The following is a 72089-nucleotide window of genomic DNA, read 5'->3' on the forward strand; positions in this document are numbered from 1 at the left end:
TCAGAAGAAAAACCCGATCGGGTGTTTTCCACTTACAAATCACCCGACCGGGTGTTTTGAATACATGCTCACTTAATCCTGATTTTCACTCCGAGTATAAAAGGGTTCTCCCTCATTTTCGAACCCTAACTTCCCCCACTGCAAAATTGAGAGAGAAATCGAGAGATTCAAGAGGATTGAAGGCAAGGAGGCTTCCATCTTCAAGAGATTGAAGAAGAAGATTCTCCCCAACATCAAGTCCACCTTAGGGAGTTCTATTTTCCATTTCTACTGTGTTTTCTTTTGTTGTTCTTGTATTTTCTTTTGTTTTACTTCCACTATGAGTAGCTAAGTCTTTATTAGGGATATTGGTGAAGTTTGTATAGAATCCATGAATTAAACCTTGATTTATGCTTATCTAACTCTTTTGTGGTGGTTTTGTTGGTTATTGGGCTTTTTCTGTGACATCCCTAACCCAATACATGCATATTAGCATATTTTATTGTCATTACATATTATATTGTCATTTTTATTATAGAGATATTAAGTATGTCATAAAGAATATATTTATTGTTATGATGACTCAATACAGTCGAATATTTATAGATAGTTTGTATTTATGGGAATTGTTAAAATGTATGCGTATATATATACATATTTTATACTATAAATTAGTATTTATATATGCACAGTAGTCATGTAAATATGTGTGCATGGGTACGTCTAGTACATATATTTACGTTTCATTAAAATTATGGATGCATGGCAAGTATTTTTAGTGCACATTGATTTTATTATTTTTATATTTATTCAGAGTTGTACATTATAGATAACTTATATTTTGATAGAGGAAAATTAGCTTATACACGTATTCGCATATAGTTTACCATGGTTGTCACCTTAAAATTCACCACACAACCAGTGTCACCTAATTAGATAATGTAAAATAGATAAATTTTATTTATTCAGATTTCTCAATTACTAAGTCGGCAAAATAAACCGAGACTTTTTCATGCTATTATATATATACTCTATAGTAATAAGAGGAGTTTAAAAAAAAAACTTGGAAGAAAATTACAAAGGAAGGAAAATAAAACCAGAAGAGAGGGGCAGAGCTTTTAAATCAAGAGTCTGAATCACGACTTCGGTAAAACTGTCCGTCGAAATCAGGTGTGTATAAATCACACTTTTAATTTTATATGTGATATTTGAGTGATTGTTAATTGTTGAATTTGAATGAGTAATTGAATTATATGGTGTGAAATTAGTATGGATATATTTTATAAATTATGTTGGAATTATTTAGTGGTGCAATGGATATGTGAGTGGTGCAGTTGATATATTTTTATATGTCAATAAAATTATTTGCATCATTGGATTAAAGAGGATATGTGACAACCTTGCCCTGGGTCTGATATCAATGAAAATGAAAATAGACCTACAGATCATATACAATGATAATAGACTTATGGGTCAATACAAAGAGCAAAGAGGGACCTTCGTGGAAATGTCAAATCAAAGAGGGGCCTTCGTATAAAGGTCAAATCAAAGAGGGGCCTTCGTTGAAAGGTCAAAATATGCAAAGAGGGGCCTTCGTGGAAAGAGCAAATCAAAGAGGGACCTTCGTGGAAAGGTCAAATAAATATAAGGGACCTACGGGTCGTGTACAATGGAAATCCCGGGCAGATACCAGGCTTGATCTGTCACATAATAATAAAAAGAACGGAGAGGCATATGCATATGAAATTGTTTATGATATTTATTATTTCCGGTGATATATGTTGGTGAATGAATGTGTTTGATTGTTGGGCTGTGGAATTAAAGGTAAGGTTTATATACACTGAGTTGTGGCTCATATGAACCACTAATTTTTTCAGGAATAAGATATCAGTGAAGTTTTTGATTGACATGGGTCATAGGAACTCCACATATTATCAGGGTCAGCGGCTTACGCATTTTGGCAACCTTCTCCTCCTCATCATTTTTGCATATAGATAAATGTATAGTATATAGAGTGGTGAGAGGGTCCCACTACTGTTCCAAATGTTTTCAAATATGTACTTGATAAATGTTGATTTTTGAAATTATATAATACGTGTGCTTTTGAAAATTTGAATATATTTATAGTAAGTGCATAAGTCATAAGGTTGGGGTGTGACAGTTTAGGTGGTATCAGAGCGGGGATAGAATCCCGCTGGGACATGACATTCATAAATATCATACGATACATGTTAGTTATAAGTTGCACATGCATTTGAATTATTATGAACATTTTTCACTGAGGAGAGAAGGGTTAACCGCCTTACATTGTCTATTAATTATAGAGTGCATTTCATATACATGTTGCATCATATGGGGATTACCCAGGCTTTTAGAACAAAGAGTACATGGGCCAATGATGAGGTAAAGAGGTAGAAAATTTAAAGAGCTTGGAAAAGTAGAAGTTTTTTATTTTATGGGGCTAATATGACTGAGGCTGAGATATAGTTAAAAGTGATAGAACCGGTTTTCAATCAGATGAGTTGTATGTCAGAAGAAGGTTTTGATTATACGGTATCTCTTCTTTGAAGCAATACTTACTCTTGGTGGGAAACAGTCCCACAAGCTATGATACAACCTCTGGTATTCAGTTCAGACGATTTTTCTAGAGAACTCAATGCTAAATATATGCAAAGAAGTGTATTGTGATAAGAAGCAGAGAAGTTTTTGTCTTTAATCAAGGAACTATGTTTGTCTTCAATATACATGGTTTTCTAGAGAACGTGTTGCGAGTTAATTCAATTAAGCTGCTGAAGAGTTGATTTTCTTGCTTGCTGTATCCTATCAATTTCTAATTACACACTTCCTAGATCCAGTAAATCAACTAGATCACAAGGTCTAGAGACTCACAAGACTGGAAGTCTGGTCGTTGGTACGCAAGCAAACCTTCAAAACCCTCAACCACAGATACTAAACTAGCACAGGGAAGTAGGGATCGATCCCACAGAGATGGACTCGTAAAATACATGCGTAGAGAATTGGAAACTATTTTTGGGTTGGCTGCTGCCACGCATATTTTGGGTTGAGGAATTTAACTAAGTGAATTTGGAAATAAAGTATGCTATGCTAACTGCTAGATCTAGGCAAAAAATGAATTATGTATAAGAACTAAATCAAATCAACTACTAGATCTGGGACTTCTACGAACATCTCTAGACCAAGGAGATTAAAACAAGTGGGGACCAAACTCTGAAAAAGGTAAGTACGGACAGAATCGAATCTGCAGCCTAACTAACTAAAGCATCAACTGAAAATGACTTCATCTTCTTCAACGAACACAAATAAATGCAGAGATCGAGAAAAACAAACTCAGATGTAGATTGGAAACATAATTTTAACGGTAAACGAAACAACGACGGAAATCACACTACTAGACGAAGCAAACCAAGCAGAACAAAATCCCCATAATCTCATGCACAAATTTCACCTCCCCTGTTCAGATCCACACTTCGGATGCTAAATCCACTCCGGATCCAAGCATCCGAACAAAAATCCAACCGAACACAACTTCAATACCACGATTCTCGAATCTCCTAAAATATTCAGCAACAAATTCAAGAGAACATCTCAAATAAACAAACCAAAATAGCAAGCGTCATAATAATCAACACGAAATCCAACTTCATCAAGGCAAATCAAACGTAAACAGAACGGATAAACTGATTCAGCAACAAAACAACAAGCTCGACTTCCAAACGTGAAGTTCGAGACGGAACAGAGTAGTAAACAGAAATTAAGAGAACAATTGTTTCTTCGCCCTCAAGGGACGGTGGTGCACTGATACGTAATTCACGAAAACGAAAACCACCCCAAATTTCCCATTTCCCTAGTGTGTGTGCTAAGAGCGTGACTGTGTGTGGAGTGTAACCGATCTGCCATTCTTGTTGCGCACTCCTTTATTTATAAGCTTCGAGGTGGGGCCCAGCGAGGTATTGATTGACTTGATTGCCCTCAGCTTTTGGCTTCCTTCCTCTAGCTTTTCCTCGTGATTCCGTTCCTGCTCCTCGCTAGATATCCTCCTCCAGCATCTCCTGGATCTAGCGCTACACACACACCTGGCTTAACAAAACTTGTTAGATCCAGCAGAAATGTGATGTTTTTCACTACATAACCAATGCATGAAATTAGCCTTATCAAACTGCTCACACTTAAACCATACTTGTCCTCAAGTATAAAGACAAGAAGAAAAGAAGAATAAGGCGAATTTCAAGCATGGTTATCCCCTTGACCGACTCTACAGACTCTAGACAAAACTCCTACACCTAGACACAACTGAGGCAAAGCTAGACACTAAAACAAAGAGTACATAATCACATAGGATGAAAACATATAAACACATATGCATGAACTGGTTTCAACTTTTAGGCAACCGTCCCCACAAGATTAAGATCAATCCAACAGGCTGCACTCCTCCAAATAGGCCCTTTTCTCCCCTCTACCTAGCCAATCTGTCAGCTCGTCAAGATAGCCTTTTACTTCCCCAATTGTTAGATTCACTCGATCGCTCATTCCTTACCAGGGATGTTAGGACCGATTCTCTCTTAAGTTATTGCCAAACCACTGAAACCTCGGGTTATGAGAATTCCTCCTTCTATCCTCCGTCACTATCCCCCTTTTTTTCTTTTTTTTTTTTTTTTTTTTTTTCTTTCTGGACTTCGTCCAGCTTATACCTCCTTGATTTCCTGGACTTCGTCCAGCTTATACCTCCTTGATTTCCTGGACTTCGTCCAGCTTATACCTCCTTGATTTTTTTCTCTCTTTTTATTTCCTCCTCTGGACTTCGTCCAGCTTATACCTCCAAATTTTTGCGATTATATATTTTCTCCTTTCCCTTTTTTTTTATTATTTTTTTCTTTTCTCTTTTCCTTCAGCATTCAGTGGCAGACTTTTGACATGTGTTAGCTCTAAGTGTTATCACAGGCTTATAACTCACCTCTAGAGTAGGGCTTCACAACTAGGCAAGTAAAGGCATTTACTATCGTTCTTGCTTCATTCAGATTGGTTCGGCTTACTAAAGAATCAGGCTTCTAAGTTGGAATACCTCCTATTTTCAATTACTCTCCCTAAGGGAATCTGCCGTATTATATCCACTAGTTCATGCGATACAATCCTAGACCTACAACTCCTCAAAGCATAATAACACTGCATTGATTCCTCTCCCCCTCCCACTTCACTCAAGCTTGTCCTCAAGCCATCGTCGTGAAGGGGGGAAAACAGAGAATTCAATGCAGAATTAAACAACAATTTCACTTCTCACACTTAGACCGAGCAACGGGCTAAGTGGGAGAAGAATAAACCAACAGAAAACATAGAACTTCTCACACTTAGACCAAGCATTGGGCTAAGTGGGAGAAGATAGCATAAAACACAGCAACGCATGGAAATAAAACACAGAAAAAGAAACACAAAAACTAAAATTTACTTGGTCTGGGGAAATTGCTCATTTCTGGGGCTGGCTCCCGCGAGAGCCAGACGGTGGTGGAACACTGGGGCGGTTTGTTTTCACTTACTTCTTCGCTGGTTGCTCCAGCTCTTCCTTTCCTTCTGCAGCTTGATCGAGTCCTGGTTTCCTCATTAGCATTTTCGTCCTCGGTGGATTTGGAACTTTCTCGGGAATAGTCGGGGTGGTCAACTGCTGGAATGGCTTGATCGAGGGACTGCTGTGGATGATCTTCTGTGCCTCGCCACTTGACCCAGGAGTCGACTTCGACTGGGTCAAGGGAAGCGTCTGATGCAGCCATTTCAACATCCTCGTAGATATCTCTACAGCTTCCGCCACTCTTTCACTTTGCTTGGCACATTTCGTGGCCAAATCTGCTACGTTGCTGCTCAGACCTTTTACTTCTTCCCGACTCCCATTGAGTTCCTTCATCATCTCCTTTTTCATCAGTTGCATTTCCTTTTTCATGTCCTGCACCTCCTTCCTAAGCTCTTCCACCTCTTCACTTGGCATGGCCTCCTCAGCTTCCTCCGGCTCCGCCTTCGCTTTATCTCCCAGCGAATAGAAGTAAGTCTTGTTGCCTTGAGTTTGCAACAAGCCCTTGTTGAAGAAGTAGTCTACGCTGAAAACCTCTGGGCGGTCGCACATCACGACCTCGGGAGCAAGCTCGGCGATCTTCACCTCAATGTTTCGTTGCAGGTAGGCGCCGATGAGGTGGCAAGTATACGTGTGGCGTGAGGGATTGCTCGTCATCTGGTGACAGGCCTGAGCCAGCCAATATCCCAAATGTACCTTGATGCCATTGGCCATGCACCAAGTGAAATATAGGTCGGTGGTTGTAAGAGCGGCATTTGCTGTCCCCATCAGATTGTAGCTGATAAAAGTTTGGGCGAAACGAAGGATGCGGTCTTGGATATGAGAGGCCTTCGAGTAGCTTGACTTGAATGCACCCGCTTGAGAGTGAGTGAGCGACTCCCATGCTGACTGCACATTGAAACCGGGTGTGTTCTTTGGTAGCCCAATCATCCTCTCGTTCCACTCCCCTTCATCATCCTCCTCTGGAGTGAGCACCCCCATACGGAGTGACCATTCTCTGATGCTAATCTCATGTTCTTCGTTGAACATCCGGAAGGTAATGGAGTCTGCATCCAAGTCAGTAGTGTTTTTAAACCGAAAGGTGGAGAAAAACTCCCTCGCCAGATCCACCGGAACCTTTACTCTGCTATGCTGCAGCAGCCACTCAAAACCAATTGAGGAAATGCAAGCACAGAACTCTTCGTCGCTTGCAATCTTTACTAGTTCCTTCGGCCGATATTGCTTCCCAGACTTCGTCATCTTTCCCGTGCCACACCTTTCCTTGTAAATAGCGGCCCTCTTCGGATCGTCGAACTTCCTCATAGCTTGCAACAATTTTTTCGTTAACAACACCTTCGGGCGTCCAGCGATAGGCTCCTCCTCCACTTCCTCAGAGTCAGACTCCGGCAGGGGAGTCTGTTCGTCTTGATGCTCCGTGGAGGGTTCCTCGACCACTGGGGAAAAAGGTTCCTCGACCTCCTTGACGGAGGTAGCTTTCCTCGATCGGGTAGTTGCATGGCCTTTCCCTTTCTTTTTCTTCTCGTTTTCCAGACGGCTCTCCTCAGCCGTTGAGTCCTCTTGTGCCACTTCGTCAACTTCATCCAGTAAGCTTCTCCTGGTGCGCCTTCGCTCAGCCCTTTCGTCTACAGCGGGCTCATCTTTCTCTTCCGGTTCATCTACCAAATCCACAATTAAATGGAGCCCCTCCACGTCGGGCTCCTGTACATCAGTCTGCTGCATCTCCGCAGCATCCTCAAACTTCTCAGGGGTTGCCCCCTCACCTTCAACCATCGGGGTTGCCCCCTCAATGTAAACGGGGCTTCCCCCCCCAATATCGAGTAGAGTACCCTCCTCGTCGGCAGGGGTACCCCCTTCCTTCCCCTTATCACCCTCAAGATTAGGGTCCTCGAATTTTCCTATCTCTGTCTCGTCACCCTCAAGATTAGGGTTCTCAAAATTACCTGTCTCTGTATCGTCACCGTCCCCGCCTTCCTTTCCGTCCCTTTTTCCGCCGTCCTTTTGCCTACCTCCGACATCATCCGCCTCCTCTGGGACTATTTCTGTGTTTGTCGGTTCAGATCTACACGCTTCCGCCTCTCCTTGCAGCGCTTTCTCATGAGAGACGGAAGGTCGGGCTGACGAATCGTCTGGTACCGACGTCGGCACAGTGATCGCCGCGGATGGCATCATATTGGCAAAGAATAGGGCGTAGACCTCCTTCGCCTTTTCGACGCACCCTACCTTCTGCGTCAGATCGGCCAGCAAGGCCGGGTCGTAGACTATTTGTGGAGAATTTCCGGCGGGATTAGTGGATTCCATTACTCAGATCTGCAATTCAAACAAAAACTCGGCCGATTTGGTTAGGGTTTGTAAGCTTAGAGAGAGAATGACAGTAGAGAGAGGGAGGAGCAAGTTGTGAAATTATTATGTGGAGAGAGAAGGTCGGTTCGCATCTTTTACACAGAAGAGAGAGACGGTTGCAGGCATGACATCAGCGACCGTACTCCTCCATAATTGTCGGCATTTTGAATTTCAAATTATAACTTCCCTCCTCAACTGCTCCTTCATGCACTCTTCCTCTAATTGATTCCCTTGACCGCGACCTAAAAAAATATGAAGACCCCAGACTCCTGGGTCAAGGTTAAAGTACGAGACATAAATCCCCTTTGAGTTTGGGTCTTCGAAAATTTTTTTGGAAATTTTTGAATTTTTATTTTGTTTGGATTTTCTTTGTCTTCTAAAGCAATTAAACTATGTACAATTACCTTTGAATATTCTCGAATCCCCTGGATCAGTGTGTAAAAACATAACATTTCCCTTGACCCAGGAGTTCATCGAGAATATTCCTTTGTCTGGCTAAGTGATAACTGAGAGCGCACGTAGTGGTATTTCCTCCACTACGCATAGCTCAGAATTATCCCTATAGACTTTCAATCTATGGCCATTAACAAGAAAAGGGACCGAGTTAGGAGCACTTCCCTGGATTTCCACTGCTCCGTGTGCGCGGAGGCCAACGATGGTATATGGACCTACCCACTTTGACTTCAACTTCCCTGGCATTAGCTTGAGTCTGGACTGAAATAGAAGTACTTTCTGCCCCACCTGAAGTTCCTTGACCCGGAGGTTCTTGTCGTGCCAGAGCTTCGTTCTTTCCTTGTACCACATTGCTGAATCGAATGCCTCTAGCCGTAGTTCCTCCAGCTCCTGTAATTGCAGCTTCCTTTCTTCTTCACATGCCACAGACTTCATATTCATTTCCTTAATGGCCCAGTATGCCTTGTGCTCCACTTCCACGGGTAAGTGACACATTTTCCCAAACACCAACCTATAAGGTGACATCCCGATTGGTGTCTTGTAAGCAGTTCTATACGCCCACAAAGCATCGTCAAGGCGTTTACTCCAATCCTTCCTTGTGGTGTTAACTGATTTTTCCAAAATACTCTTTATCTCCCTATTAGAGACTTCAGCTTGCCCATTCGATTGGGGGTGATATGGTGTAGACAATCTATGATGCACGCCGTATTTCCTCATGAGCGCTTCTATAGTGCGGTTGCAGAAGTGTGTTCCTTGATCTGAGATAATCGCTCTAGGAACTCCATATCTGCTGAAAATGTTTGACTTCAGAAACTTGGCCACCTCTTTAGACTCACAAGTGGGCGTAGCCTTCGCCTCTATCCATTTGGAAACGTAGTCTACAGCGACCAATATGTAAGCATTTCCGTACGACGACGGAAATGGGCCCATAAAATCCATCCCCCAAACATCGAAAATTTCGCAGATCACTATGGGCACTTGGGGCATCTCATCTCGTCTCGAGATTCCCCCTGTCTGTTGACACCTTTCGCAGCATTGACAGTATTCAAAGGCATCCTTGTTCAATGTAGGCCAGTAGAATCCACTGTCTAGAACTTTCCTTGCGGTTCTCCTTGGTCCGAAATGCCCTCCACACGCCAAGGAGTGACAATGATGGAGTACATCTCTTTGTTCCCATTCAGGAATGCAACGTCGAATTATCTGATCTGCACACATCTTCCAAAGATAAGGATCATCCCAGAAGTAATATTTGGCTTCGCTTTTAAGCTTCATCTTCTGGGCCCGGGAGGCTTCCTCTGAACTTGGCACCTCTCCCGTGACCAAGTAATTTGCCAGGTCTGCGTACCATGGTTCTGCGTTACGTACGCGCTTTCCTCGATCAGATTCTCCTGGACCGGTTAAAACTAAGACAGATTCCCAGCTTATCGGTCTAGGTGGTTCGTCCATATAGTACAAATGCTCTTCGGGAAAAACATCGGGAATAGCCTCGTCCGTATCTCCTTGATGAATTCTACTCAAGTGGTCAGCCACTCGATTCTCTGTTCCTCTTTTGTCTCTTACTTCCCAATCAAACTCCTGTAGAAGTAGGACCCATCGAATTAGCCTTGGCTTTGATTCTTTCTTAGCTAGCAAGTACTTTATTGCTGCATGATCAGTGAAAACAATAACCTTTGACCCAAGAAGATAAGGGCGGAATTTTTCGAACGAGTAGACGACAGCCAACATTTCCTTCTCCGTAGTATCGTAATTCTTCTGAGCTTGATTTAGTGTCTTGGACGCATAGAGAATTACGTAGTTTTTCCCATCTATCTTCTGCCCTAGGACGGCTCCCACAGCGAAATCGCTCGCGTCGCACATTATCTCAAAAGGGTGATTCCAGTCCGGTGCCCTGATAATTGGTGCGGACACTAGTCTCTCCTTGAGCAATTGAAATGCCCTCTTGCATCCCTCATCAAACTCGAACTCCACATCGTTGTGCAGCAAATGAGTGAGTGGTTGCGCAATTTTTGCAAAGTCCTTGATAAACCTTCGATAAAACCCTGCGTGACCGAGGAATCCTCTAACTTCCTTTTGATTTGTAGGGTAAGGTAGCTTTGCAATCACTTCCACCTTTGCCTTGTCCACTTGTATTCCTCTTTCAGAGACCACATGACCTAAAACAATCCCCTCAGTTACCATGAAGTGACATTTTTCAAAATTCAGAACTAGATGTTTCTCTTGACATCTTTGCAGCACTAGGTCAAGGCTGGCTAAACAAGTGTCAAATGAGCCTCCATATACAGTGAAATCATCCATGAATATCTCGATGCACACCTCTAGTAGATCCGAAAAAATACTCATCATACAACGTTGGAATGTCCCTGGTGCATTACATAGACCAAATGGCATCCTTCGGTAGGCATAAGTTCCAAAAGGGCATGTAAATGTGGTCTTTTCCTGGTCCTCTGGGTTCACGAAAATCTGGAAATAACCGCTATATCCGTCGAGGAAACAGAAATACTGTTTGCCAGCCAGCCTCTCTAGCATCTGGTCAATGAATGGTAAAGGAAAATGATCCTTTTTGGTGGCTTCATTTAGTTTCCTATAGTCAATGCACATCCTCCATCCAGTGACCAGTCGAGTAGGCACCAACTCGTTCTTGTCATTCTTCACCACTTGTATTCCAGACTTCTTAGGTACCATGTGAACCGGACTGACCCACTCGCTATCTGGAATAGAGTATATGATTCCAAGGGACAGTAGTTTCAGAACTTCCTTGAGCACTTCCTCCCTCATGTTTGGATTCAGTTTCCTTTGTGGATCACGCCGAGCCTTTGCCCCTTCCTCTAGTCTGATGTGGTGCATGCAAAGATCAGGGCTAATTCCAACTAGGTCAGAAAGTGTCCACCCTATGGCCTTCTTGTTCCTCCTTATTACTTCCAGCAGCGCACTCTCTTGGTCTTCAGTCAAGCGGCTGTTAATTATCACTGGACAAGTTTCTCCTTCCTCCAGGTATGCATACTTTAAATTTTCAGGCAAAGTTTTCAACTCCTTCTTCGGTGTGATGGCTTCCTGAGGTAAAGGGTTCTCCGCCTTACTTCTTGGCGCCATTTCCTCTAGATTCGCTCCCTCGTCTGGGCTCTTCTCCTGAACAGATCTGGCTGATTGGAATGATAGTGGCTGGTGGCAGAATGCCATGATCGCTTCATTGATCTGATCATCTGTCAAGTCCTGTGTGAAAAAAGTTTCACACCATCCTGTCACCTCCTTTTCTACAGTCTGGCTCAGCTCCGAATTGTCAAACTGTTCCTGCATTAGTTCAGTCTCAAGATATTCTTGGACTAGGGGGTTAATTACATCTACAACATGCAAGTTTTCAACATCAAGCGGTTTTTTCATAGCTTCTTCAATGTTGAAGGTGTATTTCTCCCCATGATAGTCCAGGCATATGGTTCCATCAAACACATCAATAACAGTCTTCGCGGTGCGAAGGAAGGGTCTCCCCAGTAACACCCCACTAGACTCAGCAGATTCATTACCCCTCATTTTTATCACATGAAAATCAGCTGGGTATAGGAAATCATGCACTCTGACTATGACATTTTCCAATACTCCCTCAGGCGATATGCATGTTCTATCGGCCAACTGAATCACTACTTTAGTATCGACCAAACTGACTCCCACCAATTTTTTATATATTGACAGCGGTAGGACATTTATCGAAGCACCTAGATCACACATGGCATGCTCAATTTTAATATCACCTATAGAAATAGGAAGAGTGAACATACCTGGATCTGTACACTTTGACGGCATCCTCCTCTTTTGTATCACGGCGGATACATTTTCTCCTATAACAATCTTCCCATCAGGTTTGGTTTTTCCTGCTATGAATTCCTTGATGAACTTGCTGAAGGTGGGTATTTTCAGAGCCTGCAAAAAGGGTAGGTTAATCTCCAGCTTACTAAATATTTCCACAAGGTCCTCAGTATCATCTTTCTTTTTCTTGGCTTCTCCTCGATATGGGAATGGTTTGGGTCGCTTTACTGCATTCGTGGAACTCCCTGCTGGGGCTGCACCTGTCTCCCTGCTTCCCTCTTTAAGTTCCAACTCAGGTTCTGGATCAAGGAAAAATGGGTCACTTAGTCGAGGCATAGATCCCCTTAAATCTCCCTCCTGGAGGTCATCCTGTATAGGAATTTCTCTGAGTCCAGGATCATCTCCTCGAGACTTCTGATTCCCCTTTTCTCCGTTCATCTGTGAGGGTGTCTCCTCGTTTATCACTTGCTTCGGTCCTTCATAGCCTTTCCCCGATCTCAAGGTAATTTGACTAATATTTGCTCGGTCTGGTGGTTTGACAGTGGCAGGCAATTTCCCTTCATTTCCCCGCATTTCGTTCAGCGACGTGGCCAACTGGGACATCTGCTTTGCCAACATGTCCATGGCAGACTTCTGCTCCTGCTGGGCATCTTGAATTTTGTGCACCACGTCATTGTTAGCCTGCATGTTATTCTGCATGTGTTGTTGGAAATTTACCAGGTCATGCACCATGTCATCAAGATTCCGCTGTGGTCGGAAACCTTGAATTGAACTGGGATTAAATCCTTGATTTTGATTGGTTCCAACCACCTGGTTCTGGCGAAAATTTCCCTGACCTCCTTGATTATTGTTGTACTGGGTTGCTGGACCTGGGTGACTCTGTTGGAAATTTTGATTGTTTCCTGAATTGTTCCTCTGATGCGGTGGCACATAAGAATTCCCTTGGTTGCTCTGGTTCCTGTTGTTCCAGTTATGCTGATCCCCTTGGTTACGGAAATTCCAGTTGTTCAACCCCTCTTGCTGCTTCCCTGCCCAGTTAGAATTATGCTGTGGTCCTTCCTGATTCCGGCTGGGCCATGTCTGCTGGTTCTCCGCTGGACCTGGGTGTTGTGACTGTGGTTGTTGGTTCCCTTCAGCCCATCTGAAACAAGGATTGTCCCTCCATGGTGCCTCCTTAATCTTCCACTGGTTCCAGTTGGTATTTTGATTACTTTGATTCCAATTCCCCATTGCATTCACTTGAGCTTGGAAATCTCCATCGAGTGAGGGATTATTGTAAAATTGAAGCTGATGTTCCTCTTGACCTGGGTTTTTTTCCTTATCAGTCGACCCAGGGGTATTTTTCTTTTCAATGGCATTTAGCAGTGCCTTCTCCAGTCGATCTATTCTGTCTCTAACCTCTTCTCCTTCTCGTTCCTTAACTGTGTTCGCGGAGCTTCTCCTCATGATAGCACGCGGGCAGTCATACGCCTTCTTCGCGTCGATTAATCTTCCCAGAATCTCGCGTGCCTCGCTTGCCTTATTCTTGGTGAAATTCCCCCCGCTCGAGGAATTCATTAAGTCCTTGGACTCAGGATTTGCCCCTTCGTAGAATAGATAAAATGTTTCAGCCTCCGTCATCCTGTGATTTGGGCAAGCGTCAAGCAGGCCTTTAAACCGAGACCAATATTGGCTTAAAGATTCATCGTAGTCCTGCTTACACTCTTGAATTTCTTTTTTCAAAGCGTTTGTCTTATTGGACGGAAAGAAATAGTCCAGGAACTCCAATTTGAAATCCCTCCATGTGGTGATCGAGTCAGGTGGAAGCCTCAGCAACCAAGTGTTTGCCTCTCCTTTCAATGCAAATGGAATCGCTCGCAGGCGATAGTCCTCCTCGGTAGTTTCGTTAGGCCTTTTCTGGATGCTACATAGCTTACTAAACTCGTTCAAAAACTCATAAGGACACTCATTCCTCCGTCCAGAGAATGTAGGTAAAACGCCCAGCACATTCGTCTTGATCTCAATAGACCGCTGACGTTGATTTGACACTATGGCATGAGCTGGCTCTCCGTCGAGATGTGCAGTTAGCGAACCAATCTCTGGGTCTAGGTCCACTAAGTTTGCCATTACAGACTCCTCTTCCTCCCTTTCCGAATGCTCAGTTTCTGACGACGACCGTGAATCCTCTTTCCCCGATGAATTCCACTCTTCTTCACTCCCTGATTCAAACGGAAATGGATCTACAGTTGACAACCCCGATCTGGTAGTTATGGCGGATGTTGATTCCTTAACTTGCCACTTCAACTGCACGTTCCTTGACCAAGATGGGTTGCTCCAGATTCCTGACCTTGAGCCCTTGCTCATAAACTGCCAAAAGCGAAATTCAAAAGATTAAAACTATTTACACCAAATCTCTAAACACATAAACAAACTACGCCATCCATCCCCGGCAACGGCGCCATTTGAAGAGTTGATTTTCTTGCTTGCTGTATCCTATCAATTTCTAATTACACACTTCCTAGATCCAGTAAATCAACTAGATCACAAGGTCTAGAGACTCACAAGACTGGAAGTCTGGTCGTTGGTACGCAAGCAAACCTTCAAAACCCTCAACCACAGATACTAAACTAGCACAGGGAAGTAGGGATCGATCCCACAGAGATGGACTCGTAAAATACATGCGTAGAGAATTGGAAACTATTTTTGGGTTGGCTGCTGCCACGCATATTTTGGGTTGAGGAATTTAACTAAGTGAATTTGGAAATAAAGTATGCTATGCTAACTGCTAGATCTAGGCAAAAAATGAATTATGTATAAGAACTAAATCAAATCAACTACTAGATCTGGGACTTCTACGAACATCTCTAGACCAAGGAGATTAAAACAAGTGGGGACCAAACTCTGAAAAAGGTAAGTACGGACAGAATCGAATCTGCAGCCTAACTAACTAAAGCATCAACTGAAAATGACTTCATCTTCTTCAACGAACACAAATAAATGCAGAGATCGAGAAAAACAAACTCAGATGTAGATTGGAAACATAATTTTAACGGTAAACGAAACAACGACGGAAATCACACTACTAGACGAAGCAAACCAAGCAGAACAAAATCCCCATAATCTCATGCACAAATTTCACCTCCCCTGTTCAGATCCACACTTCGGATGCTAAATCCACTCCGGATCCAAGCATCCGAACAAAAATCCAACCGAACACAACTTCAATACCACGATTCTCGAATCTCCTAAAATATTCAGCAACAAATTCAAGAGAACATCTCAAATAAACAAACCAAAATAGCAAGCGTCATAATAATCAACACGAAATCCAACTTCATCAAGGCAAATCAAACGTAAACAGAACGGATAAACTGATTCAGCAACAAAACAACAAGCTCGACTTCCAAACGTGAAGTTCGAGACGGAACAGAGTAGTAAACAGAAATTAAGAGAACAATTGTTTCTTCGCCCTCAAGGGACGGTGGTGCACTGATACGTAATTCACGAAAACGAAAACCACCCCAAATTTCCCATTTCCCTAGTGTGTGTGCTAAGAGCGTGACTGTGTGTGGAGTGTAACCGATCTGCCATTCTTGTTGCGCACTCCTTTATTTATAAGCTTCGAGGTGGGGCCCAGCGAGGTATTGATTGACTTGATTGCCCTCAGCTTTTGGCTTCCTTCCTCTAGCTTTTCCTCGTGATTCCGTTCCTGCTCCTCGCTAGATATCCTCCTCCAGCATCTCCTGGATCTAGCGCTACACACACACCTGGCTTAACAAAACTTGTTAGATCCAGCAGAAATGTGATGTTTTTCACTACATAACCAATGCATGAAATTAGCCTTATCAGCTGCCAACGGATATTGATTCTCTTGTTCATTCACAAGTTTTGATATTATTATGGGTATAGATTGGTTTTCAGTTCATTGAACCAAGGTAGCTTGTCAACTAAAAGAAATGGTAATATAATCATCAAGACGGGATCGAGTGATATTTTACGGTAATCAATATATTGTTCCAGGTTTTCTTATATTATCTAGATCGGCTTTTTGATTTATTGGAAGTGCAGATTTATCTGGATTTTCACCTTATCAGGAGATATATTTCTCTATTGAGCACTGCATTTATTTTTATTTATATTTATCAACCGTCTTCATTAGAGTTTCAAGAGTTGAAGAAACAGTTACAAGAGTTGAAGAAACAGTTACAAGAGTTGTCCGAGATATGTATGACTTAATGTTTTACGTTGAAGAGCACTAATATTATTTTTGAAGAAGAAAGATGATACACTGCGACATTATATATACTATTGGAAGTCGAATCGAGTGACAATGAAGAATAAATATCTATTACCGAGAATAGAAGACTTATTTGATCAACTTCAACGTACGCAACGGTTTTCGAGTACTGATTTTTGATCAAGATATCATCAGTTGAAGATAGCTAAAGAGAATATTGCAGAGACACCATTTTGAACTCAGTACGACCATTATGAGTTTTGGTTATGCCTTTCGAATAAACTATTGCACCTACAATTATTTATGGCATTGATGAACAAATTCTCTCAACTATTCCTGGATCCGTTAGTGATTATTTCTATTGACTTACTATTATATTCATGAAGTACGGATGGGCATGTTAATCAATTGCAAGGTTGAGTAAATGTGAGTTTTTGCTAGAACATGTGGTATTGTTGGGACACGTGGTGTCATGTCGTGGAATAGAAGTGGATCTACAAAAGATTGAAGTGGTTTTCAACTGAAAATGTTTCTCGAATATTATTCAATTGATAATGAAGTTAGTACGACAGAATTCTTCTTTTATATGGAGTGAAGCATATCAAAAGAGTTTTAATGAGTGGAAGCATCGGTTGAATATGTCACCTATTTTGGTTATCTCCGCAGGTACAAGATATTATGTTATTTATAGTGATGCGCTGAAACATGGATTTGGTTATCTTTTGACTTAATGGAAAGTCTATTGCTTATGCGCTGAAACAACGGATCCATATCCCTACCTTCCCAATTTGTGTGAAAACTACCCTTTTATTTGCTTTAGTTTCTTAATTTGCTCTTATTTGCTTACTTGTTCTTTGATCTTAGTTAAGAAAAACCAAAAACCCCGTCTATTAGTCTAGATAGTGTTCAAAGTTGCATCGTAGTATTCAAACCGGCATTTAGTCTTCGAGGATCGATAATTTCAACTTGCCACGTGCTACATACCCCATACACTTGTGGGTGACATATTGATTGCAAATTTAGCATGAGTCATTGACGTTGTGTTGACACTTTGTTGAAAAGTTTGGAGTTTGTATATTATATAGAGTTTGCATTTTATCACTACCCTAGTTTAGTATAACTAATTAGCAATAGATTGTGTCTGTTGATAATTGAGCTCGAACGAAGAAAGGAAATGAAAATGCATTCCAAAATATCTCCAGTCCATAGAGTTCTTTGCCTAGTAGCCCCATGAGTTCTTTTATGAACCCAACGCTCCGATGGTTTGTACTGTCACTCCAGAATGTCTTTCGTGGTCTATTGAACGTGCACTGTCTCTCCAAAACATTGCCAACGTCTTGCTGGGTTTGCATTAGCTGCCCAGAACATCTCCAACAGCCCACTAAGTTTGTGTTTCGCGTATCCAACAATCCATTTAGGCGGATAATTGAGACGCAGATTTATAGTTTAATTTAGCTTTTGACGCATGTGACTACGACATTAGACACTTGACAAGCATAGTGAAAGAAAGGAAAATCAAGGAAGAATGAATAAACAAAGGATGGTAATTATGTTGAAGTGAAGAATCTTCATATTCATCACTGGATTATCATGAATTTATGGGTTTTCCCCACATTTGGTGTCATTGAGTTCATTTTGACCAACTAGATTTCCATTGTTATCCTAGCATGTAATTAGACATTATATTCAATTATTTTGGTCTATATTAATCTTCATTGTATGCTTTGATTATTATATATTTTTTTTTACTTGTAATCACCGTTTTACGGTGGTAAAGAGTCCACTCGGAGATTCACATCAGTCTAAATCATGCTAAAAAAAATGAATGAGGAGACCCCATGAATAAAGATGTTGAGGTAAAAAATAATGATGGACTGGGAACAACAACGTACCCCCAGGAAGGATAATATACCTGACAGGACTAGAGGATTCGACTAGGCTTCAGAGGCTAGAAGATCATGAAACTATCAGAAAGGGGTCGTTGGGTGCACTCTATTCCTTCAAAAACCTCAACCCACTATACTACAACTTAGCACAGGGAAGTAAAGGATCGATCCCACGAGGACGAAGGTGTTACGCAACTGCATTCGAGGATGTTTTAGGAAAAGGGGTTGGCTGCTGCCACGCAATTTTGTGGGTCGAGAACTTAAAACTACTGGGTCTGAGAGATGATAAAAATTTTACTCTACCTACTGGGTCTAAGAAACGAAAGCGTACGAAACATACATGACTTGGAGAAACTGAGATATTTTAAAGTTCTAAGACAACTGGAGTAAACTTAACTAGACAGACTTTCCTAATTTGGACAGACAAGCATAAAGCGAAAAGTAGAGACAAGTTTCCTTAAACTACCAGGGTCTGGAAAAGCATGCAGAAAAGTAAAAGAGACAAAGCAGATCGTACTGACACGGTCTAGGGGACATGCAGAAAAAGCAAAGTACATGCTGAAAAGTACTGACATAAAGCAGATCTGGTTCTAACTACCAACAACTTCATCTTCTTCGGGGATCAAACGAGAATAGCAGATAAAACAGAGTATTAAACACCATGAAAACAGAGCAAACTTTAGATCTAGACTTAAAACGAGAAATTAAAGCCTAAACTAACAGATCTACGCTACTGGACCTAAAGGATGCAGAAACAGAAAGTAAACAGCCATGATAATGCACAACGTAAACAACAAACACCAATTACGCGAAATTCCAACTCAAAAACACCACGATTCAACAAATCCAAACATCTCCATCCAATAATAAACAAGAATGAAAGCTAAAAGCATGAGATAAACATAAACTCAGCGATATCCCACCAAAAGCAAACGTAAACTTCCATAATAACTAGAAATAGGTGTGAATCCAGTAGATCAAAGTCAGAAACTAGAGTTGCGAACTTAAAAACCAACAAGTACTAAACGAAAGCAAGTAAAGATTGTTTCTTCACCTTCACAAGGCAATGTTACACAGTAAAATAACAACGATGATGAGAACCACGGTGGCCAGAATCCTCCATTTCCAAGTGCGCAGCAGTCGAAATGAGAAATTTGAAGTGTGGAACTAAAGCATGGAACGAAAGCTAGAGCTAGGAAAGTGTAGAAGTGGCTGTCTTGCTCTTCAAGGTTGAGCTCCTTATATATGTGAGGCTCTGATCCCTAGGGTATCCCTCTGGTGATTTTACGCTCTTGCCCTTGGGTAAGACTCTTTAAAATAATCTGCTCTCGCTCCATTCTCCTCCTGTCGCCAACTTTTGATTCTCCCAGGTCCGAACGATGACTTCTGATTTTTGCTTCAATTTCATCTCTTTTGCATCTGCCAGGTCAGGTAACAACAACTCCTAGGCCCAGCAGATTTACTATGCACCTGAACTCATAAATGCACATTAGTGCCCCAAATGCACAGAATTTCAACCCTAAACCGATGCATGAAACGAGCCTTATAAACTGCTCACACTTAAACTATACTTGTCCTCAAGTATAAATACAAGAAAAAGGAATAAGGCAAGTTTCAATGCATGGTTTCCCCTTAACCGACTCTACTAACAAAGAAAAAGACTCAAACTACTAGACCTAGACGCTAAAGGACTTAGACAAAGAAAACAGATAAAGACACATAATAAAACACATTGACACATAAATGCATAAACTGGTTTATTTTCAAGCAGCCATCCCCACAAGATTGAGGTGAATCCAAGAATCTACAGTCTCCGAATCTTCCCCTTCCCTTCTTCTATCTAATTGGCTTGTCAGTTTGTCAAGATAGCCTCTAACTTCACTAACTATTGGATTCGCTCGATCACTCATTCCTTACCAGGGATGTTAGGATCGTTCGCTCTTATAGTGCTATACCACTGATGCCTCGGGTCAGAGAGTTCCCTTATCTTTGCTCTTATTATAATTTTTTTCTCCTTTCCTCTCTGGACTTCGTCCAGCTTATTCCTCCCTGGACTTCGTCCAGCTTATAACTCCAATTTTATTTTATTTTTTATTTTTTTTGTTCTGGACCTTGTCCAGCTTATTCCTCCTTTTTAGACCCTGGACTTCGTCCAGCTTATACCTCCAGTACCCTTTCCCTAGGCCCGAGAGGTTACTTCTATCACTAAAACTTTTCTCCTTCTAATTCTCTCCCTAAGCATCAAGTGGCAGCCCTCTCATTTTGTGTTAGTATGAAGTATTTAAGGCTTATAACTCACTTTTATGGAGGGCTTCACAACTAGATCAGTCGAGGTATATTCTATCGTCCTTACTTCATCCAAACCAATTTTGATTTATTAAGGAAAAGGGTATCAAAGTTGACATGCATTCTCTCTTCAATTACTCTCACTAAGGGGCTTTTTCTTTCTATTCATCAGTTATGCATAAACACAGAATTTCCTACTAACCGACTACTACTAACTCCTAGACCTAGTAAACAGACACACATATTTGACACTAACTCCCTCCCCATTTTCGGTGAAGTGGAAAACAAGGCTAAGTTAGTGCGACACTGAACAGACTCACAAAACACATTATATTAAAACAAACTTCTCACACTTAGACCGAGAATCGGGCTAAGTGGGAGAAGATACACAATTAAACAGACACCAAAGCATGCTATATAAAAACAAACTTCTCACACTTAGACCGAGCATCGGGCTAAGTGGGAGAAGATACACAATTAAACAGACACCAAAGCATGCTATATAAAAACAAACTTCTCACACTTAGACCGAGCATCGGGCTAAGTGGGAGAAGATAGCTAACACATATAAACATAAAGATAACAAAAATATTCACAGACACATAAAAATGGGCATGCTTTGTAAAAAGAACTAAAACATAAAAAGACATAAAAAAAAAACTGAAATTTAAAATTACTTGGTTAGGGGGGGAGGGGGGGTCAATTCTGGCTCTGGTCCCCCGTGGGACCAGACTTCTTGGGCACCGTCTTCACTTTCTTCTGGCTTGGTTTGGGTTCATCATCCTTCCTGGCCTTCTGTTCCCCTGGCCTAGGGGCATCATTCTTCACTGGTACACTGGTGGTGGTCTCACTGTCCTTCCTCTTCTTCTCTGTTGGCATTCCCTGGACGCTGGAGGCTGGCTTCTCTAGGGTGACTCCTGGGGTCAGTTGCCTAGATTCTGTGGGCAACTTCGGAGGAATGCGCTGCTGCTGGGCCCGGAGGATCTTCTGGTCGACCACGGTGACCATTTTCATCATTGTCTCCACGGCCTGGGCCATCTTGTCAGCTTGCGCGGCCATCATCTCCCTCTGAGTTACTGCCTCCTGGTGCAGCTTCAGCAAGATCTCCTGTTGCTGCACCGTATTTGCTCCCATCTTCAACATTGTTTCCTCCATCCTTGTCTGCCATCCTTCATTTGCCACTTTCTCATCACCTTCTTCTTCTGCCTTCTCGGTCTTTATCTCCACTCCATCAGCTTTCCCTACTTCGTAAAATCTGATCACGCCATCCTTCATTATCGTCAATCCCTTGTTGAAGAAGAATGGGAGATCGAAGTATCCTGGGTCGCTACACAATGGCAGGTTGGCGACCGAGTCGACTATCTTCATTGACACATTCCTCTGAAGGTATGCTCCCAGCAAGTTGCACGTGTATAGATGGCGGTCGGAGTGAGTTCTGACTCTCTGGCATGCATAGGCAGTCCAGTACCCGAGGTGGACCTTCACGTTGTTCAGCATACACCACATGAAATACAGCTCTGGAGTAGTGAGAGTTGCACCCACTTGACCCAAGAGATTGTACCCGATATATACTTGTGCCAATCGGAGTACAGGGTCAGTGATGTGTACCCCCTTCGATGTACTTGTCTTGAATTTGGCCACCTTCTTGTGGGAAACCATTCTCCAGGCCTCCTCAGCATCGAAGCATGATGTATACTTGGGTGCGCCGATCTGTCTCTCGTTCCACGCTCCTTCTTCCTCCTCCTCAGGTGTGAGTAGTCCCAGTCTCAACGACCACTCCCTTATACTCAGCTCCATCTCCTCATTGAACAGCCTGAAGGAGATTGTGTCTGCATCGAGATCTGTAGATTGTTTGAACTTGAAGGACGTGAAGAACTCCTTTGCCAGAGCCACTGGTACCTCCGCGTTGCTGTGGTTGAGAAGCCACTCAAACCCGATGCTTTTGAAGTAGGAGATGAACTTCTTCTCCACTCCCAGATCCTCCAGGTCCGAGAGGCACAACTTCTTTCCGGATTTCGCCGACTTCCCACTCGTGGCTCGGCCATCACATGCCTTTTGCAGCTTTGGGTCCTCAAACTGGACCATCGCCTCCAACAACCTCTTGGTCACAAGGACCTCCATTGTTTCAAACGGGCTTTCCTCCACGGCTGGTATCTCAGCCTCCTCTTCTTCAGTCTGATGGGAAAACGACACACGGATCGCCTCTGGCTCGCTAATCACCACAGTGGTTTTCGCGGGGCGAGATTTCTTCTTTTGGCGCTTAGCAGCATGCTTCCCCTTCCTTTTCCTTTCCGCCTCATATCTCGTCTCCAGGGCTCCCGGAGAGATCTCCTCCTCGGCTGGCAAAGTTTCTTGGACCAGGGGGATATCATCCCCTGTCTCCTCTATGTCCTCCAGCCTCACGCGCTTGGGCCTGCCTGCCTCTGCCTCATCCACTTGCTTCTTATTACGACGGGATTGCCTCCTTGTCATCCTCTCATCCGTCGGAGTCACTTGGGCATCAGTAGTTGTATCGTCCACCACGACGATGTCAGTCTCTATTTCTTCACACGCATTCTCGGCATCTTATCCACTGCCGTTTCGCCCCTCTTCCTTCTCAACTTTCTCCTCGTAAGCTTCCTCTGTCTCTTTCTCAGCCACTTCCTCATCAACATCCCCACCATCCTTTTCAGCCTTCTCATCAACACTAGCCTCACCTTCTTCACCCTCTCTACCCTCACTACCCTTCTTGCCATCCACAGTTTCCTCTACACCCTGTTCCTCAGTCTCTTCCACATCCCCTGTTTCTTCTTGACCCACTACCTCTGCTTCATCATCCTCCCCACCATCTATACCCTCCTCTTTTTCCCCTTCGTCCCCTGACCCAGCGGCCTCTACATCCGGTGTTTCTTCTTGCTCACCTAGACTACCCCCTCCCTCCTCTCTCTCTGATTCCTCCATATCCATCCTATCACCCTCCTCAGCATCAGTTTCTTCTTTATTTACAGAGGGTTTGGCATGGGGCTCAGTTTCTGCTTGAGGAATAGTGTGTGGGGGGTTCGTCTCTTGGGTTAGGGTTTCAGGTAAAATTGGGGGTTTCCTGGGTGTGTGGGTAAGGCTTGTGCAGTGGGTGTTTCGATTAAGGTTTTGGGCCTTGGTGGAATTGTAAGTGGGGTTAGGGCAGGAATTACCTCTTCTTGTTTCCGGCATGCCTCCGACATCTTGGCGAAGAACTTGCTCTCCTTCGGCTTCTTTCCATATTTCTTCATGAATTCTTGTATGACCTCCTCTTCGTCTAGATCTTCGTCATCGGATTCCGCCTCGGCGGGCATAATTTCAGCGGCGGGGCGGTCTTGGCCGATGTCCTATTGTGGTTGAACTTCGGTCGGCATGGGTTGTGGTGGAACTTCGGGTAGTATGGGTGCTGGATCTTTATCTGGCGGCGGTGATGGTGGTTTCTCGGCCGCGGGGGTCGAACTCGTCGCCTCCGTTGCCGCCTTTTTGGCTCTTTGTTTAGGTGGGTTTTTTCGCGGGTTGTGTGCGTCGCCGGATTTCCCTGCATCTTTGTCTACGGCGGTGTTTTTTTTTCGGCGGTGATTTACGGTAATGGTGGTGGTTCTCGAACTGCAGAGAGAAAAGAAAAGAGTTTGTGAATTGGGAGTTGTGAGAGAATAATTTTAGGTGAGGGAAGTTAATTAGTTTTTTTTAAGGGAAGTTATTTTAGGAAAAAGAAAATAAAAGGAATAAAAGGAAAATAAAATAAAATAATATATATAAAAAAAGAATATCATGATTGGCTGCAGGCGAACGGTCGCCAGCTTTTTGAATTTCAAAATTCAAACTTCCCCCTGATTTTCCTCACTTCCCTCTGACCGGGTAATCTTAAACACTTAGTAAAAAAACGAAATTTGCTGAACGTCTAGGTCAAAGAGATAAGCTTTTCAAATTTATGCATTTCCTCAGACGCTCAGAATTTCAAAAATCTTTTTTGGGTTTTATAAGTATATATATATATATATATATATATATATATATAGGGAGATGATCAAAATAAGAATGCATTTAAATCCAGAAATGCAGCCCAAATCTTGGCCCTAGGATTAGATGATCTAATGGTCAATAATTAACCTAAAACACGGAAGGTCATAATTAAGTAGTTTTAGGTCATATTATAATATTTGGGTTTATGTCATGTTTAGATCATTTTAGGTCATGCTAACAAAGCATGACCTAAAAATAAACTAACTATGACCTAAAAATGTCCTACGTATGACCGTGTTCTGTATTTCTGTATTTAAATCTGGTCTTCATAGATCAAAACCCTATATATATATATATATATATATATATATATATATATAGGGGCGCACTATGGTCCATAAGGCAAATCCTGTCAAATATCAAAGCAAATCTCAGCCCTTGGATCCTCAGATTAGATGGTTGTGATCATAATACCCGAGATACATTATTGCACTAAAAGCGTTACATTATTAACTAGGCTACATTATTAGACTGCACAATCTACATTGTTAGACTACAGCTGTTACATTATTAGCCAAGCTACATTATTAGACTACACAATCTACATTATTAGGTGCCACGTGACACTAATCTAGCGGTTACATTACAGGATCCAATGGCTGAGATTTGCTTTGATTTTTGACAGAATTTCACTTATGGACCTGATCACATTCCTATATATATATATATATATATAGGGAGATGATCAAAACAAGTATGTGTTTAAATCCAGAAATGCAGCCCAAATCTTGGCCCTAGGATTAGATGATCTAATGGTCAATAATTAACCCAAAACACGGAAGGTCATAATTAAGCAGTTTTAGGTCATATTATAAGATTTGGGTTTATGTCATGCTAAGATCATTTTAGGTCATGCTTTGTTAGCATGACCTAAAAATAAACTAACTATGACCTAAAAATGCCCTACGTATGACCGCGTTCTGCGTTTCTGTATTTAAATCTGGTCTTCATAGATCAAAACCCTATATATATATATATATATATATATATATATATATATATAGAGAGAGAGAGAGAGAGAGAGAGTTGTGATCAATGTTGAACTAATTTTAAAGACCGAACTAGAGACCAAATCTGGGCCATTAGATCTAGTTTTTTTGATGAGATGTGCTGCTGTGAAATTTTTTTCGGCTTCATTACAAGCCCATTTTACTTCATTATATAGGTTTATTACTTCATTCTGTACTTCAAATGCTTCTACACATCCTTCATTCCAATAATTTATTACATTATTCCATGTGTTTATTAAACCATATTAGCGCCATGGCGTTGGTGATAGATATTGTAGAGAGAAATAACGGCACGCGACGGCGAAACCACATTTACGTACTAGAATGAAGTAAAAACCTACTATAATGAAGTAATAACCTACTAGAATGAAGTAATATATTCTGGAACGAAGTTAAATCTTCGTAACATGTTAGTATGACTTATTTACCTTCAGATGAATTAAAATAGGCTCGTGATGAAGGCGAAAATAATTTATAAATTTATGTATCTTATCCATAAAAAACTAGATCTAAAAGCCCTAATTTGGTAGGGTTCGGTGGTTCGGTCTTTAAGAGTGGATTTGTGGATAATGGGACTCTATATATATATATATATTTTGTATTTCATAAAAAAAACTTATTCATGTTATTTACACCTAAATGTTTAAATATTCTTGGGAATTAACTGGTCCAGTCAGCTGATCAAAAATTTTACCCTATCTACCTGACCCAGTAATTCCCGTAGAATATTTAAACATGGCTTACTAGGCAATAGTGGAAGGTGTGTGGAGTGGAATTTCTTCCACTTCACACAACTCCGAGCTATCCCTAAACACTTTCACTCTATGACCATTAACAAGGAAAGGAACAGAGTTAGCATTGACTCCCTGAATTTCCACTGCTCCATGCGCTCGAATGCCAACGATTGTGTAAGGCCCTATCCACTTGGACTTCAGCTTTCCAGGCATGAGCTTGAGCTTTGACTGAAAAAGGAGTACTTTCTGCCCGACCTGCAGCTCCTTGACCCGAAGGTTTTTGTCGTGCCAGAGTTTGGTCCTCTCCTTATACCACATGGTTGAATCATATGACTCCAGCCCCAGTTCCTCTAGCTCCTGCAGTTGCATCTTCATCTCTTCCTCACATGCATGAGCCTTCATATTCATTTCCTTGACTGCCCAATACGCTTTGTGCTCTATCTCCACGGGCAGGTGGCACATTTTTCCAAATACCAATCTGTAGGGTGACATTCCTATTGGTGTCTTGTAAGCTGTTCTATAGGCCCAGAGGGCATCACCCAGACACTTGCTCCAGTCCTTCCTCGAGGTATTCACCGTCTTCTCTAGGATGCCCTTGATCTCTCGATTTGAGATTTCGGCCTGCCCATTTGACTGGGGATGATACGAGGTAGATAACCGATGGTGGACTCCATATTTTCTCATCAATGCTTCAATCGTCCTATTACAGAAATGAGTCCCTTGGTCTGAGATGATCGCTCGGGGCACGCCATATCGGTTGAATATATTGGCCTTTAGAAACTTTGAAACTTCCTTCGCGTCGCTTGAACTTGTAGCCTTGGCCTCTATCCATTTGGACACATAATCCACAGCAACCAATATATACGTATTTCCATATGAAGATGGAAATGTGCCCATGAAGTCCATGCCCCAAACATCAAAGATCTCGCAGACTATTATAGGAGTCTGCGACATCTCATCTCTCATAGAAATCCCTCCGGTCAGTTGGCACCTATTGCAATTCTGGCAGAACTCATAAGCATCCCTATTCAGCGAAGGCCAGTAGAAACCGCTATCCAGAACTTTCCTTGCCGTTTTCCTTGGGCTGAAATGGCCACCACACGCTAGTGCATTGCAATGGTTTAGCACGTCTCTTTTCTCCCACTCTGGAATACACCTTCTTATCACTTGATCTGGACCCATCTTCCAGAGGTATGGGTCATCCCAAAAGTAGTACTTGGATTCACTTTTAATTTTCATCCTCTGGGCCCTAGTGATTTCTTGTGTGGCAGGTAGCTCTCCGGTAACTATATAATTTGCCAGGTCCGCGAACCAAGGCTCGTCATTCGGTTTTCCTTTCCGTTTCTCTGACTCCTCGGGCCCAGTTAATGCTAACCCTGCTACCCATCTGATCGGTCTAGCGGATCTCCCTAAGTAATACACGTGCTCTTCGGGAAAAGCATCGGGTACGGCTTCCTCATCTTCTCCTTGGGTAATCCTGCTTAAATGGTCAGCCACTCTATTCTCGGTCCCTCTCTTATCTCTGACTTCCCAGTCGAAATCTTGCAATAGTAACACCCATCTGATTAGCCTTGGCTTGGATTCCTTCTTGGCTAGGAGATATTTAATGGCTGCATGGTCAGTGAACACTATTGCCCTCGACCCCAGTAGATATGGTCAGAATTTTTCAAATGAGTACACCACAACCAACATTTCCTTCTCGATGGTGTCATAGTTCTTCTGGGCCTGGTTCAGCGTCTTCGAGGCATAAAATATGACATAACTTTTTCCTTCGATCCTCTGGCCCAACACTGCTCCTATTGCAAAGTCACTTGCGTCGCACATTACCTCGAAGGGGTAATCCCAGTTGGGCGAGTAGATTATCGGAGCTGTGACCAGACGATCCTTGAGTAGCTGGAAGGCTTTTTTATATTTATCATCAAACTCAAACTCCATATCATTCTGGAGAAGTCTTGTCAGGGGCTGGACAATTTTTGCGAAGTCCTTAATGAACCTTCGGTAGAACCCTGCATGCCCCAAGAATCCTCGAATTTCCTTCTGATTCGTTGGGTGTGGAAGCTTAGAGATTACCTCCACCTTTGCTTGATCTACCTCGATGCCCCTCTCAGATACAACATGCCCCAGTACTATCCCCTCCTTGACCATAAAGTGGCATTTCTCATAGTTTAGCACTAGGTTCTTCTTCCTGCATCTCTCCAAAACGACATCCAGATGCCCCAGGCAAGTCTCGAAAGAATCTCCATATACGGTGAAATCATCCATAAAGATTTCTATGCAGTCCTCCAGTAGATCCGAGAAAATGCTCATCATGCATCGCTGAAATGTCCCAGGTGCATTGCACAGACCAAAAGGCATTCTCCGGTAGGCGTATGTTCCAAAGGGGCAGGTAAATGTAGTTTTCTCCTGATCCTCCGGATTGACATAGATTCAGAAGTATCCACTGTAGCCATCTAGAAAGCAGAAATATTGCTTTCCCGCCAACCTCTCCAGCATTTGGTCGATGAAGGGTAGTGGGAAATGATCCTTCCGTGTGGCCGCATTAAGTTTCCTGTAGTCTATGCACATTCTCCACCCCGTGACCAACCTTGTGGGCACAAGCTCGTTGCGGTCATTCTTGACTACTTGTATTCCGGATTTCTTCGGCACCATGTGGACAGGACTCACCCACTCACTATCTGGAATGGAGTATATGATTCCCAAGGCCATCAGCTTCAATACTTCCTTTAATACTTCCTCTCTCATGTTGGGGTTGAGTTTCCTCTGGAGATCCCGGTGTGCCTTGGCTCCTTCTTCCAAACGGATGTGGTGCATACATAGATCGAGGCTGATCCCCACTAGGTTAGATAGAGTCCACCCTATTGCTTTCTGGTTCCTCCCCAGCACTTCCAATAGCTTGACTTCCTGCAGGGGTCAGAAGGCTGTTGATTATGACAGGCAGAGATTCGCCTTCGCCTAAGTAGGTATACTTCAGACCCGGAGGAAGGTTCTTCAACTCTTTCTTCGGAGGGGGTACTTCAGGTGGCAACGGATTTCTCTCCATACCTTTCTTGACCAGCTCGTCCAACTCTGGCAACTTTTCCACACTGGCCAGTTGGACTGATCCCTTGGACCCAGGGGATCCTGCCTCGCCACAGAAGTCCATTATTTCCTTTGTGATTTCTTCATCAGATAGCCCTTGTTTAATAACTACTTCACACCATCCTGCAACTTCTTTCCTCATAGATTCTATCATCTCTGATGTATCAGCTTGTTCCTGCAATAGTTCGGTCTCAAGAAACTCCTGGATCAGGGGGTTAATCTCATCAACAAAATGGAGGTTTTCCACGTCAAGTGGTTTCCTCATAGCTTCATCAATGCTAAAAGTGAATTTCTCCCCATTATAATCTAAACAGATGGTGCCATCAAAAACGTCAATTATAGTCTTAGCGGTCCTCAAAAATGGTCTTCCTAAAAGTACGCCACTAGACTCATCAGTTTCGTTGTCACTCATTTTAATCACATGGAAATCGGCAGGGTATAGAAAATCATGAACTTTCACTATCACATTTTCTAATACTCCTTCAGGGCTAATGCATGATCTATCAGCTAACTGGATTACCACTTTCGTATCAGTCATTCTTGCTCGACTCTAACACCTCCTATATGATAGGTAAGGTAAACATACCTGGGTCAGTTTGCTTCGACGGCATTATCCTCTTCTGAATTACTGCAGATACATTCTCCCCGATCACGATCTTTCCATCAGATTTTGCCTTGCCCGCAATGAACTCCTTAATAAATTTGCTGAACGGGGGCAGCGACATAGCCTACAGGAACGGGAGATTGATCTCCAGCTTTCCAAAGATCTCCATGAAATCCACGGGGTTGTCCTTTTTCTTCTTGGCATCCCCTCGGTAGGGAAAAGGTTTAATCCTCTTTGTTGCGTTGGTTGGATCTTCCTTAGAGGGCTCTTCCGCCTCTCCTTTCTCTTTTTCAGTTTCTACCTCAGGCTCCGGGTCTAAGAAGAATGGGTCAGCCATCCGAGGTAACGGTCCTCCCAAATCACCGGCTTGGATATCATCCTCTGCTCTAACTTCTTCTTTTTGCTGGACCGGGTGGATAACATCCTCACTCATAGGTATTGGCATTTCATCATTTACCTTCAGCTTGGGTCCTTCATACACTTTCCCGGATCTCAGGGTAACCTGGCTGATGTTTGCCCTTTCTGGTGGCTTTACTGAGGCTGGAATCCTCCCTTCATTTCCTCGCATGTCGCTCAAGGATGTCGCGATCTGAGATAATTGCTTTGACATCAGATCCATCGCGGCTTTGTGTTCCTGCTGAGCATCCTGAAGCTTGTGGACTACATCATTATTTGCCAATAAGTTGTTCTGCATGTGCTGTTGAGAAATTACTAGGTCATGGACCATATCATCCAGATTCCTCTGGGTCCTGGAGTTCGGTTGACTGCCACTTGGCCCTTGACCATGATTTGGTCCACCCCCTTGATGCGAGCGAAAGTTTCCTTGACCTCCTTGGTTATTATTGTACTGATTCCCTGGTCCCTGATAGTTGTTGTTCCTCTGGTGTGGGGGTACATATGAGCTTCCCTCTTGATTCCTTCCGGACCAGTTGGATTGGTTCCCTTGGTTTCCTTCTGAGTTAGTAATCTGGAGTTGAGGGTTTTGATTCCCATCGGACCACCTGAAGCATGGATTGTCCCTCCATGGAGCGTCTTTAATTTTCCATTGGTTCCAATTACTGCCTTGATTATTTTGGTTCCAATTTCCTACAACATTTATATGGGCTGGACAATCCATCCCTCCTTGAGATCCGCAATAATTGTAACCATCATATGGACCCAGTGCTTGTTTTTCTTTATCTGTTGGACTCGGTGAGTCGTTCTTCCCCAGGGCGGTTAGAATAGTCTTCTCCAGCTGCTCCATTCTAACATCCTGTTGGGACTACCGCAGCGGAAGACACGGAAACCAAACAGGTCCTAGACGGATCTATTTAGGTGATTATGCATTCAACTCCAATTTCATGCAATGTTCATAGATCTATAGATATAACATCAAATAAACACATAATCATGCAATTTGATGTAGATTCGATTGTTACCTCTTCTTGATCCATCATAGGATCGAAGTTGCTAGCTGCACCACCCGGAGATCCTTGGTTTATCGACCGTGAATCTTCCAACCTATTCCCTAGTCCTTGATTCTCCATCCGTGTGGGCGGATCTTAGATAATCAAAATAGTCTTGATGAGATCTAGGAGGAACACTACACCAAACTATCTATCTCGATTCAATTCTATGGATTAGAATGAACAAGACAAGATCAAACCAAAAACCCTAGCTCCCTATTACTTGGAGGCTCGAAAATCAAGACAAAAATAAGGGAGAGAGAAGCCACGCTAGTGGCGGCTAGGGTTAGGGTTGAGAGAGGTGACTTGTGGAGTGCTAGGGTTTCCACATCTCATCACTATTTATAATGGACTTTGTTGGGCTAGGTTGGGGATCCATGGAATGACTTAAGTGTTGGGCTCACCCATTAGATAAATTGCTAATTAAATCAAATGACCCATGATTTAATATATTATCAATGGAATATTATTTTATTCCACTAAAGAATAATATTGCACTCCCACTTAAATCACCAAATTACAAATAACTTGGGTACATTTTATTTTATAATATTTCCCGCGTTTAAGATTATCTTGATCCATCAATTTAATTCTTTTGTCTGCTATGTGACTAGAATTAAATTAATTCTCCAAAGAGTTTTTCTAGTTTGAAACTTTATTTATTATTCGTGGAATAAATTCCAACTGCGCAGTTTTCTGAATAATAAATTCCTCTTTCAAACACCTCTTGGGGATCACCCCTTTTAGGGATTTAATCATACCACACTGGGCACGCGAATTCTATGAAATAATATTCCAATACCTTCATGTTATTCAATTACTACCACCCAAGATATCATGAACTTGAGTTACGTACAAACTCTCACATATTGATAAGTCAAAGTGGCGTTTGATTGAATAAACAATATTGATATTAATATCATAGACTAGAAAATACTAAACTTTCTTGAAATATTCTTTCAGTAGATAGCAATAAAGAATACATTTCGGATTAGATCCTTTCAGTGCTTTACCACACCGGTGTTACTAATCTCATCTTAGGTAAGAGAGAATTATCACAAACACCGCAACCGTTCCAATAGGTAGCCAAAGCCTATCTAGGTTGTGAATACGTTTTTCTTCTTACTAGATCTGGCCAAGTCCCCTACTGGAAAACTCATGAGGATATTCATCGAATTTCCCTACTTGACCTTCTTAGTAAAAAGCCTTAGACTTGTTTATCATATTTCAATAATAAACCATTTATATTATATTATTTATTCTCATAAATAGGTAAACAAGTGGATGTGGCGTTTCTCGTATACTTGCACAAGCTGACTGTACAAAGGCATGTACGCTCGAAGCATCTTTTAGTATACAAACCCCAACACATCCATGAGGATTCGACTAGGCTTCAGAGGTTAGAAGATCATGAAACTATCAGAAAGGGGTCGTTGGGTGCACTCTATTCCTTCAAAAACCTCAACCCACTATACTACAACTTAGCACAGGGAATTAAAGGATCGATCCCACGAGGACGAAGGTGTTACGAAACTGCATTCGAGGATGTTTTGGGAAAAGGGGTTGGCTGCTGCCACACAATTTTGTGGGTCGAGAACTTAAAACTACTGGGTCTGAGAGATGTTAAAAATTTTACTCTACCTACTGGGTCTAAGAAACGAAAGCGTACGAAACATACATGACTTGGAGAAACTGAGATATTTTAAAGTTCTAAGACAACTGGAGTAAACTTAACTAGACAGACTTTCCTAATTTGGACAGACAAGCATAAAGTGAAAAGTAGAGACAAGTTTCCTTAAACTACCAGGGTCTGGAAAAGCATGAAGAAAAGTAAAAGAGACAAAGCAGATCGTACTGACACGGTCTAGGGGACATGCAGAAAAAGCAAAGTACATGCTGAAAAGTACTGACATAAAGCAGATCTGGTTCTAACTACCAACAACTTCATCTTCTTCGGGAATCAAACGAGAATAGCAGATAAAACAGAGTATTAAACACCATGAAAACATAGCAAACTTTAGATCTAGACTTAAAACGAGAAATTAAAGCCTAAACTAACAGATCTACGCTACTGGACCTAAAGGATGCAGAAACAGAAAGTAAACAGCCATGATAATGCACAACGTAAACAGCAAACACCAATTACGTGAAATTCCAACTCAAAAACACCACGATTCAACAAATCCAAACATCTCCATACGCAAATCCCCAGCCTCCATCAACAAACCAACATATTTCAGCTCCAAACATCCAATAATAAACAAGAACGAAAGCTAAAAGCAAGAGATAAACATAAACTCAGCGATATCCCACCAAAAGCAAACATAAACTTCCATAATAACTAGAAATAGGTGTGAATCCAGTAGATCAAAGTCAGAAACTAGAGTTGCGAACTTAAAAACCAACAAGTACTAAACGTAAGCAAGTAAAGATTGTTTCTTCGCCTTCACAAGGTGGTGTTACACAGCAAAATAACAACGATGATGAGAACCACGGTGGCCAGAATCCTCCATTTCCAAGTGCGCAACAGTAGAAATGAGAAATTTGAAGTGTGGAACTAAAGCATGGAACGAAAGCTAGAGCTAGGAAAGTGTAGTAGTGGTTGTCTTGCTCTTCAAGGTTGAGCTCCTTATATATGTGAGGCTTTGATCCCTAGGGTATCCCTCTGGTGATTTTACGCTCTTGCCCTTGAGTAAGTCTCTTTAAAATAATCTGCTCTCGTTCCATTCTGCTCCTGTCGCCAACTTTTGATTCTCCCAGGTCCGAATGACGACTTCTGATTTTTTCTTCAATTTCATCTCTTTTGCATCTGCCAAGTCAGGTAACAGCAACTCCTAGGTCCAGCAGATTTACTACGCACCTGAACTCATAAACGCATATTAGCGCCCCAAATGCACAGAATTTCAACCCTAAACCGATGCATGAAACGAGCCTTATCAATACCCCTTGTGGAATTAGGAGACATATTCCAATCAGGAGCCAATCATCTAAGTGCGGAATAAAAAATTGTGGGGTCGAACCGATCAAGATTATAAATATAATATTTTAATAAATATCTCTAAACAAAAATACATAAAAGTATAAATACCACAATCTTATGCTATGCGAGATAGTTGGCTTCTTCGAGTATCCATTTTCTGAAAATGACTCAAAATCCTTTCATTGGGAATAGTTGCAAAGACCTCATTCTCACTATATACCGTCAAACTGTCGTCCAACCAGTCATCTCCCATCCTATTTCTCAGCTCTGACTTCATAAATTTCATTGCAGAAAACACTCTTTCAACGGATGTTGTAGCTACTGGTAAAAGTAAGACCAAGTTTATCAATCGATAAACCAATTGAAAAATCTTATCTTTCATCGTTTCAACCATCTTCTTTGAAAGAGTTCTCAAATCTTCAACATCTTAAAAACGTGTATCTCTTCTTTCATCACTCACGAAACTTTGAAGTTGTTTAGTTAACAAGTTAAGCTCCATGGATGAAAAGTCTTCCGGATAAAGCGTGGTAAGATGAACAAGTTTATCGGCATTGGAATTGGAGAAATGATTTCTTGGATCAAGACATGCCATACACTCAAGAAATTGGAGAAATGATTTCTTGGACTCAGAAAAACGATTCCTCATTTCTTGACTAATTAAGTTAATAACCTGATTGTGAAAAAAATATATTAGGAGTTAATATCAAAGTTTAAATAAATAAGAATATTAGTTATCAAAAATACCTGATAAAAAATTTCAACATGATAATAATGATAGTTTGTAATACTTTTTCCATCATTCTTCATACGAATTCGTCTTGGAACAATTTTATCCATGTTAGGAACATCAATTTCATTTGTCCGGCAAAATGCTTCCACTTCTTGCAAGAAATCATCCTATCCAGATTCTCGAAATGCTTGCAAGTCCTCTTTCACAGTCACTATCAAATTTATTGCATTCAGAATATTTTGATCTCTGTATTGCAGCACACAAGATAGTGGATCAATCATACCCAACAAATGTTTCATCAACATCATGTGAAACACAAAATCAAAGTTTTCCATCTTTTGAAGCAACCCTTTAGGCCACTTGTTTCTTGATCAACCCCATCTTCAAATACTATTTCAAGTACTGTGACTATCGAGGGCCACATAGATGCAAGACGAGTTAGAGTAATATAATGAGATCCCCATCGAGTGTCACCCGGTCTATGCAAAGAAGTTTCTTGATTTAGACCTTTACCTGAAGTGATTTCCCCTTTCTCAATCCTTTCAACCATTCTTTCATATTCAATTTGTCGGAGTTTATCTGCCCTTTTGTAAGAAGATCCACATACTGTAACAATCGGGCTAAGATATCCGAAAAAGTCAGAAACATGTCAATTTGCCTTACATACCGCCACACATACCAATTGAAGCTGATGGGCAAAACAATGGACATACCATGCCGATTGATATTCTTTTAAAATAAGTGCTTTAAGTCCATTAAATTCACCCCCCATATTTTAAGTCCCATCATATCCCTGACCTCTCAATCTTGATAAAGATAATTCCAACTTAGAAATAAAAATATCAATTGTCATTTTCAAACATCTTGATGAAGTCTCTTTAACATAAACTAAGCTAAAAATCTTTCTATTATCTCTCCATTTTTGTTCACGTATCTAATAACAATAGTCATTTGCTCCTTCACCGAGAAATCTCGAGACTCATTAACTATTATGGAAAATAATCCATCACCAAGTTCCTACATTATTTCAACTGTAGTTTCAACTGCACACGCATTAACCATTTCTTTTTGAATTGATGGAGCAATCATTTAATTATTTCTGGGAGCATTCTTCAATACAACTTGACCAACTTCATCATTCCTTAAACTATACCAATATAATAACTCCAGAAAGTTTCCCCTATTTGAAGAAGTTGATGTCTCATCATGTCCTCTAAAATCCAAACCTTGATTCAAAAGGAATCGAATAACATCAAGAGTTGCAGTCAAACGAATCCTATATTCCTTCTCTTGTTTTGAACCAACTCTACTAACAATATAAGTCACCCTCTGCTTTTGATTTACAAAATTTTCATATTCAATTCTAGCTTTGTGGTGTGCACTACCGATTGACCCAACATGAGCTCTAAATCTTTCATTAGCCTTCTTACAATTAGAGAAACCACCACTAACAAATGCTTCATCTCTTGTTGCTAAATAACCACATTTGAAAAGAAAACACCAAAAACAATACGCATATTGTTTTTTTGGAAAGTCATGGCTTTTTGGTTGGCAAGGACCTTTGGCAACATATTCTCTACGAATTCGATCACGAATATTCACATCAAAACTATCTATAGGGTCTCGTAATCCGGGGTTGGCTTTAATTTTCTCTTTATCAATATCAATCTTGTCCAGATTATTTTCAACTACCACATGATTTTCCAATTGTTTTGGTTCTTGCTCAACATTAGCACTTGAAGAACGGATAGAAACTCGATCTTCAGAAATTTATCCATTAACCTAAAAACAATGTAACACAATTAAAATTTATATTAAATTAATTATCATATACTATGAAACTTTCTAATCTAATCTTGGACAAGGTAAACAAAATCAATTAAGCAAAGCTGCAAAGATTATTGCTATATCTACTAAAATTAGAGAATATAATAATTATTGATTAATTTTGTAGCATGTAATGTGAATTGTAAAAACAGAAAAAAAAAAAAAAAACAAATAATAATACCAACTTAAACTTGAATGATGATTTTAAATACCTCAATAAGTGATATGATACAAGAAACTCTCTAAAAATATTGTTGACGCCAATTGCTAAAAAATTCCTTCAAAATTTTATTCGTAGCACAAAACCCCTAAAGCCTAAAGTTTGAAATTCTCTTTGATATAAATTTTGAGTAGAGAATGAAAGGGTTTACTTTTCATGTTATAAAATTCGCCAAGTATGTACCACAAGTTAACAAATCTTTTGCATTCTCTATATGTTAAAATTATTGGAAGTTGGGTTTATTTAATTATGGTATCAATTAATACAAGGCAAGCCCATTTGTAAAGCCCAAATTTTAAAGTATTGGAATTTGGCAATTTGCGTCTTCTTCTTCTCCAGAGGCGGCGGAATCTGCGTCTTCTTCTTCTCGGAGGAGGCGGCGACAGGTTTGCTGCCATTGCTGCCTAGGGCAGAACTTCGGCGGCGTGGGGTCGGCAGCTAAGGAAGGGAATTATCCGGCTATTCTCCGGGAACAATGGTGAGGTCGGCCGACCCCCCGAGCCCACCTAGATCCACCGATGAAGCCATCCTCCTTATGTGCTCTAACTCCACGGTGTAGTCTACTGACCAGTTTGCACCTTTTTGCTTCTTTTCACTTGGTTTACCTTCGGCACCCGTTGCATGACTTTAGACCCTTTTCCTGCACTCTTAGCAACTAAATTGCGCATATTATATATTTAAGCCCCTTAAAACTGACCAGTAACCGATAAAGGGAGTACTATTCATCATATTCCCTTTTTCCCAACTAAGATGACATACTTTTCTTTTTAGAGCATCTCTAATGTCGGCTAGCCAACCGGCTAGCCGATCCGCGTCGCTAGCCGGTCGGCTAGCCGAATCATTGGAGTAGGTGAGCGGCAAATCAGCAAAATTTTCGGCGTGAGCTGGCCGGTGGCGTGGCGCTGGCCGCCATTGTGGCGGCCCGATCGGCCAGCGATCAGCCAGCGCCGATTTTTGATTTTTTTTTTTAAACCTATATAAATGCGATTTTAGTTTCATTTTCATTTGCACCACTTGTTTTAACGAGTTTTCTCTCTCTCTAACTTTCTTTACAAGAGCATCATCGAGCGATGAGTAACGCGGGTGGTAGCAGTGGTGGTAGTGGTGGGGATGCTGAGGAGTACGAACGGAGGATGAACGAGGCTATGAATGCCTACATGAACCACGAGATGGAGCGGTACATGCTTAGGGTGGAACAGCAGGCGATACCTCGCCCTCCACGGGTTATCCACCGCCGAGCAGTGATTGATCGGGATCACGTAGCTGCACATCAGCGGCTGTATGACGACTACTTTTCGGAGAACCCGCGGTTTCCCACAACCATGTTCCGATGGCGTTTCAGAATGCGCAGGGAGTTGTTTATGCGTATCGTTGACGCTTTGGAGCGTCGATATCTGTGTTTCCGCTTCTTGCACGATGCGGTTGGCAGACCCGTCAAAAGTGCACGGCGGCAATCAGGCAGTAGGCCTACGGAGGCACGACAGACATGTGGGATGAGTACCTACACATCAGTGAGTCGACAGCCCTGGAATGTCTGAAGTATTTCTGTGAGGGCGTGATAAACATTTTCGGAGAGCAGTACCTTCGAAGCCCTACTCCCGAAGATTGTCAGAATTTGATGCAGATGCACGGGGAGAAGCATGGGTTCCCTGGGATGTTAGGCAGCATAAATTGTATGCATTGGGAGTGGAAGAACTGTCCGACTGCCTGGAAGGGGGCCTACACGATCGGCTACAAGTCAAAGAATCCCACGATGATCCTCGAGGTCGTAGCTGATTACCGGCTGTGGATCTGGCATGCGTATTTTAGGATAGCCGGGTCGAACAACGACCTCAAAGTCCTGAACTCGTCGCCCCTCTTCAACGAGAAGTGTCAAGGCGTCGGTCCAGCCGCCTCATTTGTGGCCAACGGCAACCGGCATGATATGGGCTACTACTTGGCGGATGAGATATACCCTAGGTGGCCTGTCTTTGTGAAGACGATCAGGCACGCAAGTGATGAAAGGAAGGCCTACTTTGCGGAATGACAGGAGTCGGCGGGCAAGGACGTGGAGCGCGCATTTGGTGTGCTCCAGTCTCGATGGGCGGCAATTAAGGGTCCAATACGTTTGTGGGATGTCAGATGCGTTTCCCAAATAATGTACGCCTGCATTATCCTGCACAACATGATCGTCGAAGACGAAGGCGTACAACTGACTAGTTAGGCCAATGACGATGAAGCCGGTCTAAGCCACGGAACGGCCACCCCTAGCGTACGACGTGGGGTACCTCTCGATGAAGCCGACCGCCTCAAGGAATTTGCCGACTTCAAGGAATTTGCCGACAATGCAATAGTTTTTTTTCTTTATTATGTATTTTTTTTTATCTATGTACCTTTTTTAATACAATTAATGAATTTTCCCGTATATGTCTCGTAAATTTAATTCCGTAATTTAATCGTAATTTTAATTCCGTAAATGTAGTATTTTTTGAATTATTTTTTTGCGGCTGGTCTATGGCTGGCCTAAATATAGATGTGGCAGGTGGATTTTTAGTGCTGCTGACATGGCAAAGAGAGAGAGTGGCTGGCCTATGGCTGACCTATTTGCATTGGAGATGCTCTTAGTTTGTCCCAAATGTGAACACTCACTCCATCCAAGTAAGATGACACACTTTTCTTTTCTCTTTGTTCAAAATAAGATTACACATTTCTATTTTTGAACTCCTTCTCCCTCCAATTTATACACTCAACCACTTTTTTCATCTCCAATTAAAATATTTGACTCTCTCTCTTTCTCTCTCTCTCTCTCCATTTAATACTTATATCCATCTTTTCTATCTTCAATTAAACTCATATTTGGAAGACCTTGTACATCTGATCCCGTGTATGGTTACGCGAATGGAGAGTGTACTCGAGTGGGGCGGGTGGGAGGGCAGAGGACTGGACCTCATGGGGCGATAGGGGGGATCCTTCCCTCGCAGCCCGTTGCGCCCGCTTTTGTCCCACCGGGCGAGGGCGACCAGCAAATGAAGGATGGGATGGAAACTCCTCGGCATCCGGGGGGAGATCGTGGGATCCGCCGCTGCTGCCGCTGTAGTCGCCGGAATAGTTCAACCTCTGCTTCTTCGGCCACCCAGCGTCGCACCCCGCCCGGAACTTCTCGGAGTCCTTCAGCAACAAGAAGCACTCCCAGAAGGTGAACTCCTTATACTTCCCCGCCAAGGGGAACTGACTCTCGGCTATCCTCCGGGCGTCGTCCTCATTCTGCCCACTACTGAGCTGACGGAGGGCGTTGGCGTACAAATTCGCAAAACGGCCCACCGCGGCCCTGATGCGCTCCCACCCCTTCCGGACCTCCTCCCCGCTGAAGTCCTTCCCGTGCGGGCAATGCCTCCTATAGGCAGCTCTGATCTTCGCCCACATGTTGACAACCCGCTGGTTGTTCGCAACCAGCGGATCGTCGCACACCTCCAACCACCCCTGGCCACCCCGGCATACTCATCCTCCATCCATTTTCTCCGGCCAGGGGTTTCGTCAACAGCGGGCTGCGATGACTCGCCGACCGCCTTGGCCTTCCCCCTCGTCTTCTTCTTCGGCGCGGCCCGCCTCGCTGGAACGGGAGAATCTGGATCCCCGAGATCGATCCCCATATCATGCAATGACAGAAGGTCATCGCCAGTGAACTGCGTCTCTACTGGGGTCGACGTGTGAGACGAAGCCGTCAAAAAATCAAGCGAGGAACGATATACCGTGTCCCCTCCCGGTGACCCCTGCATGCCCCCCTGCATCCAGGGATGCATACCGTGCTGCATCCCCCCCTGCATCCCTCCCTGCCACATCATCCCCATCATCTGCTGCAGCATCTGCGGGTGCATCTGGGGCCTCCCCCCCACCCCGGCGCTGACTGCCCGCCGCTCCCCCTGCCCCCAAGGGACGTTAAACCCTGGCCCCATCTGCCCGCCCATCTGCCCGCCCCATCCAGATCCCACAGGTACCGTGGGAGTCTGAGATCCACTCGTCGTTGGACTGGACTCGTTGTTGTGATCCATCGCTCGATGATGCTCTTGTACAGAAAGTTAGAGAGGAAGAAAACTCGTTAAAACAAGTGGTGCAAATGAAAATGAAACTAAAATCGCGTTTATATAGGTTTTTTTAAAAAAAAAAAAAACAAAACAAAAATCGGCGATGGCCGATCGCTGGCCGATCGGGCCGCCACAATGGCGGCTAGCTGATCGGCCAGCCCACGCCGGTCCGCTCGCCGATTTCGCGCTGGCCGCCTACAATGGTTCGGCTAGCCGATCGGCCAGCGCGAAGAATCGGCTAGCCGGTCGCTAGCCGACCATTGGAGATGCTCTAAGAGAGAAGGGGTGAAATTAAATGGAATTGTTTGAAAGTTAATTTTGGGTAATGAATGATTTTTTGTTAGATAGAAAAGCTTATAATAAAGTTTATCTTTTCTTTGCATTCAATTCATTTCCCCATTTTTTATACCATCCTCTTCTCTTTTGATTACTCCATAACTGCTTCTCACACACTCTCTCTAAATTTTATGTTGATCTCCAATTTCTCTATAAAATGAGAACAAAATACTAGGTTTTTAGCAACCAAGAAAAGAAAGAGTTCACCCTATCTCTCTATAGATCTCATCTCTCTCTCTGATACGGACCGTAGCTTGCCGGCTACCCAAGTAACCGAGACGGCGGCCTCACCGGAGATAGGGGATGTGACGCCGAAGTCGGAGACTCCAAGAATAAGTCAGGAACAGCCACTGCAAGTGCCGTCCATTGCAACAATGAAGCCGAAGAGGAACACCCGCCCGCCTGAGAAGCTGGGCGATTTTGTTCTTAAATAAACTTTTGTTTTTATTTCCTTTTTTATGTTTTATTATTTTTGGATATTAGTTTTTGACTATTTATTTTTGCTTTAAGAGTCGAGCGTAATCATACCCGACGACGGGAGCCGGAACTGCTTTCCTCGACATGCACTATCGTCGACCACCGTTAAGGGAAAAGACCTTAACACTCTCCCTCTCATGGCTTCAGACAAAGTCAGCAATAACAAGCTTCATCACTCTCACTCTGCACAAATAGCTCAACATCATCAGATGCAACACTGATATGGATCTATGTATTTTGTGATCCATTTCCCAAGGATTTACCCAATTTGTAGGTGATTGATCTAATATTTTTGTGAAGTAGATTTTCTATTGTATCAATAAAGGCAACCCAACAAGAAATAAGGAAACTAAGATAAACAAAGAAGGAAATAACATTGGATAGGGTGGAAATTGAGATACATAGTCATTGATGAAGCAAGCTAATACACTTACAACATAACTAACATGCATCCATGGCTAGATCTTCAAGGGAACCACAAACCTCAAAGCATACCTCTACTTGATCCATGCTTGAACTAGCAATTGATGGATTCAAGCAACCTAAATCTAGGAATTGGATAGAAACCCTCTCCAAGAGGAAACAAAGCTCTCAAGCATCTAATTTCATCAAAATCTAAAGAAAAGAAATGACATCAAGAGGTATTTATACTATGGGTCCAAAAATAGAAAGTTGGCCCACAAAATCTAAAAAAGCGGCATAATCGCCCGGTGGGGCGTTTTTCACATGCCAAAATGCCCGGCCCGGGCGTTTTCGCTGTCCCCGGGCGATTTTCACAAGCAAAACGCCCGGTCGGGCGTTTTTCCCGAAGCTCTCGGCCTTCTCTGCGCGACTTCCATAAAACCACCATAACTCCCTCATTCGGACTCCGATTGGGATGTGCAAGATACCCACGCGAAGCTGTTTCCAAGACGAAGACAATGGTGGTAGTTTCATAGCTTTCGGATGTAATCTCAATAGGACGATTTCCAGTTGAATCCAACTGTAGTTGAAATCCTTGACGCACGGCTTCCATGATCGTATCATCCTCCCCTTCTTGGAAAGGATTTGTCCTCAAATCCGAGCCGTCTCTATTCATTGCCTCATCGGGAATCCCTCTAGCTTTGTTGGACCATTGGCTTGTCTTCTCTTTCATCCTTGGGCCCCAATCAACCCATGGCTCACGCCGAAATGAAGACCCTTGACGTCTAGCACTCGTGGTCATATCATCCTCCCCTCCTTGGAAAGGATTTGTCCTCAAATCCGGATTTCGTACACCTATGAAATGGAAAAAGAGCAAATCAAATATGAAAGTATGATGAAAAGGATTAAGACCACTAACGGCTCTAAGAGACAATAATACACCAAAGACGTTATGTGGGCCTCCAGAATCATGTTCCCTCATGCTCAAGGCCAAGTGACAATAAACATGAGAGCACGAATTAATGATTCCTTTCATGTCCAAATCCCTCCCATAAGAAATCAAGACAAAATCATCAAGATACCCTTTATAACAAAACTCAAACAACCTCACAATATAGGTATAAGATATATGTGCAAATAAACATACGCATTCCTTCACAATGTAGTCCCAAACAAAGCCATTAGATATAAAGTTCTTCACAAATAGACCATAAAACTTCCCAACTCCATTGAATGGTTTGATGGACATGCAATAAAAGCAATCAACATGCCAAAACACAAATGCCCCAAGCACCTTGTTTCTATTTGGTTCGATCATCCTCATACAAATGATGCCCAAATCCTTGAACATCTTCACAAAAGATTTGGCATTCTCAACAAGACTAGGCATATACAAGAAAGGGTCCTCATAGTGTGTATATTCAAAGGTAACCGAATAAGGTTTATTCACAAGATTCATATTCTCAAGGTTAAACAACAAAAGACCATAAAGAACCATTGATACATCATTCTTGCTCAAATGAGAGCTAGTCCACAAATTGACAAGCCCATATTTAACACATAGAGTAGGTTCATCACAACACACATCAAGTTTGCAAGAAGGATTATCATTTAACAAACAAAGTTCATCAATATGGATTTCATCCCATTGCCCCATCAATTTCAAGAGATTATCAAACATAAGGGAGCAATGTGTCCATAAACCTTCATGCACGACATGGAGACAAGACACAACACCATGCATATGATACTTGTAAAAAACTACATCAAGTATCATGAGAAATGTTTCCAAATTAGACCCACACAATTGCTCTAGCAATTTTAAAACAATACCACAAACATGAGAACGATGCAATTTTATGCCATTAGTCACAACATCATCCTCAAGAGACATATGAGTGGAAAAATCCTTCACAAAACGTCCATAGAATACTCCAATCCCATTGAAGGGTTTAACCACTTTGCAATGAAGACATAGCAAACACCAAGTTCTAAAGTCATTATCCATGTTACTCTTCTTGGTCTTAGTATCCTCATCCACATACACATGAAGCTCAAAATTACCAACAAAGGAAAGTTTATGCATCTTAGCATGCAAGGAAGTCACTCCAACATTCAAGGTAGAAGCCACAAGAGAAATGTCATGTCTCTCAATGCTTGATTTTACCAAGAAAGGATCAATATATGGTGCAAAGGTAGATTTAGCATTCAAAGTTTCAAGCTCATGAGACCACTTTTTACACAAGACATCAATAACAAATTTATCAACACAAAGGGGTTTCTCTAATATAATCTCATTCAATGAAACATCACAAGGAGATAAGGATAGTGCACTTGAACCTTGGGCAAGGAGTTCATCCACTTGCCCTCGTTCCTCTTGTTCCTTCTCCGGGTGAGTAGTTTCCAAGCCATGTACAACATGATGCCTCACTTCCATGCCTTCAATTAAATTTCCTACAAATTCATGAACACAAAAAGACATAGAAGAAGTGTTAGTGGATAAGGGTTTAGTTTCCTCACCAAGGGCAAGAGGCAAAGGATCATTTGGTGCCCACCCAAGGTTGACCTTAGAATCTAACAAGCACCCTTTACTCACTTGTGCTTGTGGTTTTTCTCTCACCCCCACCACTCTCTCTTGACTTTTGCACCTCACACTCTTGTCTTTTATCACGCTCTCTTGGCTTTTTAGACTCACATTCACTCTCAAGCCTTTTCTCTCTCTCTCGTTCTTTTTTTCTACTAATTTGGATTAAGCTCTTCGAAGAGGAGACATTTCCATATACATCAAGAGACTTATGTGATAAATGGAAAGAAGAGGGTGTAGCCAAATTACTTGATGAGTTACCTCTTTGGTTTGTGTCAACACCACCATGTGGGTAGGTAGGCCTCAATCGAGCTCTATATGAGACTTCTTTTTCAATTAACCTCTCAAACCCCTTATGGCTAACTTGATCTCTAACCCTCCTAGAATACCACTCTCCATGAGACTTGGGAGCTCTTTTCCCACTATATCCTCTATCAAGCCCATCTCCATGGTACCTTGATTCATAGTCACCTTTAAAACGGCCACGGGCACCATTTCTTCCCCCAAACCGATCATTCTCCATGTGATTGACTCTATTTCTATCATTCCCCCGTTGCCATCCCTCATACACCACTTCTTCCATCATCTCCTCCGGGGCAATATTAGGTAGATGGTTACCCCTAGAAGTAGGAGTCCTAGATGTGCGGCCTCCCTTCAAGGTGTTGAACTCCCCAAATAAAGTGTTTTGGGCGGCAAGCATGCGGGCTTCGGATTCTTTTGATTGAGCAATGGATTCTTTTGCTCGCACATCCATTTGGATCATCATCTCTTGTTTGAATTCCTTCATCATACGGGCCAGCATGCTCACAAGGTCCCCATCGGGTATAGGGTGAGTCATGCTTGTTTCCTCCCCCTCCGCACTTGTCCCTGCCATTTTGTTGGACCGGGTGCGAGGAGGCATAGAGTAAGTACCTACAAATCAAACAAACACTAGGAACTAGTCCTAGAGGTTAGTAATAAAAGAAAGTAGAATTTAAGAAGATGAACTCAACCTTGATGTCCCAAACCCCCCTCAAATCACTCCCCAATAACTCTCGACAAAGGCTTAGAGTATTGTGAGAAAGGTGGATTCACTCACACTCACAACTCCAATTCCAAGATTTAAGTGCTTGAGGTGGATCAATCAAGGTATACTCCTTGGTCAACAAAAATCAAGAAGACAAAGCCATAAACACATATTAGCAAGATGCAAGTCAAGGAAAAACAAACAAGGGGTGACACTTTTGCTGAAATTTAGCTGATCTTTATGATTTTTTTTGGTATCGATTCCCGTGCCCAATTTGGATGAATTTTGGTGGATAGATTCCCAAACAAGTCTAGATCAAGGGAAAAATGGTCATATATAGTCAAATTTGATGATTGGATATGTTTTGTATGGTTTTCCCCAACTATGCCAAAACAGGGCAATGATGTTAATCTCCACGGTTAACTAGGCAAACGAAGGAATTTTTTTGATGAAATTTTGCAGGTACGTAGGTCACATAACATAGATCATACACACCAAATTTCAGCTTAATCTAAGTACAATTGATCAATCCGATCATCCCAACAAAACAGAGCAAAAACAAAAGACAAAAGGAAAAATAACCCAACCCAAAGCAACAATAGATCAAACACCTAGTGGGTACTAGGCTCTAGATACCAAATGATATGGATCCATGTATTTTGTGATCCATTTCCCAAGGATTTACCCAATTTGTAGGTGATTGATCTAATATTTTTGTGAAGTAGATTTTCTATTGTATCAATAAAGGCAACCCAACAAGAAATAAGGAAACTAAGATAAACAAAGAAGGAAATAACATTGGATAGAGTGGAAATTGAGATACATAGTCATTGATGAAGCAAGCTAAGACACTTACAACATAACTAACATGCATCCATGGCTAGATCTTCAAGGGAACCACAAACCTCAAAGCATACCTCTACTTGATCCATGCTTGAACTAGTAATTGATGGAAATCCCATGCTTGAACTAGCAATTGATGGATTCAAGCAACCTAAATCTAGGAATTGGATAGAAACCCTCTCCAAGAGGAAACAAAGCTCTCAAGCATCTAATTTCATCAAAATCTAACGAAAAGAAATGACATCAAGAGGTATTTATACTATGGGTCCAAAAATAGAAAGTTGGCCCACAAAATCTAAAAAAGTGGCATAATCGCCCGGTCGGGCGTTTTTCACATGCCAAAATGCCCGGCCCGGGCGTTTTCGCTGTCCCCGGGCGATTTTCACAAGCAAAACGCCCGGTCGGGCGTTTTTCCCGAAGCTCTCGGCCTTCTCTGCGCGACTTCCGTAAAACCACCATAACTCCCTCATTCGGACTCCGATTGGGATGTGCAAGATACCCACGCGAAGCTGTTTCCAAGACGAAGACAATGGTGGTAGTTTCATAGCTTTCGAATGTAATCTCAATAGGACGATTTCCAGTTGAATTCAACTGTAGTTGAAATCCTTGACGCACGGCTTCCATGATCGTATCAAACACGATGATCAAATCAATCATCATCGAAATCAAAATAATAATCCCATGTTTTCCTATGGGATGATGCCATCATCCTCATCAGCAACACCCTTCAATACGTAAGCAACTTCCGCCTTATTTATTTATTTTTCTAATATATATTTTTATTACGTATGATTCGTTGATGTGGAATTTTTGCGGAAGCAAAGAATCTAGTGCTTATGACTTAGGTGATTTGGATCAAGCTCTCTATGAATACCTCAATGGCCAAGATCCATCTTCGTCTCGAGATCAACGTCGTAAATATTCATATACACCTATATCAATTTTATACTACTCCATCTTTTTGTGATTTTACAAAATCGAAAATTTTTCTTTAAGTTTCAGGAGATTCTGATTCTTCATGAGAGAAATATGTTAGAAATTGGCAGATTGAAGCCGCTGGTTTAATTTGTGCAAATATTCAAAAAATATTTTTCATTTTAACTATGAAAAAGAGAATATACTACTCCTATGTTTTTTTCAAAAAATTTGGGCAGACATGTAACAAACTTTTGAAATTGAATTTTTTTTGCTCTCTTTTTTCATATACAACCAAAAATTTGGTCTCAATTTAATTACTGTCCAATTTTAATTTAATAACTAATTTACATTGAATTAAATTAACTTGTGTCTGAATTTATGCAGAGATGAGGTGGCACACTCTCAACATTTTGCTTTCTTAGCCCCTGCATGGTGAACCAATTATAACGGTAATTAGAATTAAAATAAAACCAAAAAACTTTTTCTTAATTTCATTATTGTCTTGTTTAAACTATTGTTATGATAATGGGGTTTCTGAATCAATTGATCTTGTCTTTTTGGTAGGGAATGAGCAGTGGCTCGAAAAAACCATTTTGAGGCATCTAACCCTATAAATGATGTTCAAGAATCGACTAGCATATTTCAGGTTATGACATTAAATTAGCCCATTAGTTACATACAAAAAATGACTATTTTTAATAAATCTAAATGATTTCCCATTAACTAAATGGTGAGATTTATATAAGTGAAATTTTGTGCCTAAATTAATTAATTATTTAATTCCTTTATTTTAATTTTTCCATTTTAAATTACTTAATTGCAGTGTGGTGTAAACCCCCAAGGGCCTACTTTTAAGCAAGATGTTCTAAAGCCAATTGATCTAAAGGTATTTTTGCTTAATATTTTTACAAACTTGTTTTTAAAAATTTATTAAATGTATTTTTTCGAAATACAGACATTGAAGAGGCTTGCTCGGAATAAGGAAGCAGCAAGAAAAATCAGGCTTAAGAAAAAGGCATGTTTTTGTTTTAGACAAAGAAGCAAGAAATTTAGTTTTGTTTTTTACTACTTATATATGCCAAAATATATAATTTCTTTGATCTTTGTTTATTATTAATGCAGGCTTACGTTCAAAATCTAGAGTCCATTAAAATAAAGCTAAATCAATTAGAGCTGGAAACTCAAAATGCTAGAGCACAAGTAGTCATATTTAATCTCCATTAATTTAATAAAGTAACGTGAGAAAATGTGTATGATGCTCCATTAATTTAATAAAGTAATGTGAGAAAATGTGTATGATGCAGATCAAACCGTCACGCAACACGCGCCAAGCCTAAAGACCTACTGATAAGTCGTATTCTAAGCCTTAGTTACTGGTCAGTACGTCATGAAATGCATGTATTATCTGCAAAACAGTTGCTCAAGTGTGCAGGATTAAGGGATCCAAGTCAGTAGGAGACGATTCAGGTGACACAAGTGAGAAGGGCGCCAGAAGGGTGCAATACTGACCAGGATGCATGCCAGAGAAAAGGCTCGAGATGGAGAAGAAGGATAGCTGGGACGATCATTAACAAGGGCAGAAAGGTCAAAACGTGAAGGAAGTCTACCTTAAAAGCAAGGGCAAGCCTCCCTATAAAAGAAGCCACTTGGAGAGAGAAAGGGAGTTGGTTCCTTAGAGTTCGGTTAGGAGTTCTAAGTTCTCGATTCAAAAAACATACTTAGTAGAATTCTCTCTATAAGATCAGTCCTTCAGCATTGTCCAATCTCTCGTTCCTCGCCACAGCCATGGTCACTTGACGTCCAAGAGTCTGCCGGAGAAGTCATCGATCCACCGTTCCAGCCAGTTGCCGTAGTAGTATAGCAGTATCATCGCCCAGAGTGGCAAACAATCGTTATTTTGCTTTCTAGTTTAAATCTTTACTTGTTTTTCGTCGTTGGTTTGTTGCAAACACTCGTCGTTGTTGCCTTTTGAAGTACTTTGTGAATTTCCAACGTTTAAATTATGAAGTTTCTATTTCGTATGTCGCTTTGGTTCGAGTTTGCTTCATTCTGCCTAGGAAAGTTAGATCTAGTTGTTGCTTTTAATTTCTAAGTGTTTTCTTGTCTGGAGTTGTTGATCTGAGGTTGTAGTTATGTTTTAGTCTAATCTTCGTGGATAAGTTTCTTTTCTGCGCTGTGATCACCACCTTGCATGTTAGTCAGTAGAAGTAAATTTGCAGTTTCACCGGTTATTTTAAGTTTGTGCATTTTAATCAACGGATCTTGAGTTTGAAACTATGAATCTGAGTTTAGTTGTGGTGTTTTGTGTTCATATGATTTTTGTTGATACTTGGTGAAGAAGAAAATGTCAAAATCAACTTTAGTTTGGACCACTTTACTTTTAAGTTACTTTTCGCTTTTGTTCCCTACTTTTCAGTTGTACTGTCCAGACCTGTCATAGAGCCACCATCCACCAGATATACCCTTGCTGTCCAAATTTCCTCTTTTAGTAACTGTCTACTTTTCATATGCCTCTGAGACACCTTGTCCCCTATTTCCACGAACACTCCCACATGTCTGTTATTTTCACACCTACTAGTCAGTAGAGTACCACCTTTATTTCTTGCCTAGGTAAAATCTCAACCCAAGCGTGGTAGCTAACCAAAAATACCCAGGAAAGTCACCGCAGTTATCTAAACATGTCCATCCTTGTGGGATTCGACCCTTACCTCTTCTATACTAATCAGTAGAAGTGGGTTGAGGAAACTTGTTTGAAGCCAGGTCCCGGTTGTCGTACCAACGACTCAGCTGGGTCGGGAATCTCTTCCTGATCAGTTGGATACATTCCAAATTACATACGTTAATCGAGAGAAAAAAACCTGAAAAGAGACGACTTCAAAATGGCACCGTTGCCGGGGATGGATGGCGTTCATACCTGTTATTGTGTGTGATCTTTTTGGTGTACATACTGTTTATAATTTTCCTTTTCTTTTTGTTTTCAGTTTATGAGAAGGGGCTCGGCTCCTGGCGAGTGGAGACCAAGGATACTTCCCCGAGGAACAATACTCGTTACCACTCGTTCTGACCTGTCGACAACACTGTCCGACCTAGTTACGAGCAGTGACGAGGAGAAAGAAGATCTAGAGTACCAACTCCCGGAGCTTCCACCCCAACCAGTAAGATCACTAGTGAGGATGGCTGACCAAGGTGAGGACGATCCCGAGCTCGCAACACTTACTGCACACGCCGACGAAGATCCCCCACAAGCCATAGTGGTCACCCCAGGCCAGACCGCCTGTGATGTGAAACCCCACGTGATTGCAATCCTACCGACGTACTGTGGGAAGAGTTACGAGGGACCCTACGAATTCTTAAATGAGTTCTGCAAGATCAGTAAGGCGCAAGCGAGGACGATTACAGACTGAAGGCCCTACCTTTTGTCCTGAAGGGAGAGGCCAACACATGGTTCATGCGCCTGCCAGCCGACTCTATCAATACATGGGCCGATTTCAAGTCAGTTTTCCTAGCCGAGTTCTTTCCGTCTTCAAAGACAAGTGCATTGAAGAGGAAAATATCGTGCATAAGGCAAGAATATGATGAAACCCTGAGCGAGTACTGGGAGAAGTACATGAGCCTTCTGGAGTCGTGCCCCAACCATCGCATGAAGGAGATAGAGGTGCACCACACCTTCTATGAGGGGATGAACAAGGAGACCAAGGATCTGGCGAATTCATCATCCGGAGGCGATTTCACCCAGTTGAGAGTCAGTGAAGCCAAAAAGGTGTTACGCAAGCTGTTGAATGCGAAGAAGACGTACGACAACGTGAGGGATGGGTACAACAGAGAAAGGGTAGCAAGTGCTTCAGCTACTGACCAGGAGTAGCGGATGGATTTGAAGATGGAGGAATTAAAGAAGGAGTTGCTGACTGCAATCAAGCAGAACACTCCACCACCTTCTCCGACTAGAGGCAAAGAGGCCCCAGAACTACCATATGATCAACCGGACAACTCGCTAGATGTGGAGCAAGCAAATGCCGCAGGATACTACAATTCCAACGGCAATTGGATTCCGGGAAGGCAGAGGGATGCACCATGGAGGGACCACCAAAATTTCCGATGGGAAGATGGAAATCAGAATCAGAACCAAAATCAGGCTCCAAATCAACCCAACCCCCACCCGAACCAAAATTCCAACCGTGGCCCAACAAACCCTCAGTCTAACTGGGTAGGAAGAAACCAGCATCCTCAGAACCAAAACCCTCAAAACCAGAACCCGAACCCTGCCTATGTACCACCCCATCAGCGAAACAACCAGAACCAATTTAACCCAGTGCCTCAGTATAACCAGTACCCTCAGAACCAATACCAACAAAATTTCTCCGGCTACCAGTCAAACCCACCACCCCAGTATAACCATCACCAGGGCTCGAACCAATTCCATCACCCAAACATGTCGAGGAGGTCTATGGAGGACATGATGGAAGAGATGCTTGCTTCGCAGCAAAGCATTAAAAGCAACTTGCAGTCCAGTAATGAAACAATGCAAGGAATGCAAAGTGCCCAGAAGGAGCATAGGGCAAATATGGATATGATGAACAGGCAGTTGGCCTAGCTCGCTAACTCGGTGGGCGAAATGAAGGGGAACTCAGGGAAACTCCCATCTACAGTCCATGTACCTGAAAAGGCAAATGTGAGTAAAATTACACGGCGGTCCGGGACAGCCTATAATGGACCTCAACTCAACAACCCTATTGGGGAGTCTAGTAGAGAAAGGGTGCTGAGCGACACCATCTCAGCGGAAGAGCTCAAGAGGCCTCTGCCTCAGATGGAGGATCCGTTTTTTCTAAACGAGAAGCCTACTGCAGAAGGAAAGGAAAGGGCAACGCCCGCATCGGAACCTCAAACCCAGGAGGAACCAAGGGAAAGTCCACGAGGACTAACTGGAGAAGCTAAGGGAGAAAAACGGTTTCCATATCGATTTGTGACAAAGAGGAAGAAAGAAAACCCTGTGGATTTCATGTCGATTTTTGGGAAACTGGATGTCACGATACCATTCCTCCAAGCCGTGAGACTGCCCCCTCTGGGGAAGTTTATAAAGGAGTTTATAGACGGAAAGGCCCAGGAGAATGGAAAAATCATGGTGGAAGGAATAGCGTCAGCCATTGTACAAGAGAAACTACCACCCAAGAGAGCCGACCCAGGTATGTTTACTTTACCCATAACAATTGGAGATGTGAAAATCGAGCATGCAATGTGTGATTTAGGAGCATCTATCAATGTTATGCCGTTATCCATTTATAATCGGTTAAAGGGGGTAAAGTTTTCAAATACTAGGGTGTTGATCCAACTGGCTGATAGGTCATGTATAAATCCTGAGGGAGTGTTAGAAAATGTGTTAGTCAGGATACAAAACTTTACTTATCCCGCTGATTTTTATGTAATCAAAATGAGTGAACCAGAAGCTAGGGAGTCTAGCGGGATATTGTTAGGAAGACCATTTTTAAGAACGGCTAAGACAATTGTGGATATGGCTTAGGGGACAATCTGTATTGACTTTAATGGTGAGAAATTTGTCTTTGACATCAATGAAGCCATGAAAAAACCAATAGATTCTGAAAATCTATGTTATGTTGATGTAATTGACCCCTTAGTCCAAGAATTTCTTGAGACCGAATTATTGCAGGAAAAGCTCCAAGCCTTGGATGTGTATGCCCAGGCTGACGTGGAAGCAGCTGCATGGTGTGATCTGATCAGTAGCCGCGGGTTGACTGACGAGGAGATCGAGGAGGCAATTACAGAATTTTGTCAGAAGTCGGAACTAGCGGGATCCGTAGGGGCCGTGCTACCGACCAGTATGGAGGAAAAATCAGATGCGGAACAAGAGCAAGAGGAGGATTCAAAGAAGAACCCTCTACCTACAGACACACTACCCCCGCAAGTGGAGCTGAAAAAGTTGCCAACGAACCTTAAGTATGCCTACCTAGGGGAGGAAGACTCATTCCCTGTAATCATCAACAGCGGGCTGACTGAAGAGCAAGAGGCAAGACTACTAATTGTGCTGAGCAAAAACAAGAAGGCTATTGGATGGAGCCTTACGGACCTGGTGGGGATAAGCCCAGACGTCTGCATGCACCACATTAGGCTAGAAGACGGAGCCAAGGCACATAGAGATTCTCAAAGAAAGGTGAACCCAAACATGCGGGAGGAGATACTGAAGGAAATCTTGAAGTTACTCTCGCTGGGCATTATATACTCGGTACCAGATAGTGAATGGGTTAGCCCAATCCATATGGTCCCCAAGAAATTAGGGATCCAGGTGGTTAAGAATGAGAGGAATGAGCTAGTGCCCACCAGACTAGTCATTGGATGGCGAATGTGTATAGATTATCGAAAGCTGAACACTGCAACCACGAAGGACCATTTCCCCCTTCATCGATCAAATGCTGGAACGACTAGCTGGGAGGAAGTACTTCTGCTTTTTGGATGGGTACAGTGGTTACTTTCAAATTTACGTGAACCCGGAGGACCAGGATAAGACCACGTTCACCTGTCCGTTTGGAACCTATGCGTATAGGCGTATGCCATTTGGTCTGTGCAACGCCCCCGGTACTTTCCAACGGTGCATGATGAGCATATTCTCGGATTTGATTGAAGATTGTATAGAGATCTTTATGGATGATTTCACTGTCTATGGAGACTCTTTCGACTCGTGCTTGCAACATTTGGATGTGGTACTAGAAAGGTGCCAAGCAAAGAGTCTGGTTTTAAATTTTGAGAAATGCTACTTTATGGTTACAGAAGGAATTGTCTTAGGATACGTGGTGTCAGAAAAGGGGATCCAGGTGGATCAAGCTAAGGTGGATGTCATATCCAAACTACCCTTCCCTACCGATCAGAAAGGAATAAGGGGTTTTCTTGGCCATGCTGGATTTTATCGAAGATTTATCAAGGATTTCGCCAAGATTGCCCAACCCCTTACCAGACTTCTCCAGAACGAGGTGGAGTTCATTTTTGACGAGCATTGCAAGGCTGCTTTCAACCTCCTTAAGGAAAAATTGATTTCTGCACCGATTATTCAGGCTCCTAATTGGCATCACCCCTTCGAGGTTATGTGCGATGCTAGTGACTATGCAGTGGGGGCCGTACTGGGTCAGAAGATCGATGGGAAAAGGTACGTGATATTCTATGCATCTAAGACCTTGAATAAAGCCCAACGGAATTATGACACCACCGAGAAGGAGATGTTGGCGGTTGTCTATTCATTCGAAAAGTTCAAGCAATACCTACTGGGATCCAGAGTCATCGTTTATACTGACCATGCGGCGATTAAGTATCTCATTGCGAAGAAGGAGTCAAAACCCCGACTGATCAGATGGGTGCTGCTTTTACAAGAATTCGATTGGGAGGTAGAAGACAAAAAGGGGGTTTAAAACAAGGTAGCGGACCACTTGAGCAGAATAATACAGGAAGGGAACAGCGAGGATGTGAGAGATCGATTCCCGGAAGAGCATTTATGTGAAGTTTCTCCGCAAGGAAGATCGATTGGGAAGAAGTGATGAGACTTACTGGGCAGGACGCAACCACCAAGGGCAAGGAGAAAGTGGGACAGGAACCCTGGTATGCGGACTTGGCAAACTACCTAGTGACAGGGGAGCTACCAATAGTGCCAAACATGACAAAGGATCAGAGGATGAATATCAAGAGCGAAGCAAAATATTATTTCTGGGACGACCCATACTTGTGGAAGGCAGGAACCAACCAGGTCAGTAGGAGATGTGTTCCTGACTGGGAGCAACGGGATGTACTAATGCACTACCACTCCTTAGCATGTGGAGGACATTTCGGGCCAAGGAAGACTGCCAGGAAGGTGCTAGATAGCGGATTCTACTGGTCAACCCTGAATAGAGATGCATACGAGTTCTGCAAAGGCTGTGACCGTTGCCAACTGACCGGTGGGATTTCCGCGAGGGATGAAATGCCGCAAGTTGTGAAGTGTTCGACATCTAGGGTATGGACTTCATGGGTCCTTTTCCTTCATCTTATGGGAACTCCTACATCCTAGTGGCAGTTGACTATGTATCGAAGTGGACAGAAGCCAAGGCCACAAGCTGATGCACTTTTTATTTGCACTATAAATACCTGCAAGTATACAGAGTAGGTATAGTATAGCAAAAGGTTAGTACCGGGTATCGAACACGGGGAAGATGTACACAAAGTGTCTATCTTCTACTAGAACTCAATTACTATCTGGAGAAGCAAGAATTATTGGAAACTTTTTGAAAACAGTAAATATTAAAAACAGTAAACAACTAAAAACAAGCAAATCACGGAGAGAAAAGTATAGAGATAAGGGGAATTCCAGGGATGTGCTTTCGCTTTTATGGTTATACAAATTCCAAACTACAATACCCTAGCACAGTTAATACTTTGAAAGGACGAGTCACCTAACTTATGCTCATGCGATACAAACGTTGATTACTAACATTAGGGTTGTCAATCCTAACATGTAACTCCAAAAAGCTCCTAAGACCCTTGAAAAGTCCTCACTCTCAATTAACAGTGTCGTTTTAAAGGAAGCTAACTGTAGTGTCTACTAAGTGGATCTAACTCGCTAGAACTCTGTCACAGTTATGAAGCAAGTTGTATTGAATCATACATAATTGTGTCACTCAATTATGAAGCATCATGATTAACTTAGGGAAGAAACAAAGTAAAAACAAAACGGATATTAAATAGAAAACGGAATTGTATAACCAAAGTTGCTACTAACACATCCCTAGAATCCTATGAGTTTAGTTACACATGACTAAATAAACTAAGAACATAGATTGAAGGGAAAGCAATTTGAACATAAAACTAAAGCAAATAAAACCCGTAGGTTGAATCCTTGTCGTTCTTGATGTTCTTGAAATCCTTCTTCAACTCCTTGCACAATTGAAGTACTCTAGCTTTTGATCTCTATGAATGTGTTCTTGTTGTGTGTCGGAAAAAAAACTTCTCTTTTTGATGAAGCTTGAGGTCCTATTTATAGGGGAAGATTATTCCTCATCATAGAAGGAAAAGATCTTCAAAATTTGGTAAATCTTGGAGCAAATCTAGGGCTGGTCGGATTCGCCGCCTTTCTCCGGCGGGCCGCCGCACCTTGGCCGGAGGTCGCCGCGCTGGAGTCCAGAGACTCTGACCCTTCGGTGGCGGACCGCCACATGTCCTCCGGCGGTCGCCGGGCGAGACTCTTCTCCTAGCGTAAATTTCCGAGGCGGGCCGCCACATAGCCCTGACCGCCGGGCGCCGGCGGTCGCCGTACAACTTCGCGGCGGTCGCTGGTCGCCGTCTGACTCCAGATTTCCAGACTATGCGTTTTTACTCCCCTTTTCGGCTCAAATATGCACATTTCTCACAAAACACGTCAAAATACCAAAATGTATAGAATATGCAAATAAAGGACATGTAGAGTGATTTTTATAACAAAAACGGACCAAAAATGGCCTTAAAACAGTGCAAAATCCGGGCGTATCAACTCCCCCAAACTTACATTTTTGTTTGTCCTCGAACAAAACATTAAAGACACAAGAATAGACGCACGGAATGCACAAAGACTAGACGTCATAATTGCCTCAAAAGATGAAAGAATAGATTAAGCATGGATTAACACAATCAAATCAAGCAAGGCTTAATAGTGCACTTTCATTACTAACTCGTGGAACACCTTGAATTCAAGCACTCACATGTGGCAAACTTCCAAAGATGGGAAGTGTTCTTTCTCTCACTCTCAAAGTGTATAAAGGTAAAGTGTAAATCACTCAAATCATGCATCATGCAAAGTTTACCATAGGCTTGCTCAAAGTCTAATCCCTCCTCTACTCAATGTGATTAAGCATCAAAAGTCCGAAAGGTCTTTCTTTTCGGTTGTAACGTAGGCTCTTTGGTAGGTGAGGAATATTTGGCTAAAAAGTGACTCAAATATAAAAATATCCCAAGTAGAGTTAAGATGACTCCACTTTTCTAAAACTTAAGGCACTTCTAACACTTTATTTTTCTCCTTCAATTTACTTTCAATCCTTTGATTTTATTTTCTTTTCACAACCTTTCACACATTTTTTCTTCTTTCTTCTTCTTTTTTTTTTCTTTTTTCTTTTACACATCCTTTCTTTTTTTCTAAGATCAAGCACATATTTGGAATTTTTCTCAAAATTTCACAACTTGTACTTTCTTAATATTAAGCACACTACTTTTTATACTTTCCTCCTTATCTCTCCAATTCCTTTACAAAAGAAGATAACAAAAACTATACTAACCCAAGGAATTGTTCCCCCATTTATTTTGGCTTCCAAAGAAAAGGCTTAAAGGCTCAAAATTGGCTCCAAAGGAAAAATTTGAGAGGGTCGAAAATTTTGGATATAAAAGTAGCTAAGAAAAGACGGCCTAACATCCTCCTAAATCAACTTAAACACTATGTAAACTTAGGCAGACTAGGAGCAAGTTCTAGAAACATATACATGCATACAGATAAATCACACAAGAAAGAATTTAAGGCTCAAATCTCACAAGTTAGAAGCACGATTCAAGGCGAACAAGCAATTCACTAATTATGCACCTTTTCACCCAACCATCATATCAAGACGTTAAGCCACACTTAAACATAGATGGAATATAATATCATTGGCAACTCAGTCTAATGCGTCCCTAAGCATGCGTGTTTCTAAGTTCTTCATGTTATGTTCATGACATGGATTCAAGAAAACATTTTTAGAACACAAAAAATCTCCTACGGGTTTTGGAAAATTAAAGCAAAAACAACTAACAACAAAAAGAAAACCCTAAACTCACGGTCCACCACTTCATCCCCCCAAACTTATTTACAACAAAGTGTAAAATAAGTTTGTAGAGTCGGTAGGGACGTGAGTATACTACTGAAAACAAAAACGTACCCTGAAAAATTTCGCGTAGAGGTTGAGCGGGGCGAAATTTCGAAGAATTTCGAAAAATCGCGCTGGAAAATTGTGCCCAGGTGGCGGTCCGCCGCAGCTGTTCGGCGGTCGCCGCACGTCAAAGATGATTTCCAGCATTCAGGTGGCGGACCGCCGCAGAGCTTGCGGCGGTCGCCACGGAGAGGTCAGAACCTGCGAAAATTTTTGCAAAGCACAAAATTAAACCAAAACCCAAAAATACTTAAAATTAAAGCAAAAATTGTTAAATCAAGGAAATAAATCGTCTCAAAAACATCCAAAAACATGGTACAAATGCTCATTTAAAGTCATCGAGCTTGACTTCTTCAATCTTGAGGAGGTGGAGGGAAACGGGCGTTAAGATCCTCGAAAGCTCCAACGAGGTACGTGATATCACTCCTCATTGTCTCTCGTTCCTCTCTAGCTTCGGCGGCCATCATTCGGAGCTCTTCATATTGTTGACGCCGATGAGCGTCTTCCAAACGTTGTTGCTCCCAAAATTCTTGTTCCGCCGTGCGCCAATCGCCTTGAGCCGTCCACCCTTGGCGGTTGTAGGCATTCTCCGCTTGTTGCTCCGCCCATCGATTGTCCCAAGCGTTGGACATGTTTTGCATATAGGAGAAAATTTCTCCTAATTGGGCGGAGGTGTTAACTTGAAACTCCTCTTCCGGATTTGGCCTCCCGCGGCGGCGGTTCGCTCGTGTCCGGCGGCGATGTCCTTCCACTTCCTCTTCTTCTTCTTCCTCTTCTCGTTGTGGTTGGGATTGCGGTGGTGGTGGTGCTGTACTCCTTTGAGCTTGTGAATGCTCCGCGCCTTCTTCATAGTTATCAATGGCATCAAATGCGGAATCCTCATCGGGCTCAAATTGAGGAATGCGAGAGGGAATGTTCCTCTTTCTAAATTCCCCATTGACGGGGTTAGCCTCGATAGCTCTCCGGTGGGCGGGTGTGTCGAGCTTTCAATTTGCTTGGTTTTCCCAAACATCGACCTTGGTCAATTGCGGGAGTGGAACGGGAAAGTGATCCCCCGCTACTTGCATAAAATACCCTTGACCCCACTGATCGGTCTTCAAAAGCCCCACCGAAAATAGCACCTCATAAGTGATAAACTTTTCTCCACCATCCTCCGTCATACCGACAAAAGAGACCCCCAAATGTTCGCCAATTGCCGTAATCAATCCCCCACAACAAATGACGCCCCCGTCTTTCTTCGTGATCCTATCCACATAGTAAGTAAAGAGGGTCCCATAATCGATTCCCTTCTTGTTGAGTAGGCACCACATCACGTTGAGCTCCGTTTGGGAGACACTTCCCCCATCGATACGAGCAAACATAAGCTGAGTCATAGCACGATGGAGGTACCTCAAGACGGGGTTGCGAATTGATGAAGACTTGGCATAGCCCGCTGCATGCTCTTGCTCATTTGTCATCGCCCCCCAAACCTCTGAAAGTTCATATTCATTGTCCTCTTCGGGGTTGGGGTCGAAGCAATGGAAGATCCCACTAAGCTCTTCCATGGTGAGCGAGTGCCAACGGTTCCCTAGGCGGAAATCGATGCTAAGTGGAAAATTTTGGCGGCGATCCTTAGTGACCTTTAGCGAGCTGAGGAACTCGAGAGTATACTTTCGAAACGATGGCCACTTCCTTTGGAACATGTAGGAAAGGCCATTCCCATCACCCATGTCGCACAACTTCCAAAAATCCTCCATGATCCCCAAAGTTTGGAGAGGGAAATCGTGGGGATATCTAGAAGGTGCCGTTTCTCGGGCCGACACTTTCTTCCACATAGCCTTTTGCTCTTCCGTGGCAAGGCTAATGCCATAGTTCTTCGCATTCTCCGGTTTCCCTTTTGATCCCATTATCCTACAAAAGGAATTACACTCTTAAAAGAGCATCAACAAGTGGGAGAAAACTTGCATTCAACCAAGTAAAAATGAAGAGATAAGAACTTATATGCAAGCTTGGGTACAATAGCATCCTAATTTTTAGCATAATAACATGTTAAGAAAAATCAACAAAATTAGGACACAACAAATCATCCCCCAACGTGAATTCATCCCCCATGCAGAGACGTATCAACCAAATATCCATAAAAAAAAACCAACGATCTCTACAACATCACAAATATTGCAATTCATGGAAGTAATAATAGCCTCACAATGCTATGAACATGATGCAACTTTTAAACACTATAAACCAAGAGAGAATCATCATTCACAACTTAATAATCACCAATCAAGCAAATTTTAAACCATAGAACTCAAAAATTCATACACATAATCATCCCCCATCATGAATTAAGAGATTCTACCGAACAATTCACCCAAAATAAAGCACAATCCATGGAAGAAGTAAAGAAAAACCCAGAGATTAAGTTAGGATTCATACCTTTTTGTGGAAAGAATTTGTAGAAGAAGAGCTCTAAACTTTGAGAGAATTGAGAGAATGATAGTGTGGGTGTGTGAATTTGGTGATTTATATAGGTGGGGGTTGTGTGCAAGGAAGGAATTTGAGAAGGAATGTGAAAAGGAATGGAAAACATACCTTTTATGGTGGAAATCCCGTCTCTGGACTGCGTGTGGCGACCGCCGCGTCTCTCGTGGCGGGCCGCCACACGGGCCATCGTAAACAGCAATCATGGCGGGCCGCCGCGGCCCGTACAGCGGTTACTCTGGCCCGCCCTAAGCCCGATCCTTCCTGCACATGTTAACACACGTGTGGCGACCGCCGTGCTTTAAGTGCGGCGACCGCCACCAAATTTTTTTTTTTTTTTTTTTTAAAAAAAAAAACATAAAAAAAAACGAGAAAATAAATAAAAAAAATAAAAGAAAATTGGGTTGCCTCCCAATAAGCGCTTTTGTTAAAGTCGTTAGCTCGACTTGAAGTGGCCCACTAGTTGGGCGGATCAATAACTCGAGTGTTGAAAATTGGCATAGGGAGCAATTTGGTCCCTAGCTTCTTCCACCACTTGTACTTCCCCTCTTTCATTTTGATGACGTATATCTCGGGGTCCTCTTTGGGTGTTTTCTTTCTCTTCTGTTTCTTCTTCTGTGGAGCAGATGTAGAAGAATTAGCATCACCCTTTTTAGAAGAGTGTCTTACCTCTTTGATAATGTAGATAGTGGAGGTAGAAGGATCCTCCGCTTCAAAGGGATCTTTGGCCTTGGTCAAGTCGGTAGCCATGACTGCTCTGCACTGTTGTTCCATTTTTGCCCGCCTTGCCTCCTCAAACTTTAGCATTTCGCTCTCGATCTTATAGGTGGATTGACCATGATTATCACTGATTGTGATCTCGCCACGACCTACATCAATCAAAGCTTTGCAAGTGGCAAGAAAATCTCTCCAATTCGGCACCTAATGATGAACTGGCCCGGATCTCTTTGCTTCACTGCCCGTTCCTTTTGGATGATCTCGCTGCAATGATGCGGTAGCTTAAGGTCGGCTTTAGTCGGCTTTTTCTTCCTCATTACCGCCTCCCTTAGTAGCTTTGCATACTTTGGTATCTCCTGCAACGATTCAACAAGTGGAGTGTTAGTATGGACCTTGCAAAACATGTTAAGGAATTGCTTGAACTGCTCTTCAAGCTTGAACTTCCTCTTTGGCTGAAAAGGGAGTACAATCCCGTTGTGCCGCACAAGCCCCTGCTTAGTGGACGATTCTGCCTTCTCTGTGGCGGGCCGCTGCGTGGTCTGCGGCGGACCGCCGGCGACTGGGCAGTTCCCAGATTTCTGCTTTGCCACCCACTTCTTGTTAATATCATCCACTATTGCTGCTGCCTTTGCTCTATCCTCATCTAACTTCTTCTGAATTTGCTCCATTTGAGTGGTAATATTGGTTACAGCTGCCGAGATTGTGTTCATTCCTTGCTCGAGGTTGTTTATCCTTGCTTCGACCACTCCGATCTTGGTGTCATTAATCTTCCTATCTTGCGTAATTACTTCCAAGATCTTCGTGATTCCTTGTTCATACTTGTCTTCCTTCTTCATCGGCTCAACCACTCCTCCTTTGCTAACATTAAATCCTGCAGGGGGTTGCAAGTAATTATTGTTAGAATAAGAAAGATTTGGGTGCGGACGGTTCCCATTATAATTATTGAAATTACCGCCCCCCTGATTAGGGCGATAATTGTTATTGTAGTTTCTGGGACCGCCTCCTTGCACGTAGTTTATTTCTTCCACAGTTGATATGGCAGTTTCGGGTGCATTGACTGCCACTATGGAAGTTGCCGGAATTGGATCTTCCTTCCTCGAGATGTCCATTTGATCAATCCTGACTCTAAGTTCTGCTAACTCCTTAGCAAAAGAACTTTCTTCGGCCTCTTCTATGGCTGCTACTCTTCTCGTGGCATGCCTTTCCTTCGACCACCCCCGACTGTTGGTGGCGAATTCCTCGATCACCGCCATGGCATCCTCTACTGTCTTTCTTAGAAATCCTCCATTTGCCCCTGAATCAAGCATAGCACATATTTTCTCGTTAAATCCATTATAGAGGATTCCTACCTGATGGTCTATGGAAAAACCATGGTTTGGGAACTTTCGAAGAAGAGCTTTGAAACGAGCAAATGCCTCATAGAGGGGCTCGTCATGGCCTTGTGTGAACTGAAAAATCTCACTTTTGAGCTTCAAAATAGTGCCTGGCGGGTAGTATTTGTCGAGGAAGGTAGCTACGATGTCCTTCCATGTGGAGACCTTTTCTGGTGGCATACACTCAAACCACTCTTTAGCAGAATCAATCAATGACAATGGAAAAAGTCTTACTCGTATGGCATCGTCGTCGACACCATTTAATTTCAGAGTGTTTGCGATTTCCACGAATTTGGAGAGATGGCGGTTAGCATCTTCAGTGGCCCTACCTGCAAAAGGAGTTTGCTCGACCCTTTGGATAAGGGGCATGCGTAACTCAAAATTGTTAGCATCAATACGAGGGCCGTTAGGAAAAGTGATCATATTCCCATGATTGAACATGTTCATCACAGGTAATGTTTCTCTGTTCTTCTTTTCCATGGCTTCTCGGGCTGCTCTTTCCGCATCTCTCTCATCCATCAGCAACTTCACCATCTCCTGCAGCTTCTCAATATCTGTTCGGTCGCCCATTGTTCCTGATCCTTTTTCACTTCTTATTATTCTACGAGTTCTTTCAAGCTCTAAATCAAGCGGCTCTAAGATGTACTTCCCAGAACGCGTTCGCATACAAAACCTGCAAGACTCGAAAACAAAAACAAATTAAACTAAAAAAAAAAAAAATTAAAACAGAAAGCAATAAAAATCCAAAGTAGTAAAATTATCCGTTTGAAGATATCACTCCAAAGTGAATTGTCTTCCCCGGCAACGGCGCCAAAAACTTGATGCACTTTTTATTTGCACTATAAATACCTGCAAGTATACAGAGTAGGTATAGTATAGCAAAAGGTTAGTACCGGGTATCGAACACGGGGAAGATGTACACAAAGTGTCTATCTTCTACTAGAACTCAATTACTATCTGGAGAAGCAAGAATTATTGGAAACTTTTTGAAAACAGTAAATATTAAAAACAGTAAACAACTAAAAATAAGCAAATCACGGAGAGAAAAGTATAGAGATAAGGGGAATTCCAGGGATGTGCTTTCGCTTTTATGGTTATACAAATTCCAAACCACAATACCCTGGCACAGTTAATACTTTGAAAGGACGAGTCACCTAGCTTATGCTCATGCGATACAAACGTTGATTACTAACATTAGGGTTGTCAATCCTAACACGTAACTCCAAAAAGCTCCTAAGACCCTTGAAAAGTCCTCACTCTCAATTAACAGTGCCGTTTTAAAGGAAGCTAACTGTAGTGTCTACTAAGTGGATCTAACTCGCTAGAACTCTGTCACAGTTATGAAGCAAGTTGTATTGAATCATACATAATTGTGTCACTCAATTATGAAGCATCATGATTAACTTAGGGAAGAAACAAAGTAAAAACAAAACGGATATTAAATAGAAAACGGAATTGTATAACCAAAGTTGCTACTAACACATCCCTAGAATCCTATGAGTTTAGTTACACATGACTGAATAAACTAAGAACATAGATTGAAGGGAAAGCAATTTGAACATAAAACTAAAGCAAATAAAACCCGTAGGTTGAATCCTTGTCGTTCTTGATGTTCTTGAAATCCTTCTTCAACTCCTTGCACAATTGAAGTACTCTAGCTTTTGATCTCTATGAATGTGTTCTTGTTGTGTGTCGGAAAAAAAACTTCTCTTTTTGATGAAGCTTGAGGTCCTATTTATAGGGGAAGATTATTCCTCATCATAGAAGGAAAAGATCTTCAAAATTTGGTAAATCTTGGAGCAAATCTAGGGCTGGTCGGATTCGCCGCCTTTCACCGGCGGGCCGCCGCACCTTGGCCGGCGGTCGCCGCGTTGGAGTCCAGAGACTCTGACCCTTCGGTGGCGGACCGCCACATGTCCTCCGGCGGTCGCCGGGCGAGACTCTTCTCCTAGCGTAAATTTCCGAGGCGGGCCGCCACATAGCCCTGACCGCCGGGCGCCGGCGGTCGCCGTACAACTTCGCGGCGGTCGCTGGTCGCCGTCTGACTCCAGATTTCCAGACTATGCGTTTTTACTCCCCTTTTCGGCTCAAATATGCACATTTCTCACAAAACACGTCAAAATACCAAAATGTATAGAATATGCAAATAAAGGACATGTAGAGTGATTTTTATAACAAAAACGGACCAAAAAATGGCCTTAAAACAGTGCAAAATCCGGGCGTATCACAAGCACTTGTGAATCTAAAGAAGTCACCAAGTTCCTCAAGAGTCATATATTCAGCCGATTTGGGATACCAAGGGCAATCATCTCGGATCAAGGGACTCACTTCTGCAACCGAACGGTCGAAGCATTGATGAAGAAGTACGGAGTTCATCACCGCCTATCTAGTCCTTACCACCCTCAAGCCAACGGGAAAGCAGAGATCTCAAACAGGGAAATAAAGAGCATTTTAGAGAAGACAGTTAACCCCTCCAGAAAAGATTGCAGCACAAGGTTGGAAGATGCTCTGTGGGCATATCGCACAGCCTACAAGACTCCTATCGGGATGTCCCCCTATCGCATCGTCTTTGGGAAGATGTGTCACTTGCCAGTAGGAATTGAACACCGAGCATATTGGGCAGTTCAGCAAGTTAACGTGGATGCTAAGGCCTGTGAAGAGGAAAGGAAGCTACAACTACAAGAGCTGGAAGAACTCAGATTGGAGTCATTCGACTCAGCCATGTGGTACAAGGAGAAAACAAAGATGTGGCACGACAAAAATCTGAGAACCAAGGATCTCCAAGTTAGTCAGAAAGTACTACTCTTCCAGTCAAGATTGAAGCTAATGCCTGGGAAACTCAAGTCAAAATGGGCAGGACCTTACATTATCACTGCACTACGTGCTAATGGAGCGGTCGAGATTTCAGGGAGTATCCCTAACTCTGAACCTTTTGTCGCTAATGGGCATAGATTGAAAATATATAGGAAAAATGAAGAGATGTGTGTAGTGGAAGAAATTCCACTACATCTCAATAGCGTCTAAATGACCAGTAGAAAAGGGGTTTTGGAGTTCCACCTGGTCAGCGTTATATGATTTGAGCTTACTGACCAGGTAAAACTTCAAATACCCTTAGTAATGATGTAAATATTGTAAATAATTAGTAATTTAACTTAAGTTAAGAAGGAAAATGACAAAAATATTTTCGGATCTTAAATATCAATTCAGAGTCCGTACTGACCACGTGGATACCACTTGGGTGAAACTCTGAATTGTATTAAAGAGCCATTTATTTGCTTTATTTCGATTTTCAGCTAGTTGAGAGGGAGGAATAGAGATAAATTTGAATTTTGGTGCGGGTTGCAGTTTTGCAGGCGAGTGCAGAGACTGGGAGGGCGCGTGGAGCAGAGACGTGACAGGGGACGTCCAATCAGCTGCGAGAGCGCCAAACCGCCTCCCACACGAAGCGTCGCAACCTGGCAACCGCCTACAACCGGTCAAAACCCTCAACTACCCACCCCACTATAAAATACCCCACCGCCTACTCCCTTTCACTTTACAAACCCTTACCTGCATTCTCTCACCCACAACCACCACCCCACCCCGAAAACAACCACCCCACTACGGAAACCACCGTGAATCACTACCGGGAAAAAGAGAACCACCACCGATATAGACCATGGCGAAGAGAAAAGCAACTAACAACCCAGCATCTACCACCGGCGAAGACGCCCCAGAAGTCCGAGCGACAGCCGAGTCGCGGCCGCCAAGTCCACAACGATCACAGCTAACGCCGATGACAAAAATTCCGGCAATGGTTCCTTTAGACGCACTGGCAGCGTATTTAAGGCAGCAAGACCCGAACAAAGATTGGACAGCAACCCTGGCCGGATTTAGCCTGACCGGAGTAATGCCGGCGACACCATACCCTACCCAAACTGCAACCACAGTAAACCCACCCACCACCACTCCAAAAGCCTCAAATCCGACATCCGAAAAGACCTCCCCAACATTAACTGCACAATCAGAACCCTCTCACCTTTCTCCCGTACACCAACAAACAGAGCCGCTCGACGTAAGCCCTCTTTCCGCCTATCAAGATCCCAACTGGGGAGAAACAAAGGAAAAGGAGAGCGGAGGGAGAGCAAGCGAGGGCGAGAAGGACGAAGTAGACAAGGATGAAGCAGAGAAAGAGGAGATAGACCTGAACGAAATGGCCAAGAAGCAAGGGTTAATGACGGATGATGAGTTCCAAGCGGTTTTGAGGAAGGGAGATAGGATCGTGGTAAACCCTGAAGGGGTGGCTGAGGTACTGGACCTCGCATCCCAGGCAGTAGGGAGGGGGGAGACAACCACAGAAGCAGAAGAGTCGGAAGGGGTAGTCCACCAATCAGTGGAGGAGAAGACAGAAGAACAACCGGATAAAGCTGAACAACTTGAGGAGGAGAGGCAAGAGCTAAACACACATCAAGAGGAAGCCTCAGTGGTAACTAAACCAGAGCCAGTAAAGAGGAAGCTAGTGTTGAAAAACGACCCCAAGGCAGAAAGGCAGAAACCCCAAAGAGTGTCACAGAGATGCTTAGGAAAGTGGAAGTCCAACAAGGCAGGAGCAAACACAGCAGCAGATGCAGTGGAGATTTCGAGCGAAGATGAGAAGACTACTCCTACAAAACCTGGGGAGGAGCCCTCGAAAGCTAGCCAGAAGGACACCCAAATGGCAACAGGGACGATATCATCACCGCCGACTGACCAGAAGCAGAATGCTGACAAGGTGGCTGAGGGTCTGGACCTCGCATCAGAGTCAGTAGGTCGGGGGGAGGCGACAAGAAGTGATACTAGTACCCGTGCGGTGACCGAGCCTACCACCCAGGAGGACGTTTCAACACAAGCCGACGAAGAAGCAGAAGCAACGGAAATCGAAGAAGCTAAGTACATCCAAGAAAGGAATAGAAAGGGGAAAGCCCCTGTCAAGAAGAAACAAGCCGCGAAGAAACAGCGCACTGCCAATGCCAGCATAGTGATCAAAGAGCCGGAAGGGAGGGGGAGATTAAGCGACAGCGACTACACTTCCAGCGATGAGTCTAACTCGGGGAGTGATATCTCTCTAGAAGGGGAAGAATACCATGAGCAGCAGCTCCCCGACAACCACCACGAACTAGTCCACCCTCCGGCAGAGAGGATCGTGTACCGACGGTGGAGGGTAGAGCTCACTGATGAGCTTATGGAGGACATGAAGCACTACGACACCAAAAAGCTTCAAGACGCATTTGACGACAAGGAAGATAGCAGCAAGTAGGTCAAATGCGGAAAGGTACTCCACATACCCTCTTTGGATGAGTTATATGTTCGTGATTCCTTCCTGGCCAGTATGGAAGCATTGGGTTTTGAGTGGCTGTTGGAGAATAGGGACCCGGAGGTATCTGTGAGATTAGCAAAGGAATTCTTCACCACGTTTAGGTTCCAAGTCACTAAGGACCTAGACGAGGTGTCAATTTCCTTTAGGATATTCGGTGGAGAACTGTCCATGAGTCTGATAGAGTGGACTGTGCGACTGGGTATGTGTAGTCTGGAGGAGGCTATAGGACCAGAATGGAGAAGCCGTGAGAGGGGGGTACCGAGGAGACACACAGAATTTGAGCCCCAGGAAGCCTGGGACGAGCTAACCCACCCCGATGCTGGCCAGTTCGCCTCCACTACATCTAGATCCACCCACTTCAACAATTCCGTGCTGAGATTGGTGCAACTCTACTTGGGCTATAACCTACTGGGGCAGAGTAATTCAGCTGCCAGAACGTCCATGACTGAATTGTACATGGTATGGTGCGCTAATCGTGGAAGAAGACTGCAATTGGGATTTTGGACAGCCTACCAATGCCACCTGATAGCCACCCACCCAGCTAGAAACTTGTCCCTCTGCCATATATTAGGAGCTTTCATGCGCAACAACATCATCATAACAGAGGCAGAAGACCTATCTCCGATGTACATGGTGGACGCTCCTGGCCTGTTCGATATACCCTTCTTCGTCTGCACCAACTTGGTATACTACAGAGAAGGAGTACCCCAGTTCTACCCAATGGGAAAAGCCCCTGGGGGAAGGGCACAACAAGGCCATGAGGGGCAAGTTGGGCAAATCGACCAAGCGCAAAGGTTGAGGCAAGATAATCTGGAGAGGGCAGTCACTGAGTTAGCAGAGGAAAATAGACAGTCACGGGCAGAGATGGCGAAGCTGACAACCCTAATGGAGAGCATCCTAAAGGAATTGGCGAGAGGAAAGGCAAGCACTGGAGCTGGAACAAGTGGACATGGAGGACAGGAAGATGACAACCAACCGGAACCCACTGAAGAGGAACCAAAGGAACCACCTGCACAGACCCATGCGCCAAGGAGGAGCAGGAGGAACGTCTGATCGACCACCCCAAACTGACCAGTTAGTTTTCTTTTTAATTTTTAGTTTTCTTTTAGTTATGTTTTCTTTTAGTTATGTTTTCTTACTTTGGTTAAATAGGTAGAATGATGTGTATTAATTGTGAGCAAACCCCATTCATAACACTTAGCCTATTTAATAGTCTAAGTGTGAGAAGTAAAGGGTTTGCTACTTCAGTGCATGTGTTTTGTTATATCTTTGTGTGTTCTGTCATAAGCATGTTACCTCACACTTAGACTACGCAGTAGGCTAAGTGTGAGGACTTTTTATGTTTATATATCATGTTTGTAAATATTTTGCTCTGTTTTGTAAATCTAGGTATATATCTGAAACTCTCCCACTTAGCCTATTGCATAGTCTAAGTGTGAGAAGTTTTTAGATATAATATGTGTTTGTTATAAATGTGTGTCTGTCATACTAGCCATTCCCAATTTTCACTTCACAACCCGTATCTGGGGCAGACACTTGTGAAGTGAGAGGGGGGAGCAAATGGCCAGTATGACATGTATATATGTGTTATTTGAGTCAGTGCATGTTAGTTTTTTTAGGGTTTGTTTAGGTCTAGGAAATATGTGTTTTTTTTTTTATGAATGGGCTTAAAACTCAACTGCCTCGAACTGACGGTGAGGGGAATTGAGGGAGATAAGGCATGCCGGAAAACAGAAACCACCCCCTCCAATAACCCCTAGTCAGTATAGATGATGCAAGTATGAAGGAAAACCCATCCCTTAGGTCAGACACGTAAGCCCTCTTAAAAGGTGAGTTAGAAGCCCCAAAGTGGAACTGCTTTCCACTAAACACTGAAAAAAGAAGAGTGGCTACCACATGATGTCTAGGGCAAGGTGACCGCGTGTAGCAAACCCTGAAGGCAGTAGGAAACCCCCCCCCCCCCCCTCCCCCCCCCCCCCCCCCCCCCCCCCCGCCCAAAAAAAAAAAAAAAAAAAACTCTACCATAAGAACCCCATTTTCTAACCTGATCTATACCCCGAAATAACCCATCAGCCACTGGAACTGTGTGCGTGCAAGGCATAAGGCAAGGAGACAACTACCCAGGAGGACATACAAAAGGAACCAGCTGAAGAAAAGAAAGGCAAAGAAAGAAGGAGAAAATCGATCTGAAAAAAAATTCCAGATCCAAAAAAAATAGAAGAAGGAATAAGGGTGGCAAAGCCACAGGAAAGAAAATCGAGGAAAATGGTCGCAGATACTTGACCACAAAAAGAGAAAGGAGGAAGAAGAAATAAGGGTGGCGAAGCCACAAGGAAGCTACTGACCAGTTGGAAGCCAATGTCAGAAATTGTCCAGCCGAAGAAGAAGCCTTAGCCAGAAGCCCAAATGCACACAGTTCTCCGTCATCAAAATAAATAGTTAGTTTTTGAACCTTAGAGCCTTAGGGACAACTACCCAAACATTACAAACCATAGCCCCGTTACAAGCCTTAAAGACCTTCAGGAGCTGCACGTGAAATCTGAGTCCGAAACATCTGTGGTTTAGCATTGAGAGAAAACAGTCCTAACATCCCATGTGAGGAAGCCTCCCTATAAAAGAAGTCACTTGGAGAGAGAAAGGGAGTTGGTTCCTTAGAGTTCGGTTAGGAGTTCTAAGTTCTTGATTCAAAAAACACACTTTGTAGAATTCTCTCTAGAAGATCAGTCCTTCAGCATTGTCCAATCTCTCGTTCCTCGCCACAGCCATGGTCACTTGACGTCCAAGAGTCTGCCGGAGAAGTCATCGATCCACCGTTCCAGCCAGTTGTCGTAGTAGTATAGCAGTATCATCGCCCAGAGTGGCAAACAATCGTTATTTTGCTTTCTAGTTTAAATCTTTACTTGTTTTTCGTCGTTGGTTCGTTGCAAACACTCGTCGTTGTTTCCTTTTGAAGTACTTTGTGAATTTTCAACGTTTAAATTATAAAGTTTCTATTTCGTATGTCGCTTTGGTTCGAGTTTGCTTCATTCTGCCTAGGAAAGTTAGATCTAGTTGTTGCTTTTAATTTCTAAGTGTTTTCTTGTCTGGAGTTGTTGATCTGAGGTTGTAGTTATGTTTTAGTCTAATCTTCGTGCATAAGTTTCTTTTCTGCGCTGTTATCACCACCTTGCATGTTAGTCAGTAGAAGTAAATTTGCAGTTTCACCGGTTATTTTAAGTTTGAGCATTTTAATCAACGGATCTTGAGTTTGAAACTATGAATCTGAGTTTAGTTGTGGTGTTTGTGTTCATATGATTTTTGTTGATACTTGGTAAAGAAGAAAACGTCAAAATCAGCTTTAGTTTGGACCACTTTACTTTTAAGTTACTTTTTGCTTTTGTTCCCTACTTTTCAGTTGTACTGTCCAGACCTGTCAGAGAGCCACCAGCCACCAGATATACCCTTGCTGTCTAAATTTCCTCTTTTAGTAACTGTCTACTTTTCATATGCCTCTGAGAC

General features: G+C 42.7%; 2 protein-coding genes and 1 non-coding gene across 3 annotated transcripts; 1 reads left to right on the forward strand and 2 right to left on the reverse strand.

The window, feature by feature from the left end:
• Window positions 1-8447: 8447 nt before the first annotated feature.
• On the reverse strand, window positions 8448-23005 carry LOC148932447 (uncharacterized). Its single transcript, XM_089065106.1, has 8 exons — window positions 22632-23005; window positions 22142-22442; window positions 21611-21913; window positions 21267-21520; window positions 9792-11177; window positions 9526-9707; window positions 8495-9021; window positions 8448-8453 (listed from the first exon to the last, which is right to left on the reverse strand). The coding sequence occupies exons 1-8, from the start codon at window positions 23003-23005 to the stop codon at window positions 8448-8450; spliced, it is 3333 nt and encodes a 1110-aa protein (XP_088921232.1).
• Window positions 23006-36223: 13218 nt separating this feature from the next.
• LOC148932448 (uncharacterized) lies at window positions 36224-37849 on the reverse strand. The gene is made up of 2 exons (XM_089065107.1): window positions 37750-37849; window positions 36224-36894 (listed from the first exon to the last, which is right to left on the reverse strand). The coding sequence occupies exons 1-2, from the start codon at window positions 37847-37849 to the stop codon at window positions 36224-36226; spliced, it is 771 nt and encodes a 256-aa protein (XP_088921233.1).
• Window positions 37850-63248: 25399 nt separating this feature from the next.
• LOC148932449 (small nucleolar RNA R71) lies at window positions 63249-63355 on the forward strand. Its single transcript, XR_016136090.1, has one exon. It is a non-coding gene; the product is annotated as a small nucleolar RNA R71 (small nucleolar RNA).
• Window positions 63356-72089: the final 8734 nt, after the last annotated feature.

Source organism: Salvia hispanica, chromosome 2 (assembly GCF_029641045.1).
Source record: "Salvia hispanica isolate PSC_SH4W2 chromosome 2, Shi_PSC_v1, whole genome shotgun sequence".
NCBI classification, from domain to species: Eukaryota; Viridiplantae; Streptophyta; class Magnoliopsida; order Lamiales; family Lamiaceae; genus Salvia; species Salvia hispanica.

Coding starts and splice junctions, on each gene's coding strand:
- LOC148932448 (XM_089065107.1), bottom strand. CDS start 37,849: ATGCGCAATTTAGTTGCTAAGAGTGCAGGAAAAGGGTCTAAAGTCATG. Junction 36,895..37,749: donor AAGCAAAAAGGTGCAAACTG/GTCAGTAGACTA, acceptor AAATTTCTGAAG/ATCGAGTTTCTATCCGTTCT.
- LOC148932447 (XM_089065106.1), bottom strand. CDS start 23,005: ATGACAAGGAGGCAATCCCGTCGTAATAAGAAGCAAGTGGATGAGGCA. Junction 21,521..21,610: donor TGAAGCTGCACCAGGAGGCA/GTAACTCAGAGG, acceptor GTGGTCGACCAG/AAGATCCTCCGGGCCCAGCA. Junction 11,178..21,266: donor GTGAAGACGGTGCCCAAGAA/GTCTGGTCCCAC, acceptor GCACCACATCAG/ACTAGAGGAAGGGGCAAAGG.